Source organism: Diplotaxodon limnothrissa, linkage group LG5, assembly GCF_057381915.1.
Source record: "Diplotaxodon limnothrissa isolate DT_005_m linkage group LG5, D_limnothrissa_male_GT1.1, whole genome shotgun sequence".
Classification (NCBI taxonomy): domain Eukaryota; kingdom Metazoa; phylum Chordata; class Actinopteri; order Cichliformes; family Cichlidae; genus Diplotaxodon; species Diplotaxodon limnothrissa.
In genome coordinates this window covers 820,619-882,131 of record NC_140600.1, presented here as the reverse complement: position 1 = coordinate 882,131, position 61,513 = coordinate 820,619, and the positions used below count along the sequence as shown (strand labels likewise).

Here is a 61,513-nt window from a genome sequence, read left to right as displayed (position 1 = left end):
GTCAACACATAAAGCAGGTAAACAAACTTAAATCCGGTATGTCTTTGAGATTCTATGAACACTGGTAAATGGACTGATTCTTCAGCAGCGCTTTTCTACTCTCCCGGAGTACTCAAAGCGCTCTATACAACATGCCTCATTGCCCTCAAACACGACTGTTGGGCAGATTATTCCCAACAGTCGTGTTTTAAAACTCTTAAAAAGCAGCTGTTGCATCTGTCTGCGTCTCCCCATTGATCTTCACTGTAGCTCATCATCCCGGAGAGCTCACTGAAAGCTTTCTCCCAGCTGTAACTGGCGCCTTTGTTTTAGCAGCACCAGAACTTTCTGAAAAAGCTCTGAAGCATGTTTGCTCGTATTTAAAAATGTGCGCGGCAGTAGTCGCTTGTTCTGTCATGCAGATACCGCTTTGCTCCCGTATCTGCTTCATAATCCGCTCAGCTGTTCGCACTGCGGGGAAACACTGGGACACAGCAGCATCATGAACTCCAGCTATAGGGAGATTTTTCAGCAGCAAAACAAATAAAGCCAAATAAAGATCAATAAAAAACAAAGACTGCTCTGAGAGTTTGAATTATCAACTGTATTTATTGATGTGTGGTTAAAGAGTATCTTACGTTCAGTAAGTAGGGGCAGGTCCCACCTTCCTCACCTCTGATTGGATAGAAAGTCTCTCCTACTTACTGATGATTAAGATACTCGCTCACGGGGCGGGACAAGTGTGTCTGAGAGAGGGAGGGCGTCTCATGAGACCATCAGTGTTGCCAACGGTCTCTGACAGAAAGTAGCTGAAGTTGCCCAGGGTGTCACACCAAAATAAAAGCGGGGGGGTAAAGCTCTCAGCCTGACATGTTGTCCCAGTCCAGGCCTGTGCATGACTGTCTGACTGCTTAAGTTTAAAAATTAGTCAGTGCTAGCTTTTTCTAAAATATTGAAACGGCAGATGTTAAAAAATAAAACAAAGTACTACTGTATCCCACTAGTATGTGTGAAAATACCCACTGTTGCTGCACCTGCGTTTTGTTTTGTGGGATCAAGTAAAGTATTTTTGAATTGATTTAATATTGTATTGGGTAGTGTTAGAACATCAGTGCTTAATAATTGTTTTCATAATCATACATCCCCAATTATTCAGCAGGCCACATATAGCAACCTGGTTCTTTTAAACACCTGGGGTCCAAATTAATTTTGCATATTATATGTCTGGGCGATAATTTGGAGAAATACGGCATGTTCTGTGAAGCATATTACATCTATGAATATGATCTATGAAGCTAATTCCATGAAGCATGAATATTAATCTATGCCATTGCAAATGCCTTTATTTTAGTGAGGTAAGTGCACAATCTGTTATTTCTGCATAACAGACCCTTGTTAAAATCCAGTGGCACCAAGGTATCATACAATAAAATAATGTGATTAATACATAAGTAAAAGAAATTCCTGTACATGCCCCTTCCTGATTTCTTATGTTTTAACATGTTTGTTACACTTACATGTTTCCAAATGTTAACACAGATGTTCAGAGTAAATACAGATTGTAGTTTTTTAAATGATGATTTCATTTAGTTTGGGGAAACAGCTCCAACTTTACCTCATGTAGAAAAAGTCATTTCCTTCTAAACCTAATAAGCGGTTTTGTCATCTAGCAAGAACTGCAATCAAGCATTTGCAATAACTAATAAAAAAGCACTTGGGACAATTGTGTTGGTGACAGCTTTTGTTATAATATCAATAATATTTCTATGAATATGGGATACTGTTACATGTTTGCACAGACTTTTGTGGAATATGGAGACACTCCTGGCATTATATGAGCAAAGTGAGACTCATTTTTTAGGGTTGGTGGAGATGAGTGTGAAGATCCAAACAATCCCTGTCAGTGATGGAGAAGCTTTGATGGAAATATTTGGTAAAAAGTTCACCAGCATGAAGGAAATGAAGTTTCAAACTTTCCTTAGGAGGAGCCCAGCACGCCTGCTTAAAGAAAAGTGAGTGTGGCGATGTGGATGCTTGCAGCGACTGCTGTATAGAGGCCATCCTGCTACACATGAAACACATCAGAGTCATAACTGTTATTTTAGTCACGTGTTTGTTTATTATCCTTATTGTTTTATCTGGGACTGTTTGCAGACATCTCAGAGAGAGGAGACACCAGCATCTGAACAGAGACTCAAACCAGCAACCTGCAGCTCCCTGCTTGGCTGCTCCAGTTTTCTCCTCACTCATGTTGCCCACCAGTGATTTCTAGCTGCCCACCCACACAGCAGGCTAGAATATGTCCTGAGCCTCAGCACCCAATACTTGGACATGTTTTCTTTATTAAACAATGAACCAGACCCCAAAAAGTACACAGCTGTTATTGCTAGGCAACGGGAGCAGCATTTGGTCATGCAGCACCTGACATTCCTGACCATGTGGGCGGAGCATGCATGAAATGGAATGTTCAGTAGAACTGTGCAACACAAGCACTTAGTTCCAGCATGTTTCATTGTATCCAGACACAGCTAGAGACACATCTACAGCAGCATCTCTGTGCAGGACAAACGACAGCTGACGAAGAAACATCGAAAACTTCACTTCACTCCTCTACAAAACGTTGGCTCCTTTGTTTAAAAGGCCAAAATGAATCAGGGGAGAACGAGAAGAGGATCGGCGAGTGCTTCACCTCACAATACAGTACAGCTGATTAACCTGCAAGAAGAACTTCAAATGATACAGGCTGAAAATGTCAAATTAAAAGAAGAGGCAGAAAAATCAAGAGGAGAAGCTAAAAATTCACAGTTTGAAACTGAAGTAGTATTGCAGGAATTACTGCATGTGGGTCTCAAACTTAAAGGAGAGAAGATGAGAAAACAACAGGCAGAAAACCAGAATGAAAAGATGAAGAAAGAACTGTTGGAAGCTCAAAAAGCATTGGAGGAAGAGAAAAGCACAGCACAAGAAGCCAAAAATAAATATCAAACTGCAAAGAAGGAGGCAGGAAATGTGCTGCAGGAATTACAGGAGGTGCAGGAAGCTTTTGAAGAGGGCAAAAGGAAAATGCAGTTGGCAACACAAGAAGCTGCAAATGTAACGGCTGAAGCTGAAACACTAAGGAAGGAATTACTGCATGTGAAGCAACAACTTGAAGAGGAGAAAAGACGTAACCACGAGGCAGAAAATGAGATTGAAAATATGAAGAAAGAATTGTTGGAAGCTCAAAAAGTGTTGGAGGAAGAGAAAATTAAAACACAGGAAGCAAAGAAAGAAATGGAAGATACAAAGAGTCACACTGAAAACATGAAGAAGGAACTGATGAAAGTGCAAGAAGAACTTGCAGAAGAGAAAATTGAGGTGAAGGCATTCAAGAAAGAAATGAGCGGCTCTGCGGTGACCAAGAAAGACTGCAAAGACGCACTTAAAGAAATACGAAAGCACAAAAAGGAAGCTAAAGAGCTCCTCAAACACAAAGTGAAACTGGCCAAACAGCAGCTGAAAGAAACATTTAAAGATGCCGAGGAGCAGCTCAACAAAACCTTAAAAGAACTGAAGGCAAAAGCAAAGCAAGCCGAGGACAGGAGGGGATTCTGGAGCAGACTGCTGAGGAAGAACTGACCCAGCAGCATCGAGTTTGAGGACATCAATAGTTTCTTCCTCCTCTCTCCACCTTTCTTTCTCCCCATCCTTCTTCTTGGGACGTTTGTTTGTTTTTTAAAACTCTAATCTAAATACATGCACTGAAACACACAAATAAAATTGCCATAACTTGACCTCATGTTGCCTGCTTCTTTTCTTGTGTGTCTGTGGATGTAAAACAGTAACACACCTCCTGCTCTGTGTCTTTAATTGTAAATAAATGCAATATGTTTTCATTTTAAAATGCAGTGCAAAAAACTTCTGCTCTGAATCTTTTTTTTAGCAAAAAGCTTTTTTTTGCCTGTTGTGGAAGTTTTCCATTCAAATAAAGCTGCAGACGAGCGGTGAGCGGTAGCTAACATTCTTTAATCAAACACACAAAGAACAGACAACCAAGCTTGATGAAGTCCCTGCATGACCGCGGGAGAGACGGTCAGCAGAGTCTCCCTGAGCCCAGCATGGCTCTCAGTGAAATACCTTCTCCAGGAACAAAAGGCAGTACACAGCTGTTTCACACCTTAAAACAAAGCGCTTGAAGCAGAGGAAGAGAGTTGTCTTTGTAGAATGTGTGCCAGGTCTATTGAGTTAAGGAAAAAAAGCCAAATCAAAATATGTTCACAACTGTCTACTGACAGTGAAGATGTAAAATGACATAAGGGAATGCCACATATTTCTCTTCTTGTGGTTTCAAAAAAATAATTTTAAAAGAGGCTATACACATGACATTTTTTCTACTTAATTTACTCGTGTGTGCCATCCAGAGGGAAATACCTCATAATCAGAATCGCGTTTATTGGCAAAGTATATGCGCAAACACATACAAGGAATTAGGTTCCGATTGAGGGCGTCTGTCAAGCACAAAAATGTAAAACACAATCCATCTATGTGCATGGACATACATAAATACACATGCACATATGCACACAGGTGCATAAACTAACAATATAATACACAATCTAATTCTTTTATACAGAAATTACAGGATTACAGAAGTTAATACCAAAGAGTGCAGTTGCAGTCTACAGTGTGAAGCTGTGTGACAGTTCAACCACTTAGGAGGGAGATGGCAAGGGGAAAGAAACTGTCCTATGTCAGGTGGTCCTGGTTTGCAGGTTTCTATGCCGTCTGCTAGAGGGCAATGAGTCCATAAGTCTGTGTCCAGGGTGTGAGGGGTCTGTGATGATTTTCCCTGCCGATTTCCTGGTTCTTGAGAGGTACAGATCCTGGATGGAGGGCAGGGGGTGCCAATGATCTTTTCTGCTGCCTGTACAGTCCACTGCAGACTGCTCCTGTCCTGCTTAGTGGCTGCTTCATACCAGACTGTGATGGAGACAGGACAGAGTCAATGACTGTAGATATGGTGACGGGAGGCAGTGTTGAGGGATATCTCCACAGTCTTAAGTGTGTTCAGTTCCAGCTTGTGCTGACTGCACCAGCCGCTCAACTTCCTGCCGGTGTGCAGACTCAACATCATCTTGAATGAGGCCAATGACGGTGGTGTAAAATTGCATATCAGGTTCTTTTTAAATGCATGTTGAAGGGGCAAAATATTCCTGAGATGCTGTTAATAATATTACAACTGAAGGCTATTATACAGTGTTATTAATTTAGACTGAACAAAAAAGGATTTTGATCAAAGTTAATGTCTCCACTTGAAGGACCCGTCCCATCCTGGCAACAAACTGTTCCAACTTCTGCAATCTGGTAGAAGGTTCCGCATCTTCCGGGCAAGGACAGAGAGACTCAAGAGGAGCTTCTATCCCCAAGCCATCCGTGCCCTAAACACACACACCCGCCCTCTCACATCATCTATAATTGACTGAGTCAGGACTCTTCCAGACACTAAACCAAGGAACAATGTACATTTCAAATTCCTTTAATTTTAAATATGTTCATATTGTCTATCCTGTAAAATAGTCAGATGTCTATTCTTATTAATGTACAGAATTCACCTGCTTGCTACTACTACTGCACATTCACCCAGTGTATATACTATATATATATATATATATATATATATATATGTATATATGAAGGCATGCCGGCTCGGACGTCGCCCGGATCAACAAGGTCCGCGTCAGGTGTTGAGGAACCAGGGCACCCTGACGAAAAGTGGGCTACTGGAACAAGAAGGCATCGGTGGGCAAGGGACGAAAACAGGGCGTTGTTGGAATGCTACTACGCAAGTAACCCCGGCGGAAGGGGCTACATGAATAGGATGAGGGACCTATGGATTCTTCGATACCCAACATTCACAATGACGGCGAAACAACTAGTAGCTCAGTGTTCCAACATTCGAAAGAAGGGACTGCTCTCACAGCTAGAGATTGACGAGGTACAACACAAATGCTACGGCAAGGAGGAGTCAGGACGCCAGGTCAGGGGGGAGATATCATCACCCCCACCCGAGATTGGGTACATAGCCCCAAGTGCGATAGGAGAAGGATCGTTGAGTGCGAGAGGAACTGACCTGAAAAATAGGATCATGGCCAAGCTTGAAACCTGGATCCCCCGTAGCCGGTTACCAAGATTACGTGAAGTACCCTCAGAAGGTCTGCTAGATGATGTTAATGCAGCACTATGGGCAATACCTACAACCACGATTACCGACACTAACAAGCTGATCTACAATACGGCAGCAGTGATCAGTGAGATGCTTGGCTACAAGTTGAACAGCCACAAGGGGCAGTACCCTCCATGGAGAAGGAGGCTAGAGGGCAAGATCAAAGTAGCACGGAGAGAGGTTAGCCAACTAACGGAGTTGCAGAAAGGTGCGACGAATAAGGTGCCTAAGAAATACAGCAAGCTGTCCATACCTGAGGCCTTGGAAACTGCCAAGCAAAGACTCACAGCCTTGGCCAGCCGCTTGAGGAGGTACACCAGAGAGATAGAAGGCAGGAGAATAAACCAGCTGTTCTCCACAGAACCAGCAAAGGTGTACTCTCAGTGGCAAGGGAACAATAAGAGAACAGCACCACCAAGGCTGGAGACGGAGCAATACTGGAAGAGCATATGGGAGAAGGATGCAACCCATAACGGCAATGCTCAGTGGCTAGAGGATCTGAGGGCAGACCACAGCGACCTCCCTGAACAGGGTCCAGTAACCATCACAGTGGCAGATATCCAAGAAAGGGTCTCCAGTATGAAGAGTTGGACAGCACCAGGGCCCAACATGGTTCACGCCTACTGGCTGAAGAAGCTAACTGCACTCCACGAGCGTCTGGCAGCACAAATAAACCAGCTGCTAGTTAACGAGAGACACCCGGAATGGCTAACTGAAGGCCGGATGGTCCTGATCCCCAAGGACCCCAAGAAGGGACCGGTCCCCTCCAACTACCGACCAATAACCTGCCTCAGTACTACATGGAAGCTCCTGTCAGGCATCATATCGGCTAAGATGAACAGGCACATGGGTCAATACATGAGCGGGACACAGAAAGGAATTGGCAAGAATACCAGAGGCGCAAAACACCAGCTACTGGTAGACAGAACAATCAGCCGAGACTGCAAGACCAGACTGACCAACCTGTGCACTGCCTGGATTGATTACAAGAAGGCCTATGACTCAATGCCCCACAGCTGGATACTGGAATGCCTAGAATTGTACAAGATCAATGGGACCCTAAGAGCCTTCATCAGGAACTCAATGGGGATGTGGCGTACAACACTAGAGGCCAACTCCAAGCCCATAGCACAAGTCACCATCAAGTGCGGGATCTACCAAGGAGATGCTCTGTCCCCACTGCTGTTCTGCATAGGCCTGAACCCCCTCAGTGAGATCATTAACAAGACTGGCTACGGATACCGACTACGGAACGGAGCAGTTGTCAGCCACCTCCTGTACATGGATGACATCAAGCTGTATGCCAAGAGTGAACGAGACATCGATTCACTGATCCACACTACCAGGCTATACAGCAATGACATTGGAATGTCGTTCGGACTGGAGAAGTGTAGTCGGATGGTAACAAAGAGAGGGAAGGTAGTCAGAACTGAGGGGATTGAACTACCAGAAGGCAACATTGCAGACATAGAGGACAGTTACAAGTACTTGGGGATCCCGCAGGCGAATGGGAACCATGAAGAGGCCGCTAGAAAAGCTGCAACCACCAAGTACCTGCAGAGGGTCAGGCAAGTCCTGAGGAGTCAGTTGAATGGTAAGAACAAGATCCGGGCCATCAACACGTACGCCCTGCCCGTGACCAGGTACCCTGCTGGGGTAATAGGCTGGCCAAAGGAGGAGATAGAAGCCACTGACATAAAGACAAGAAAGCTCCTTACCATGCATGGAGGGTTTCACCCCAAGTCCAGCACCCTGAGGCTGTACGCTAAGCGGAAGGAAGGGGGCCGGGGACTGGTGAGTGTCAGCACCACAGTCCAGGATGAGACAACGAACATCCAAGAATACATTGGGAAGATGGCCCCAACTGACCGAGTGCTCAGTGAATACCTCAGGCAGCAGAAACCCAAGAAAGAGGAGGGAGACGAGGAACCATCATGGAAGGACAGAGCCCTGCACGGTATGTACCACCGGCAGATAGAGGAGGTGGCTGATATCCAGAAATCCTACCAGTGGCTGGACAAAGCTGGACTGAAAGACAGCACAGAGGCACTAATCATGGCAGCACAAGAACAAGCTCTGAGCACAAGATCCATAGAGGCTGGGGTCTATCACACCAGGCAAGACCCCAGGTGCAGGCTGTGTAAAGATGCCCCAGAGACAATCCAGCACATAACAGCAGGGTGCAAGATGCTAGCAGGCAAGGCATACATGGAACGCCATAACCAAGTGGCCGGCATAGTGTACAGGAACATCTGTGCCGAGTATAACCTGGAAGTCCCGAGGTCAAAATGGGAGATGCCCCCAAGGGTGGTGGAGAATGACCGAGCTAAGATCCTGTGGGACTTCCAGATACAGACGGACAAAATGGTGGTGGCTAACCAACCGGACATAGTGGTGGTAGACAAACAGAAGAAGACGGCCGTAGTGATCGATGTAGCGGTTCCGAATGACAGCAACATCAGGAAGAAGGAACACGAGAAGCTGGAGAAATACCAAGGGCTCAGAGAAGAGCTCGAGAGGATGTGGAGGGTGAAGGTAACGGTGGTCCCCGTGGTAATCGGAGCACTAGGTGCGGTGACTCCCAAGATAGGCGAGTGGCTCCAGCAGATCCCGGGAACAACATCGGAGATCTCTGTCCAGAAGAGCGCAGTCCTGGGAACAGCTAAGATACTGCGCAGGACCCTCAAGCTCCCAGGCCTCTGGTAGAGGATCCGAGCTTGAAGGATAAACCGCCCGCAGGGGCGTGCTGGGTGTTATATACACCCCCCCCAATTTTTGCACATGTCGAGGAGCGTGTCAGGCTACATTTCACTGTGTGTTATACTTGTATAACTATGCATGTGACAAATAAAGAACCTTGAACCTTGAACCTTGGTAAATGGCCTGTATTTATATAGCGCCTTTACTAGTCCCTAAGGACCCCAAAGCGCTTTACATATCCAGTCATCCACCCATTCACGCACACATTCACACACTGGTGATGGCAAGCTACATTGTAGCCACAGCCGCCCTGGGGCGCACTGACAGAGGCGAGGCTGCCGGACACTGGCGCCACCGGGCCCTCTGACCACCACCAGTAGGCAACGGGTGAAGTGTCTTGCCCAAGGACACAACGACCGAGACTGTCCGAGCCGGGGCTCGAACCGGCAACCTTCCGATTACAAGGCGAACTCCCAACTCTTGAGCCACGATCGCACCTTGTTTTAAAAAAAGCATTCTGTCATTTATTTGCTTTTATTACTTATTTATATGCCCTCCACTGGCCATCTCTGCACTGCGTGGGTGATTAGTGGCTCCCTGCACACTAAGGTCTGCACACAGGGACAAGGCGCACTAGGTTACGATCAGATCTTCCCAGGTCAGGGAGAGGTGATAAACTGTATGACACTTTTTCATTGGCATACATTAAGTACAATGTTTTATTGCCTACAGTGGGGCAGGTCACATACTGGGCGCCATGTGAGTGGCGCTTTGAATAATTAAACAGCGTTTTTTACGCCATTTCTTAACCAAACAGGTTAGAAAAGTGGCGATATTTGGCACTAATGGCTTGCCATACAGGCGAAAATTCAGAAGCAGATTTGTGTCGCGAAAACGCGTCAAACGCACGTCAAAAGCTAGCAAGCCACCGCTATTTTCCCACTGATGAGCGAAGCAGTGACGGATGAACAGCGGGACCACTGTGTGCTGTTTATTAATAAACAAAATATATTCCTATATGACAACATGCATAAAAGCAGAACGGTATTTGTACGTCAGTGGGAAAATAGCGGTGGCTTGCTAGCTTTAGCGCGGCTTCCCCAGGTCAGTGAAAACTTTCAAAAGAGAAATGAATGAACTTACCAGGTTGCCCTATCTCTTCACATATCTTCCTCCAAGCTCGGTCCTTTATATTCCTGTCTTGGTACAGAAAGCAGCTGGTGTTGTACGGCTCCGGGTTGTTTGCTACGGCGTTGATTAGCCTTTCCTCCATTGAAGTATGAAGGGCTTTGGCTGGATCTGCCCCTTTGACCTAGGTCACAGCCACGTCACCAGGCTCCTGATTGGTTGTCGAATTGACGCTGGAGTTCAGATTTTTCCAACTCGAGCAGTAGACGCGATACGCGCGAATGCACAAAATGCAACACAAAAACTGACGTCAAGCGCGCCAGACGTGCTACTTTGACGCGCGTTTGACGCGTTTTCGTGTCTGCTTCTGAGTTTTGTGCTTCTGAGTTTTCGCGGTACCCACAATCCGCGTGTCATCGCACTTCTCCATTGACTTTACATCTAAACCTGATGCTCTGGTCGCGTCTATCACGTTCGGTGTGAACACACCATTAAAGTTTCTCGGCGTTTGTTGACTTGACATCCCGCGTTTAGCTGCTGCTTCTTCTTCTGCCGCTAATTTAAAGGCACTTTACCGCCACCTGCTGGGCTGGAGTGTGGACCATGACGGTTTTAAGGCCTAGATATTTTCTAAAGAAAATCCCTGTGACATTTAAAAATCTGAACCTCATTATCTCACCCATACTCTTTTGTAAAATCTCTTCAAACATTAACTGAACACTACTTCTCTGAAAAGCCCTCATTTAGCTGACTACAAATCACTTTTCTGTACTACAAATATGGAGTAAGCCTAATCGTTGAGTCACTTCCGGTATTTCGGACAATCCCTTTTCGTCAAGAGCCACTTGTTAATTTGTTGCGGAGTTGTTAAAGTGTTTTCTGAAATGTTATTTTGTTGTTGATGTTGTAAATGTGATTTGCACTTCCTAGCCACCGTATAAAGCGTCTTGAGGTGACTGTTGTTGTGATTTGGTGCTATATAAATAACATTTAATTGAATTTAATTGAAAATTAATTAATTAATAATTCATTCAGAAATGTTTTCTTTTGTTATTTTGGCAATTTCTTAACACAGTGAAATATTTCTAACTTGTTCAATTGTCCCACTATGATATTATGCTTTTGAAATTCCAAAACCTGATCGAACTTGCTGCGATGCAATAAACTTTATGTTTATTTCCAGAAATTCTCTACACATATAAACTGCAGGATGAAATTTAGAAAGAACATTATCATATTTTAAAATCAGAAACTTCACATGTTTGCAAAAACCATAAATGTGGCTTAAAAGCAAAAGGACTTGGACCTTAGGGAAGCCCAAACCCAGGAGAGTTCTGGATGCCATAATCCATGGCTCCTTGGAAGTCCTCATAATTGTGTAACACTGTGATTTTGATAGTATTTGCACAGACATCTGTTACAGGGAAGCGTGAAGTGGTCTGGAAAAGAAGCTGTGACTTTGGCTGAATTGCTGCAGGAGGAATTTCCCTCAGTCCAGTTGCAAACATAGGGATGTCTTCAAGAGACAGACTTCCATTTTTCTCTGTGAATGTAAAAAGAAAAAGTTATTTCTAATGATAATAAACACAAAAAGGGGCCATTACACTTTGTTGACATAAATGTACTCATGTCAACATTTTCAACCAAATTTAAGACCTTCTACAGAAAGCAGATAGTCTTGCCAGTAGCTCAGTACTCTTGACGCCTAGAGCTGCCAGGTGGACCAAATTGCACATGGAAGATGTTCTCCAGAAGATCAGCTGTCAGCCTGGTCTCAGTGTAGCACATGAATGAGAAGAGTGAAGGATGCTGTTCCAGGGCGTTTAGAAAATCCAGTGGTGCTAGACCCTCTCTGAAACTAGAAAACAGTCTCATTTTTAATAAATTGTTTAATGTTATTTGTGGAGGTTGTGGTGCCTTACCTACAGCATCATCTTCCTCTCAACAAGCAAGCAAAACTTCACATGGCAAAATACTGTGTTAAGAAAGTAACCAACATTCTTATCTAGCTAAGACAGTCATCCTGCTACAAAAAAGAAGTCCTCCTGAAAAAGGCCTTTAAAGTTCACTGGAATAAAAAAAGTAACCATTTAATCTTCTGAAAAGATTTTGTTAAATGGGCACATAATAGTCTGAATTCTATACCTTTGGATGGAAAGATGGTTTCAGTAGATGAAGTACCACTGAATGTAATCTGCTACTACCTTCTTCTTATCCTCCAGTGTCCTCATGAATCAATAGCAGCCTGCTGTCTGGAGCATGCTTGGGTGTTTTTCTAAGACTACCCAGAGCTCACTTACAGTTGTTGCATTCTCTATCTAAATAAAAAAACATATATTACCAGAGATGGGCAGTAACGCGTTACTGTAATCTGATTACTTTTTTCAAGTAACGAGTAAAGTAAGGGATTACTATTGCAAAAACGGTAATTAGATTACCGTTACTTTCCCGTAGGAACGCTGCGTTACTGCGTTACTAAAACCGTGATTTTTTGCGAGAATGTCTCACGACAGTGACGTAAGCGAGTGCGCCGTTAGTGACAACAGCTGTGTGCAGATCAACAATGGATCACATATCGATTGTGGGAGAGAGTATGAGCGTGCAGCGTTTAAAGCGTGGAAGTACTGACCGTACTTTGAGTTTGATTCCATAAAAACCCCTAAACATCTGAGCAAGCACCAAGTGCGCTGAGAAACTCGCGGATTCTTCAACTGACTGCGGCACACCTGCACCAGGGTAAACCTCCGCCTACCCTGGTCCTGCTTTACAGATGAAAATAGAGCAACAGGACAGCTGAGTCTTTGACTTTATTTATTTTCTGCTGTGTTTTACTTGCATCTATTTGAAAGACTGAGTGTAAACACAAAAAATATTTTATTTTATTTTATGTGCTGGAATGTGCAGAAAATAGGTTTCAATGTTAAACTAATTTCTTCCAGTCAGAGAATGTTGCATATAATTACATTTTTGCTTGATGCATAAAGTTAAAAGATTAAAACTAATAAAACAAGTTTTAAAAAGAGACTTTTCCATTTGATTACATTTTGTATGATGGATTATGTAGAAAAAGTAGAATTGGGCTGAAAGATCTATCGCTTTATCACCTACTCAGGTTGTAAATCGTGTTTTTAAAAAGTAACTAAGTAACTAAGTAATTAATTACTTTTGAAAAGAAGTAATCAGTAAAGTAATGGGATTACTTTTTTGGGGAAGTAATCAGTAATTAGTTACTGATTACTTTTTTCAAGTAACTTGACCAACACTGTATATTACACACGCATACATACATACATACATACATACATATATATATATATATATATATATATATATATATATATATATATATATATATATATATATATATATATATATATATATATATATATATATCCTTCTCCTATCGCACTTGGGTCTTGGTACCCAATCTCAGGTGGGGGTGATGATATCTCCTCCCTGACCTGGCGTCCTGGCTCCCCCTTGCCGTAGCATTTATGTTGTACCTCGTCAATCTCTAGCAGTGAGAGCAGTCCCTTCTTTCAAATGTTGGAACACTGAGCTACTAGTTGTTTTGCCGTCATTGTGGATGTTGGGTATCGAAGAATCCATAGGTCCCTCATCCTATTCATGTAACCCCTTCCGCCAGGGTTACTTGCGTAGTAGCATTCCAACAATACCCTGTTTTCGTCTCTTGCCCACCGATGCCTTCTTGTTCAAAGAGAGGGAAGGTAGTCAGAACTGAGGGGATTGAACTACCAGAACGCAACATTGCAGACATAGAGGACAGTTACAAGTACCTGGGGATCCCGAATGGGAACCATGAAGAGGCCGCTAGGAAAGCTGCAACCACCAAGTACCTGCAGGGGGTCAGGCAAGTCCTGAGGAGTCAGCTGAACGATAAGAACAAGATCCGGGCCATCAACACGTACGCCCTGCCCGTGATCAGGTACCCTGCTGGGGTAATAGGCTGGCCAAACGAGGAGATAGAAGCCACTGACATCAAGACAAGAAAGCTCCTTACCATGCATGGAGGGTTTCAGCCCAAGTCCAGCACCCTGAGGCTGTACGCTGAGCGGAAGGAAGGGGGCCGGGGACTGGTGAGTGTCAGCACCACAGTCCAGGATGAGACAACGAACATCCAAGAATACATTGGGAAGATGGCCCCAACTGACCGAGTGCTCAGTGAATACCTCAGGCAGCAGAAACCCAAGAAAGAGGAGGGAGACAAGGGACCACCATGGAAGGACAGGCCCCTGCACGGTATGTACCACCGGCAGATAGAGGAGGTGGCTGATATCCAGAAATCCTACCAGTGGCTGGACAAAGCTGGACTGAAAGACAGCACAGAGGCACTAATCATGGCAGCACAAGAACAAGCTCTGAGCACAAGATCCATAGAAGCTGGGGTCTATCACACCAGGCAAGACCCCAGGTGCAGGCTGTGTAAAGATGCCCCAGAGACAATCCAGCACATAACAGCAGGGTGCAAGATGCTAGCAGGCAAGGCATACATGGAACGCCATAACCAAGTGGCTGGCATAGTGTACAGGAACATCTGTGCTGAATATGGCCCGAATATGGACATAGTGGTGGTAGACAAACATGAGAAGACGGCCGTAGTGATCGATGTAGCGGTTCCCAATGACAGCAACATCAGGAAGAAGGAACACAAGAAGCTGGAGAAATACCAAGGGCTCAGAGAAGAGCTCGAGAGGATGTGGAGGGTGAAGGTAACGGTGGTCCCCGTGGCGAGTGGGAATTTTTAATTTTTTTCATATATATATTTCTGTGCTCACAAATGATAAAATCTCTAATAAAAGAGCTGGGTGTTTTATATATATATATATATGTGTGTGTGTGTGTGTGTGTGTGTGTGTGTGTGTGTGTGTGTGTGCGTTGGTAAACATGTATTAGCTGGACATTTCGTCTGAATACACACCACACTAGAAGGACATTTTGAATTAACAGGACAGAGGCGGTGTCCTGCTAATTTTGACTGAAATCTAACAACGTAGAGTGGTTTCTATTGGTCCACTAACCCTAAAAAAACAAAAAAATCAAGATGTCGGTTTAATACATATAAACTTGATTTTGTGTTAAATCTGTGTATCACCAAGAGTGTCCCTGGTGGTAGCGTGTGTAATAGCAGGACCTCATGAATATTCACACATGTGTGAATAATAATGAGGCTTGTGTGTAGTTGTCCCGCCAATTCTTACACAGTCCTTCCAATTCACATGTGGGTTAGATAACTGGTAAATGTTCCAAAATGACCACACCAAATGAACCACTGTATGTTGAACTTAATTGTAATAAAAGCCTGCTTTACCTTGTTGGAAAGAAGACATATGAAGCTTTGCTTTTATATGAAACACTAAGGTTTTGTGTAATTATTCACAGTTATACTAAGTAAATACAGTTACGTACTTACAAAGTGGTATGAAAAAGTATTTGACTGATAAGTTATTTATTTTTTGGTTTGTTCTCTCATTTATCTGTTATCAGATTAGATGAAGAGAACCTGAGTGAATACAAATATAGGTTGTTTTCTATTATCTTATTTTTCAAGGGGAAATGCTTTCCTGGCCCTGTGTAAAGAGGATATTGCAATTCTAAAACAAATGTAAAAAAGAGTGACCTTTATTGGGTACACCTCGAACTGCTCGTTAACTACTCACTAATTGGGCAATCACATAGTGGCAACTCAATGCATTTAGGTGTCATGGTCCTGGGTCTCTCGACCCAGCATTTTGAGTTTGTGGTTATTTTTTATTCACTGTTTTAGGTCCTCTTGCCTTCACGTTTATCTGTGTTCCCTGGGTCTTGTGTTCACCCTTTCCCTTCACTGTGTGTTTTGTATTTATTGCTGTCTGTGTTTTGGTTTTTTGCTGCTCCATGCTTTGTTGTTCTGCTTTCTTAGTGTACAGTTTTGATTATTATTTTCCCATGTTTCGGTTATCATGGTTTGGTGTTCTGTCTCTGTGGCTGTATCCCAATTCAGGGTCTGCAGCCTTAAAATACGCAGCCTTAGCAGTCCACAAGGGCCGCGTACTCAAAGACCGCTAAGGTCGGAAGTGAGAGGCTTGTGAAATGGGACGGTCTAGGCTCCGTCGCACTGCTCAGGTTGCCTAGCAACCATGATACTCACCGCTGGAAACGTTTCTGTTGGATTGTGTGTCCACAGGTGTTTGTACTTTGCGTCACAATAAAATGACGGTAAAAGGCTCCGCCCACTTCCTATCCATGTCTCACCATGCAACGACTTTGTGAATGGACTGGAGAAGTGTAGTGGCAGAGTCCTCCATCAGAAATAAGATATGTGTGTTGACTTTTTATTCTCCCTCAAAAATATTATGCCATGACGTGGCCCAGAGCAGCTCTGCTAACAGGTTATGGGCCCAGCACGCTTCCGCTGCGCAAGTTACCGGCAGGTGTTAAAAGTTTGGCACGATTGAGTGAGTAAGCGTTTTTGTGCATCATGAGCAGACGCACGGCAGAGTCGGGCAGTCGATATTCCCGTTTGCAATTTGATGGAGATGAAAGGAAATATGAGATATGGGAAACGAAGTTCCTTGGTCATCTCAGACTACAAGGTTTGAAAGATGTCATCTTAAAGGCTGAGGGTGATGAAGAAGCCGATGGTGAAGATGATGACAAAAATGCAGAAGCATATGCAGAGTTGATACAATTTCTGGATGACAAAAGTTTATCGTTAGTTATGAGAGATGCAGTTGATGACGGACGGAAGGCCCTAAAAATTTTGAGAGGTCATTATGCAGGAGTGGGCAAGCCAAGGATCATAAGTCTGTACACCGAACTCACTTCTCTCACAAATGAAAAGAATGAAAGTGTGACGGACTATATTATCCGAGCAGAAGCAATTATCACAGCGTTAAAAAATGCGGGTGAGTCACTAACTGATGGACTTCTGATCGCAATGATAATGAAAGGTCTACCAGAGACGTTTAAACCCCTGATTGTGCACGTTACACAGAGTGAAGCAAAAATCACATTTTCAGATTTTAAAGTAAAACTCAGAAGTTATGAAGAAACCGAGCGAATGCGTGTGGCTATAACTAATGACAACGTAATGAGGACAAAAGTGCAATCAGACCAGGATTCTACTTCATGGCGAGCAGATGACCGAAGATCAAAGAATAATGAGATTGTGTGTTTTAAATTTTCGACTAAAGGGACACACTGCAAGAACGTGCCGATCTAGAGTATGGTGCAGTTTTTGCCGGAGTAGTACACACAAAGATGCGACCTGTAGAAGGAAGCTAAGACGGGATGAAGCGAGAGGGGTCGTGGAGAAGGACTACGCGTTCAAGACGGGCTCCAAACCCCAGAGGGTCCCGGACGGCGGCCAAGAGATGCTGAATAACCAGCTATTGGTGGATACGGGAGCGACGTCACATATCTTCACGAAGATCGAGAGTTTTAAGACTTTTGATGACACATTTCAACCCGAGGCTCATTGTGTAGAGTTGGCTGACGGAAGGCGGAGCAGAGGAGCTGCAAAGCGGCGAGGAGATGCTGAGATAAGTATGATCGACAGTAAAGGACGCAGCCACAAGGTAACATTGAAACAAGCACTCTACATTCCATCGTTCCCACAGGACATTTTGTCAGTAAAAGCAGCTACTAGTAACGGAGCCACTGTGGTTTTCAAACACGGGGACAGTTTTCTTAAACATGTTGATGGAACAAAATTCCCTATATATGAACACGAGAGACTGTTCTTTATAAACACTGTGCAAGAGTTTGAAGAGAAATGTAATGGATGTTTTGATATGCAAACGTGGCATGAAATTCTAGGACACTGTAATTATGAGGATGTTCAAAATCTGCAAAATGTCGTTGATGGAATGGAAATTAAGGGTAAAATCAACAAAAATATGCAATGTGAAGCCTGTATACAAGGGAAGTTTATTCAAACTAGGAACCGAGAACCGGATGAAAAGGCCAGGGCAGCATTAGAGTTGGTACATACGGATTTGGCTGGTCCGATTACGCCAAACTCTAAAGAAGGGTTTAAGTTTGTTTTGTCGTTTGTTGATGATTATTCAGGTGCAACATTTGTATATAATCTGAAACACAAAAGTGATACAACTCAAGCAACTGAAAGATTTATTGCAGATGTGGCGTCATATGGGAAAATCAAGTGCATTCGTTCTGATAATGGAACTGAATTTACAAGCAGTCAGTTCAGAGATTTATTAAGTAGACACGGCATTAGGCAGGAAACTTCGGCGCCATATTCGCCTCATCAAAACCGAACAGCAGAGAGGAACTGGCGTACACTTTTTGACATGGCGAGATGCATGTTAGTTGAGAGCGAATTGCCAAAGTCTTTATGGCCATATGCAGTACAAACCGCGGGAGTGATTAGGAACCGATGTTTTAACAAACGCACAGGTCAGACAGCGTATAAGATGTTAACTGGAAAAAGACCTGATCTTTCTAGAATGAAAAAATTTGGATCATTGTGCTATGCTTATAAACAAAATAGGGGAAAGCTGGATCCAAGATGCGACAAAGGTGTTTTCTTGGGATATGACAAAAATAGTCCAGCATATTTGATCTATTTCCCAAAAACCGGGAAGGTTGAAAAGCACAGATTGATAAAAATACTAAATCCCGCGACAATGGATCAACAAACACAGAGTGATCAGATGTATGAAGATGAGGTTTATGAATCCAGAAAAGATGGTGAACCCAAACAGACGAAGGATGAGGACATTCCAGATGGTAGTGAAAGCAGTCAAACTGAGTCCGAGGTTAAAACTGAGGATAAAGTAGATGCTGGAGCTACACGTTATCCATCCAGAATCAGAAAGAGACCTGATTATTTGAGTGATTATATCACGGATGTGAAAGAGTGTGAAAATGAACAGATGCAAACTAGTGTTGATTATTGCTACAGATTGTTGTGTGAAATACCCACATCATTTAGTGAAGCTATTGTGTCAAGTGAGTCAAAAGAATGGGAAAAAGCGATGAATGAAGAAATTCAATCCCTTAAGGAGAATGACACATTTACTTTAACCACTTTACCAGAGGGTAAGAAAGCAGTGGGGGGTAAATGGGTTTATGCCGTTAAAAAGAACTCAGACGGATCAGACAGATATAAAGCTCGATTTGTGGCTAAAGGTTTTAGTCAAACAAAAGGAGTTGATTATGAGGAGACTTTTTCACCGACTGCTAATTTATCGAGTGTGAGAGTTTTGATGCAGAAAGTGGTTCAGGATGATATGTTGGTTCACCAGATGGATGTAAAAACCGCCTATCTACACGCACCAATAAATGAAGAAATATATATACAACAACCAGAAGGTTTTGAGACAGAATCAAGTGAGACTAATAAACTGGTGTATAGACTAAAGAAATCACTTTATGGGCTGAAGCAATCGGGTCGTAACTGGAACCAAACCTTACATGACTATTTAAGCAGTTGTGGATTTAGACAAAATATTGCTGATCATTGTGTGTATTCAAAAGAAACTGAAAGTGAAAAAGTAATCATCATAGTGTGGGTGGATGATTTACTCATTGCAGCTAACAATGAAAATGTGCTTTCAGGCGTGAAAGAAATGCTCTCTTCTAAATTCCAAATGAAAGATCTGGGGAAACTTAACCATTTTCTAGGAATAGATTTTCTTCAAGAAAAAGAATGTGTCAAAATGTCATAGAAAATATATATTGAGAACATTTTAAAAAGATTTAACATGCAAAACTGTAAGCCAAGGTTAACACCCTGTGAACAGAAATGGACTCATTCTGATAAATTCGAGACATTACCAGATGTGAGGAGATATCGTGAAGCGGTAGGATGTCTTATTTATCTGAGCTATTGTACGCGACCTGATTTAAGCTATGTTGTCAGCAAACTGTCACAACACTTCAATGCGCCAACTGTTGATGATTGGACAGCAGTGAAACATGTTCTGAGGTATCTAAAAGGTAGTCAAGGAAAAGAAAAGGTTTGAAAATGTTGCAGGGATCAAAGGAACAGCACTAGGCTGGTTTAAATCTTACTTGTCCAACAGACTCAAGGTTTGTTTACGTAAATGATAAATCCTCTTCAACCTCTATGGTTACTTGTGGCGTACACCACAGGGTTCTGTACTTGGACTGATCCTTTTTACTTTAAATATGTTCCCTATTGGTAAAATCATTAGACAGCATGGGATAAATTTCCATAGCTATGCACACCTAAATCCTGATGAACCTAATCAGTTATAAAGATTACGGGCATGCTTGGAAGACATAAAAACCTGGATGTCTTCAAACTTCCTCCTTTTGAATTCCGACAAGACAGAAGTTGTCTTTGGACCAGAAGCTCAGAAAAACAAATTACTTGGTCAGTCCCTTCATCTGGATGGCATTAAATTAGCCTCCAGTAATAAAGCAAAGAACCTCTGTGTTATTTTTTGACAAAGACATGTCATTTAGATCTGACATGAAAGAGGTTTCTAGGGTCTCCTCCTTCCACCTCCGTAATATTGCTAAAATTAGAAACATCCCATCCAGGAGTGATGCTGAAAAACTAGTTGATGCCTTTGTTACTTCAAGGCTGCATTACTATAACTCTTAACTATCAGGAAGTCCACATAATGCAACTAAAAGTCTTCAGCTGATCCAAAATGCTGCAGCCAGGGTTCTGATGAATATCAAAAGAACAGATGACATCTCCTCCCGTGTTTTAAATGCACTTTAGAACAGCACGCAGCAACACTACATATGAGCGAGCGGAGGGAGGCATGGGGTCTTCACAGAGCCCCACTCTCTGCCAGCCGTCAGGGCGGGGGGGCCTGAAGGTGGAATTGGCCATCTGATCGAGGCCTGGGTTGCAGCGGCCCCCTGCCACTGCGGAGCCGGGGACGGTCTGCTTGATTTCCACCTCAGGGAGGAGGGCAACATCTGGGTCTGGGTATGAGTTCCCCCTCCGGGGCAAGAATACCTGGACCTGGGATGTAGAGAATGTTTGGGGAGTGTGATTGTGTGTACAGTGTCCATTTATGTCTGTGTCCACGTTGGGTGAGGGCCGAGTGTTTGTGGTTGTGTGTATGAGGGTGGGAAGGTATGTTTGTGTCTGCCGTACACATCACCACAAACAACACCACAAGCAGAGCACAAGTTTTAAGCCAGCGTGGTGTGATTATAGATGCCGTGCAGGTGGGTCCATCTCACATGCAGCGGCATCGCAGAACACGCCCCGCCACATACCCTCTTCCCCCGACTAAGACCGAGGAGCCACCTCCCCTCCATGAGCAAGCGAGGGAATAGGCCTGGAGCATCAGCGCCCCAGCCCAGCCACGGGGAAGTGACTACCTGGGCGTTCGCCTGTAGATCTAGCGGCGCTGGTGACGAGGTGGTTCCAGGGACCGCCCACGCTTCCAGCGGCACCCCCATCCCGCTAGCGCACCAGCCTGTGGCTCACCTGAGCCGGTCGTTCCCTCGCGCTGTCCAACAATTACAATAATTATACGGTTGCTGTAACAGATTGTAGATACAATGCAGGTGAGTCCATCTCACCTGCAGCAGCATCCCAGACCAGCCACAATAATAAAGATTTTTCTATTTCATTATAAACTTTGTCCTAATTATGTCATGAGTTTTTACTATTTAAAAAGAAAAAGAAAGCATCACAAAAACACTTAAGGTCATGAAAATTAATTGTATTGCTGCAATACTTAAATATCTGTGGTCTAATCTATTTTTATTCACCAATCTCATTGTAGCAATAATATGCCTTTTTGGTCCAAGTTAATTATTTGAATTTTAAAACTCTTTTAGCCAAATAACTTTGAAGTTGTTACTAAAACTCATCATCCCCATTTACTACTTTTGTTTCATTCTTTAAAAATTTAGAAGCATAAATATCAGTCTTTTGGAAAAATTACATTTTATACAGTATTATTAAGTCTACATATTCCAAGTGAGTTATGTCAGAATGCACTAGAGCAATTTAACTCTATTACATCATAGCATTCTATTTGCAAGAATCCCAGTGTTAATCCACTGTTCTTGGCCAATGATATCCACTCCTCAGCACTATGGGGGCGCTAATGTACATCTACGCTGGTTGCCAACCACCATGAACATTTAAAGAGCAGAAGAAGAAGAAGAGGACACTAAAGAGTTCAGGTGCACGACATGAGGATTTAATGAGACAGCTTTTATCTTACTGCTTTCGTGGAAGATCAGGTGAGAACCATACAAATTCCCTTACACATGATGTTTATATAAATATATTCATCCAATAAAGCAAAGTAATATAGGTTATTATATTACGTTTGGATACACCAAAGCATCTAATTTTTGACAGTTTAGCTAGCCAGCATGCTAGTAGCAAAAGTTTGACATTCTGTTGCTGTTGGTTTGATTAATTTTGGTTTTAGCATCACAAAACTTGTGGTTTTAAAACTAGTGAGATCTGTTTTCAGAAAATATTTTACAAATGAAACAAAAACTGTAGGACAAATATGCTTATTGTTCAACCATACTAAATCATTATTTTAATTTATAACTTTAAGAAATATAAAAGGTTAAGGAAATGTGGATATGAAAATTAACTCATTAAGATTTGCAGTAACCTTAGACCAAATAAAATATACGAAACAGAACTTCCACAGGTAGGGCATGCAGCCTCTGACACACAGTGATACAAGATAGGAGGAACTTTTGGGAAACACAGATATTTGGAACCTTTAGGGGAGCTCTCCCCAACATAAATAGATTTTTCGATCTGTTTATTTCTATGTCTACATACATTTTGTAGTATAATGTGTTATTTCTAAAGTCATTAATACCTGATCTTTGCAGGGGATGGCGGCAACAAGGCCACGGAGAGCTAAAATAAATCCCATACAAGATGCTAGGTATTACTGCTCCTTAGGTGAAGACAAGGCAGGATTTGATGTGAGGTATATTGATTCATTTAAAGGTGAGTTGATTCCAAAGAATGCAGTCAGCTTCTCAAAATAGAAATTTTTATGTTTTTTGTAGTTTTTTTGTAGCATACCATGCATGAGAAAATTAATAATCACGAATATAATTATACTTGTTTTATTATTATTATTATTATATTTCTATTTTTTCCTTGTCTTTCCCCAAGGAATTATGAACATGTTACATGTTCCAAAATAAATAATACAATATAATCAAATAAAAAACATATTTAAAAACAAGAAGGATTTTAATTAAATGGTTTATAGTTTATTGCCCAATTTGTTTTTGATGTGTGTCTTTAGGTCGCGGTGTGTTCAGCTGTCGGTCATTTCAAAAGGGAGATTTTCTTTTTGAGTACAGAGGACAAATCATAACTAAAGAGGAACAAGAAAACCGAATGAAACTTTACCATGATGCACTCAAGGTTTTCATATTTGATTTCAAGTTCAATGGAAAACAGTTATGGTATGTAACTGCTTTGATAAAGGATAAAATACATGAGGTTTACAAATTATAATATTCAAATAATATTTTGAATTGAATATTAAAATGTTATTCAGACGTTCTACAACCTAATATACTTAATGACTTTCTTTACAGAGTGTAATTGTTATTGTATACTTTTTGTTTTAGTGTTGATGCTACCAGAGAGGACGGCTCACTTGGCAGACTTGTAAATGACGATAATGTGAATCCAAACAGTAAAATGACAGTTACCAGAGTGGATGGAAGGCCCCATCTCTGTTTGTTTGCAATCAAAGATATTGGTCCAGGAGAAGAAATCACCTATAACTATGGTGATTCCAACTGGCCATGGAGAAGCAAGGTATAATGTAAATAGTACAGTATAAGTATAAATAGTATTAAATGAATAAAGGCTATACTGAAAAGTATGCATACACACACGGGTCCTGTGTAATACTCAACTGGACAGGTCCAGACATTAGGAGGACTGTATTCATCTTGGCTAGACCCAAAGACTGCCATTCATTATTCATGCTTCTTCCTTAGAAATCCAACATGGTGGCACCTCAGGCTGTGGATGAGATTGCAGCCAGTTCCTCTCCTAACGACGCAACAAAGGTAAATTGGAGTTTCAGTGTCAGATTGTTTTAGTTGTAGACTGAGGTGCTAGTTATTAGGCAGTATTGAGGTATGTGGGTCCTTGGTTATCTTGACCAAGTAAGATGCACGCATTAGGAGGACTGGGATTTGAAACAGGAAGTATAAACAACTGAGTTCTACCTACAAGTGCGCCCACACACACGGGTCCTGTGTATTACTCAACTGGACAGGTCCAGACATTAGGAGGACCGAGTTTCGAAATGAATTCAGATCAATGAGAGTTACTCTGGCAATTGTGCATACACACACGGGTCCTGTGTATTACTCAACTGGACAGGTCCAGACATTAGGAGGACTGTATTCATCTTGGCTAGACCCAAAGACTGCCATTCATTATTCATGCTTCTTCCTTAGAAATCCAACATGGTGCCATCTCAGGCTGTGGATGAGAATGCAGCCAGTTCCTCTCCTAACGACACAACAAAGGTAAATTGGAGTTTCAGTGTCAGATTGTTTTAGTTGTAGACTGAGGTGCTAGTTATTAGGCAGTATTGAGGTATGTGGGTCCTTGGTTATCTTGACCAAGTAAGATGCACGCATTAGGAGGACTGAGATTTGAAACAGGAAGTATAAACAACTGAGTTCTACCTACAAGTGCGCCCACACACACGGGTCCTGTGTATTACTCAACTGGACAGGTCCAGACATTAGGAGGACTGAGTTTAGAAATGAATTCAGATCAATGAGAGTTACTCTGGCAATTGTGCATACACACACGGGTCCTGTGTATTACTCAACTGGACAGGTCCAGACATTAGGAGGACTGTATTCATCTTGGCTAGACCCAAAGACTGCCATTCATTATTCACGCTTCTTCCTTAGAAATCCAACATGGTGCCATCTCAGGCTGTGGATGAGAATGCAGCCAGTTCCTCTCCTAACGACGCAACAAAGGTAAATTGGAGTTTCAGTGTCAGATTGTTTTAGTTGTAGACTGAGGTGCTAGTTATTAGGCAGTATTGAGGTATGTGGGTCCTTGGTTATCTTGACCAAGTAAGATGCACGCATTAGGAGGACTGAGATTTGAAACAGGAAGTATAAACAACTGAGTTCTACCTACAAGTGCGCCCACACACACGGGTCCTGTGTATTACTCAACTGGACAGGTCCAGACATTAGGAGGACTGAGTTTAGAAATGAATTCAGATCAATGAGAGTTACTCTGGCAATTGTGCATACACACACGGGTCCTGTGTATTACTCAACTGGACAGGTCCAGACATTAGGAGGACTGTATTCATCTTGGCTAGACCCAAAGACTGCCATTCATTATTCACGCTTCTTCCTTAGAAATCCAACATGGTGCCATCTCAGGCTGTGGATGAGAATGCAGCCAGTTCCTCTCCTAACGACGCAACAAAGGTAAATTGGAGTTTCAGTGTCAGATTGTTTTAGTTGTAGACTGAGGTGCTAGTTATTAGGCAGTATTGAGGTATGTGGGTCCTTGGTTATCTTGACCAAGTAAGATGCACGCATTAGGAGGACTGAGATTTGAAACAGGAAGTATAAACAACTGAGTTCTACCTACAAGTGCGCCCACACACACGGGTCCTGTGTATTACTCAACTGGACAGGTCCAGACATTAGGAGGACTGAGTTTAGAAATGAATTCAGATCAATGAGAGTTACTCTGGCAATTGTGCATACACACACGGGTCCTGTGTATTACTCAACTGGACAGGTCCAGACATTAGGAGGACTGTATTCATCTTGGCTAGACCCAAAGACTGCCATTCATTATTCACGCTTCTTCCTTAGAAATCCAACATGGTGCCATCTCAGGCTGTGGATGAGAATGCAGCCAGTTCCTCTCCTAACGACGCAACAAAGGTAAATTGGAGTTTCAGTGTCAGATTGTTTTAGTTGTAGACTGAGGTGCTAGTTATTAGGCAGTATTGAGGTATGTGGGTCCTTGGTTATCTTGACCAAGTAAGATGCACGCATTAGGAGGACTGAGATTTGAAACAAGAAGTATGAAACCCCAACCCTAAATCTGGTTTGCATAAAGACGTAGTTCTCGGCTTGGTTGAAATGAACTCTGATGTAGTTAGATCGCATATTTGAATTTCAGCTGATCAAGGAGCAAGAATGAAGCTTACTATAGGAAGGAGCATGTAAATACAACCGAAACAATCGCTAAACTCTTTCCTGTTAATGCTAAGCACATTTATGTAACATTGTTGTGTAAAGGCCATCCGTTATGTCTTGATGGATTCATGACTTCATGATTTAATTATACTTTTTTACACTCCCAGTCAAAACTTTGGACACATCTTCTCATTTCAGAAAGAACAAATTGTAAGTCTAATCTTTTTTGGGTGTTGTGGGTCCACAATGAATTTTCTTTTCATTGTGGTTTTGTAATATATACCATAATATAAAACCTAGAAGAACAAATTGTTTTGAAAATTGATCTATATACAGCAGGTATTTTTCCCTTTAAATTTTGCATTGCAAAAGTTACAAAAATTGATTTAATAGTTTTAGTAACACTTGAACCTGTTTTTTTTTTTTTTTTCTTCCGTCCTTAACTCCTTTTTAAAGAGGAACCAAAACAACTATTTGGTTGTGATATTTTACATCACAAAAGTATGAATTTTGTTTTTGATTACACTGTTTTTTTTTTTGTTTTTTTTTACCAAACAGGACTGCGATCATGATCTAGTCCCTGACGAAATGTCAAGTTTAGAAAAATGTTTTGCATGTGGAGGACCTTTTTCGCCTCTGAAATGGAGTGGTGTGAGATGTGAAGGTAATTATTTAATTATGGAAGGTTGGGTACATTAGAATATCTTAAATATGATCCATAAGGAACACTATAAAAACTAATCCATAAGTAAATATGATATATGTTCATAATGAACCTTTTACATCTGCACTTTTTACATATTTACTTACCATGTCATTATTAAAGCTGCTATACCCAATTTGCAAAAACAAGTTAGCTTAACATATTTTTTTTTCATGTTCATAACAACATTTTAACAAAGCATAGCTATAAATGTTGTTTGGAGATTAAAGAAAAAAAAATGAAGTGGTTCTGTTGCATTTGTCTAAAACCATCAGCCAATAACATGGCTCAGTCCAGAAAAACGATAGAACAGTCTTTCCTGACTCCTTAAATTCTACATTAACATGGCTCCACCACACTATGCACTGGCCTGTTTAGCAGCAAAGCACACCAGGGGGTGTGGCCTATGGATAATATCCAATGGGAGGGGGGAGCCTTCTTGACTGTGTTTATGCTTCCATCTAGCCTGTTTTTTTTAAATTGGGGAAAGCGGCTTTAACTACCTTTCTTTTATTAACTTAATTTTTCTCTGTCTAGTTTGCTACCAGTCCTGGCACAAAAGATGTTATGTTAGCCACAAGGTGAACCTCACTGAACCTCTTCCAGAGGTAAGTGTTTTTGCAGAATTCTTCTCAGTAAAATATGTAAGGTAAACAAAGTCTTACTTTGTGTTTTTGATTGTTATTAGGTCTTTAGTGAAGATAGTTCAAGTGAGGGGGCTTCATCAGAAGAGGAATATGTGCCAGATTCTATAGCTGACTCAGACAGCTCATGGGACAACAAATCAGAGCCTTTAAATATAAGTTGCAAACAAGTACAGAACTCTGAGATCTCCAGCAGTCAATCTGCTTGCAAAACGAAAAGACCTCGCCTAGAAAGTTTTTTAGAGAGAGTAGGACAAAGAATTTCAGAAGATGCCGAATCAATATCTGAAGATGGAATTGGCACAAGACAGCTCGACGTATCAGGGGTTATTGCCACAGCAGAAAAGTCTGATGCTGAAGGCATTGTTGATGACTCTAATACTACGGCTGAAGATTCCTTAAAAACATCCTCCTCACTAAGAAACAAAACATACTGCTACATTTGTGGAAAACTACAAAGTTTACACGTCATTTAAAAACTCATGAGAAATCACATGCAGATGTTGCTCGAGTTTTAAGTCTTCCCAAGAAGTCCAAAGACCGTTTGAAAATGCTTTCTAAGCTGCGAAACAAAGGAAACCACAGACATAACTCGGAGGTCATCGCAAGTGGGATTGGATCATTAAAAACCAGACGCACATCAAAAAAACCCTACAAAGGAAAAGACTATATTCACTGCATTTATTGCGAGGCATTATATCTTAAAAGAGATCTTTGGAGACATGTTCGTAAATGTTCTTCAAAACCAGTGGAGGCCAATTCAGAGGGGGGACGAAAAAAGGTCTTGTCCCTGGCCTGTATGAGTGAGTCAGCTCTGTGTCAGCAAGTTTCCCCCGGTGTTTGGAAGATATTAGCTGTCATGAAAGATGATGAAATAACTTCTACTGTGCGAAGTGACTTCTCTATTCTTCAGCTTGCTCAATCATTCTTTAACAAACATGGGAAAGATCCCACCAAATTTGACTACATTCGCCAGACACTCCGAGAATGTGGAAGACTTCTGCTCACACTTCGGAAAGAATGCTCAATACACACTTTTGAGGATGCTGTAAGACCTGCAAATTTCAATGTGGTTATCAAAGCTGTTAAGAAGGTGTGTGGGTATGATGAAGAAAAGAACTGCTACTCGACTCCAAGCCTTGCTTTAAAGTTGGGACACTCACTGCAGAAAGTCTGTGATATTATACATTGCAGAGCACTGATGGCAGAAGACAGTGCACTGATAAAGTCAACCCAGAGTTTCAAAACCCTTTATGCTACAAAGTGGTCAGAACTCATCTCCCATACTGCATTAACCACACTAAACGAGCGGCACTTCAACAAGCCTTCCACACTTCCTTTCACAGAAGATGTTCAGCGTCTTCATAGACATCTGGAGAAGACTACAGAACAAGCACTGAAGGACTTGGAAGAGCATAGTTCACCAAAATCATACAGTGAACTTTGTAAAGCTACCATGGCAAATGTAATACTATTTAACAGGAGAAGAGGGGGAGAAATTTCAAAGATGACACTGAATGGCTTCCAGGAGAGAGACACTAGTACCCTGCACAAGGATGTTGCAATTGGACTGACAAAATTTGAACTTTACCTTTGTCAACACTTCAGTCGTGTAGAATTGAGGGGTAAACGAGGACGCAAGGTTGCAGTGCTACTTTCACCAGACATGGTGAATGCCATAACACGGCTGACAGAGAAAAGACAAGACTGTGGTGTTCTGGCAGAAAACATATTCCTGTTTGCCAGACCTCATTGTCTGACTCCCTACAGAGGACAGGACTGTTTGAGGATTTATGCGACTGAATGTGGGGCTGAAAACCCTGAACACCTACGTTCAACGCAGTTGCGCAAACATGTCGCAACTTTGTCTCAGATCTTAAACCTCAAGAATCACGAGTTAGACCAAGTTGCCAACTTCCTAGGTCATGATATTCGTGTTCATCGCGAATATTATAGACTTCCAGAGGCTACTACCCAGCTTGCCAAAATATCCAAACTACTGATTGCCATGGAGAAAGGGTCTCTCAAAAGCCTTCAAGGCAAAACACTTGAAGAGATTGAAATCGAAGGTAAAGTGGTGTTAAGGTTAAGAATTATACACGTTTCCTGCACTATAACCTTATAATTCATTAAGACAATCTTTTATTTTGTTAGATAACCTACAGTTGACAGATTCAAGTGAAGAAAGTGAGGTCGGAGCGGAGCGTGAGGAGGTCGGAGCGGAGCGTGAGGAGGTCGGAGCGGAGCGTGAGGAGGTCGGAGCGGAGCGTGAGGAGGTCGGAGCGGAGCGTGAGGAGGTCGGAGCGGAGCGTGAGGAGGTCGGAGCGGAGCGTGAGGAGGTCGGAGCGGAGCGTGAGGAGGTCGGAGCGGAGCGTGAGGTCAATGAAGGAAATCTTGTATATCCACAGATTGGTAAGTACAATGTGATTAGTCTCAACTTTGTTCAATTTATGAAATCACATGACTAATAGACTTTATTACAGATTCTATAGATACTAGAATGATGAAGAAAGTTGTCAAGGAACCTCCAGGTATGTGTTTGTCATCATTTATTGAAGCTTTTACCTTTGTAACTACTTCCTAGACACTTTTGCTATCTTTGCTATCTTTATGTAAAAAAAAAAAGATAATTCATTACTATCATTTTTCCAGTGATTGTTACCTTTGTCCAAATGGTAATTTAAAGAAAGTCAAGGATCTTTCTAAAGACCAGCTCAACAGAATAGAAAGGTCAGTTTTGGAGGATGGTCAGGTAGGAAATGCTAGTTTGAACAGGTGATTTTGAGCTGTGATTTAAAGTTCTAGAGAGAATCTAATGAGCAGAGGAAGTTCCAGAGGGTGCAATTAGCAGTGGCAAAGGATTGTACCCTCAGATTTATGATTTTGATGATGGGGGTAAGGAGGTTAGTGTTAGCAGTGTTGTGGGAGAGTGACAGTAAAGACAATCCCTCAGGGTGGCGGGGGCGAGGTTGTTGAAGGCTTAAAAGTTGATTAGGAGTTTGCACTCAATACTATAGTCAGTGTGCAGCCAGTAATGTTCTTTTTAGGATGTGGTGATATAGTCTCTAGAGTGAGTGCAGTAGAGTAAGGGGGCAGCAGAGTTCTTAATAGATTGCAGTTCTTGGAGGTGAGTTTGGGGAAAGCAAAGATGCTGGGATTCTTTTTGAGGGTGGAGAGAATGGATAGGATTAGGAAGAACAATATCATTGGGACTGCACATGTTGGAAAAAATGTCTACATTGTTCTACATTGGCCAGGTTGAGGTTGTGTTGGGCATGTGCAAACAAGGGACAGTGAGGAAGGTTTGTTGAAGGATGTTAGAAAGGAAGCTGCCCTGCAGGAGACAGAAGGAGATGAGATTAATCAAGAGAGATGAAAATAGTTGGTGTGTGGAGGGCTGATCTACTACTCTTTATTTACCTGGTTTGCGCTTCTGAAGTATTCCCTCTACGCTCTCATCCTCTTTCTACAGTAAATCAGTGGTGAGTGGAAAGTTGACCAGTCACCGGAGTAGTGATGGGTCGTTCGCGAACGAAATGGCTCTTAGAGCTGGTTCTTTGAAGTGAACAATGCGAGCCGGCTCCTTATTGGGAGCCGTGGATTTTTTTTTTTTTTTACTTTCTCTTGCCCTCTCTCTCACTTTTTTCGCTGCACGTCAGCCTTGTGTTTGCGCTGAGTAGAGACGGGAGGGGCGCAAACAGAGCCTTGCGTTTGCACCCCTCCCGCCTCTGAGCAGAGGGAGGAGCTAGGGGCGGTAGTTACACTCGCAACAGCAGTAGCACACGAAAAGAGCAGCAGGGAGAGAGAGAGAAAGAGAGCCGGGAGCAACAACAAGAGACAATGTCGTCACATTAGAAAGGTGGAGTAAAGAAAATGAGTGACACCAAGAAAAGAAGCAAAATCTAGAACCATTTAAATTTTACTGACAATACATAGGCAGAGTGTAGAGTCTGCAAGAAAAGGATATCATATAGAGCCGGTGCACGGGCACCTGAAAACTGTCCACTCATCAGTGCGATGGGAAGATAAAACACAGTGAATTAAGTGTGATATAAGTGAAGCTGCCAGTGTGTCTACCCACTGAGCTGAGCACTGGGCACTTGGTATTTTTAAATTTAAAGTTTAAATTTTAAAAGTTAAATTGTAAATGGTAGGTTTTTGTATTTTATAATTTATTTTTTAAATTTTATGTGGAGTGAATAAATAAAAGCAGATTTATATAATGAACATATATACATAGAAAACACGTTTTTAAACATTAGTAATTCATTTTGTGCATAATTTTATATTGTTGTTAATAATAAATGAATGAAAGCAACAAAATAACCTGAAGAGCCGGTTCAGGAGCCGAAAGAGCCGGCTCTTTTTAGTGAGCCGAGCCGAGAGAGCCGGATCTCTAAAAAGAGCCGGAAATCCCATCACTACACCGGAGTCTTGTTTGGAGAAAAATTCAGCCTTGTATCTTTTAATATCAGCTGTAATAGCTCTAGCCATATTCCACATTCACATGTGTCACCTTAAACTAAAAGTCATAGTTGCGACTCTGGATTTATCTTAGAAACCATATTCAAGATTTCAAGGTCCATTAGTTGCTTGACCACATTCAGGAGCATTTGACATTACATTATAAGAGATTTAATACAACAAATATATGCTTACTGTTTTGTTTTGTTTTTCAGCACAAAGTAAAAATGGAGCGGGTAAGGTCATTGAACCCAACAGAATACTAAACAAGGAGATGAAGCCAAGCAGTAAGAAGAAAACAAATAAACAATCTGGTAAATGGTGACATGCATACAAAAGTCACTTAAGCACAAATGTAAACTTCATGCATTTTTGAACCCAGTTATCCACACCACCCAAGCCAGTATGGTGACTATGCTCATCTTTCTGCCAGGGACCGTACCATAATTCTACAACTTGGTTAGACAATTATATTAACCTACTTGGTAAGGTAAAACATAAATCACATTCAATGTGGAACAATACCTTGTATTAAGTAATGGGATAAATGTTTAAATTACTTTCCCTATGCCTGTTTTAATCTGTAATACATTTAAATACTTATCATTTTCAAAACAGCAATGCACCAAAACAATTAATAAACAAAGCAATGAGAACATATTATGATTTGGGTTTTTAATTTTGAGGATTCCTCAACCATTGGGCTTCTACATTATCTCCATACTCTGAACATCATCTTATTCCCATAGGCAGAATCTGGATAATATTGGAAAATTTGGGCTGGTTTGGCTAATTGTGGGCTGTAACCTGAACGTCTTGAAGAAAATTATGTTCACTGAAAAAACCTGAAGGCCCACCTCATGGTCAGGCAGGGTCCACCCTTGTTTTTAAATAAACATTTGAGTCAGACAGTTATATATGAAATGTTTGAGTATATGTTATACATTTCAAATTATTACAATATCATGCTATACATGTTTTTTGTTGTATAACGGTGTGTGGAATAAAATGCTCTCCATCCATAGTGATTTGCCATAGCTATTTATTGGAATTCTGACTTAATGTGGGCTACCTTTCAGAATTTTACATTTAAATAAATGTATTCATCCATTGTAATAAGTATTTAAACAGTCAGCATTACAGGATTTATACCAAAGAAACACTGTTACAACAAATTCACCTTAAAGGGGACATATTATGCAAAACCCACTTTTTTTTTGTTGCTTTTGTATGTATATTTGGTTATGAATTGCCTCCCGACTCCTTAAGTGTAGGTTTTCAACAACTAAAAAAGGAGCTCTTTTAGGTCCCAGGTAGTGTATTTTGCACAATCCAGCATAATCACAGCCTCAGCACCTGTCCTCGTGGACAATGCAAAGGCCGTCTTTGGGCTGTGTAGACTAAACACTAACTGTTCTTAGCAGGGCTGTAAAACTAGTGTGTGCAGAACTCAATTCTTCGGCTTATTTGAAGGAAGCCGATTATCGCCATTATATTTTTGCATCCTACAACCATGTCAACTCACACAATTGAGCATAATACGTCCCCTTTAATTTAAAAATTGTTTAAAAAGTAGTTTGTTTACATTTATTTTTTTCTGCTTCTAGCTTCTCTGGAAAATGCAAGGAGGGTCAAAAAGCATCCTTGGTCTCCCACGGAGGTTGCTGCGATAATGAAGTATTTTGGCGAACATATCAAAAAAGGAAAACTGGCCACTATTATCGAATGCCAGCAATGCAAAACTGCAGAAGATCCTGCTCTGGCTGGTCGTTCTATTCAAAACATCAGAGATTTTGTGAGGAATCGGGGCGTGTCGTTGAAGAAAAAAGAAAATCCTATGTAGAGGAGTCTACATAACTCCAAAGTACTTCTTGGAGGAGTTACAAAAGATATTTTGTATGTTTTGGTTTCTCATTTATTTATTTTAGAATTTTACTATTAGAAGATTGGTAAATTCATTTTGTTGACACTGTTTTAGTGCATCTGATCTAAGAGGACATATAATTTTATATTGCCAGTTATTTTCATTTCTGTTAACAAAACAATCCTGTTTTTGTAAAATGCACTCAATTTGTTCCTTTTATTCACCTGTTGCCCTTTTAATACACACAAAATACATGTTTGTGTATGTGTATGGCCTTTGTCCTGTTAATAAAGTTAGCCCTGACAATTACTGTTCATGTCAGGGGGAGGAGCCAAGTTACCTAATTAGTGTTGTCCTCTTATTACACCATGTTGTCAGGTTCTTATATTTTGAGTTCTGGTGTGTTTTTCACAATTTTGAAGTGAGATTTGTGTTGTACAACTCAAATGGGATTTTTAAAGATGCACTTCATCTATCTAGCACAAGCGGAAAGGGGGGTCCGTTTAGTGTTGCAAAAATCTTGTTTGAAAAAATTGTCCTTCCAATTCACCTTTACCAGTATGTGTGTGTGTGTGTGTGTGTGTGTGTGTATTGAGAGAGAGAGAGAGAGAGAGAAATAAACACACACCCTTTGGTGAATATGTATATCATCAATTTTCAAAATGGAAATTGTGACAGTTACGATTATTACCATATATTTGGGCTACAGAAATACACTCAGTCAAGTGATATCCTTTGCAATTTAACACAGTCTTGAATTACAAAATCAGTAATCATTTCAGGCATCAGTTAGTTACCAAGATTATGTTAAGTAATCTATTCAATGTAGGTCTTTGCATTAATTGGCATTTGTCATAATCATAACATCATAAATTCACCTCTAGTAGAGCCTTCTTGATTTCTTCATCTGGTATATCATCAATTGGAGCCTCAAATGTCTTGTCTTTTCCAACAAGCTACATTAAGAAGTTTGGAGATAAACAACATGGCCATGGACCACCATGGACAATGGAAACTGCAATCATTCTTCCAATGTAGAAATATTCATTTTCATCTGCAGCTAAAGATAAAGACATTACATTATAATAAAGTAATTTTGACCATGGAAAAAAATGTGAAAAAAAATAAACACCTTTACTATGAAACGTGAGATATTTGGCATAGTCTTTTCCTTCGAATATTCTTCTCGTCCTTATGGCTTCCATCAAAAGGGTGAGAAATTCTCGGGTAGGCCCACCTGTGTCTATTGCCTCTTCAGCCTGCCCCACGTCATCAGAGAATTTCACCATCATGCCAGAGTTGGGACTATATGAAGACCTTCTGACGCCTCGGTAGGCACCATCCCAGACATTGGCTCGGTTAATCTTCAGAGCCAGATTTGAGATGGTGCAGCCGTCAATCCATCAGGTTCATCACTGTAGAATCAGTCAGTGAAAAGCAACTAAATATTTACACTGTTTACACTTTATGTTTTTCTTGTTTAATATCTTTTAAGTAATGTTTCTTGCTTCATCAATTGGCCCAACCAACCGCTTCATTAAGATGGCCCACTCTACAGAGTGGGATTCTGTCTGATATTGGGCCGCCGTTGTGTTGCTTTGAACGTGTATTTTTTTGGTGGTTTAAAAAAATGTGTTTTATTTGTTTAATAAATCATTTTGACCAGTAAACATGTTCAAACATGCACCATGGTGTGGTCTTTCTTTGCTTGTGACTTCTTGATGTTGGTAAATACAATAATTGAAAAATACCACGTTACATATAATATACATATAATAATGTACAACACATTATGGAGTATGCTTCTGCTCTGAGGTCCCGCCTCCATGCACTTATGCAGTTAATCGCTAGACGGGTGTATTTATAAATAATATTATATTAGGGAAATTTTCCCAGACATATTTTTGACCTGGGGGTAGAATTGATTGTGAAATGGAAAAGGAAAATGCTTATGAACTTGCAAATTAAAAACATGATGCATTTAAAGTAGCCCTTTTCCATTTATATTTAAGAAGAGAATTTGTTCTAGTGTGCGATGGCTGAACCTGTTCCTTTTCGTGGAGATCATTTCTCCTGCCTTAAGGAAAATCCCTTCACATGGCACAGAGGAGGCTGGAGTGCAGAGAAACTGGTAGAGATGCAGGTATACAGTCTACCTGGGCCCCACAAACTATCAGCTAAAAAGAATAAATACATTCAATTGCTGCACATTTGGCAGACTAACATTTTCAGATTAATTAAACAAAATATATATTTTCACAACATTACATGTAAAGAGTCAAGTGGAAGTTTTTCTAAAGTTATTTAATGATATTTATATTATGGAAGCAGATTTTTGACATTTTACCTTTTTCCAGTTTTCAGATAAAATAAACACGCACAAAACAAAAGCAAACAGCCAGAACACAAAGCTGGAAAACCCACCGGATTGACAAAAATCAACTCAAAATCCTCCCACACAACAGAACCTCCTCTTTTCCTCACTGGTTCCAAATCTCTCAGTGGAATGATCAGTGGTTCGCTATCTGTCACCATCAAAACACCACAAATCCCCCGAATGATTCGCTTCCTTATAAACCATTGAATCAGACACCGAAGCAGTTAGGCTCTAAATGAAGCTTCAGACGTCACTGATCACGTGACTCTGGCCAAACGAATCAAGCTTCGACACAGTCTGAAGCAGTGTGTTGATTTTTTTGACACATGCTTCAAGCGGGCCATCACTAGTGACAGGCAATTCTATTTAACTTACGTTCTGACAAAAAGTCCTCAAGTGTGCAGACAAATAGTGTAATTCTTTGGTAAGACTTGCCAACGGCCTCTTTGTAGAGTTCAATCGTAAAGGGTGTGTTAGCTCCTGGAATATTTTTTATTTGAGAGCCATCAGGGTAGAGCAGGAGGTATTCTCCATCTTTCATATCTTGGTTGAAATCTTTCAGTTTTTTAATGGCAGCACCCAACAGCCTCTCAGATGACCAGCTTGGGTCAACATGTAATGGTAGTGATTTCCCTGTTATGGGTCTCATGCCAGTCCTCTTTTTGTTCACGATCCCAACAGAAATCTAGATTACATTTCAGGAAAAAAAGTGGTCACATATTAGAAAAGTGTTGTCAGACAACAGATTAACATTTAAAAAACTTTGTATTTATTCCTCCACTGTTTTCCTTGATTTCTTTTTGGATTTTGAGAACATCCTCCTTTCTGCCTGTTTACCTTCACGGTACTTGAAGAACAGCTGAACAACTGTCTTGGCTGAACAGGAGAAAAGGGTGAAAGACAGAGAGACTCTTTATTGCTCTATTGTTGTTTATATGTCTGTGAAGGTTCTCAGTCATCCAGGTCATCGTAGTCAAAGGAGCTTGCAAAGAAAAGCGTCTGGACTTCTTTAAGTTGCTTGAAGACGTTTCACCTCTCATCCGAGAAGCTTCTTCAGTTCTAAGGTCAAATGGTGGAGAGTCCCAGATATAAACCTAGTGGGAGTTTCCCCCCACAGAGGGACAAAAGGACCCCCTGATGATCCTCTAATCGCCTGAGCCAAGGTGTGAAACTGGGCGTGGGACCCAATCAGCCAGAGTTTCGGGTGAGCTCGTTGTGAAACCTGGCCCCACCTTATCATGCGAATTCCTGAGGTCAGATGGCCCAGGATGTGAGTGGGCGTTAAGGCGTCTGGGAAGGGATCTTGTTAGGGAGTTTTTATTGTTTTATTTGCTTATGCTTCAAAAGTTATGTTACACATATTCCACCAGACACAGTTTTCTGTAGAAACAGGAAGCTGACCCTGTGACACTGACAAGAGACCAGCACAGAAATACATATCCGCAGAAGTTGACTTGCATTATATTATTCTTAGAAATTGACTTGCAACAAACATACTTTGTGACACACACACACAGCTTACACACACAGCTAACGCACAGACAGCATCAGGACCTGCGTAACAGGAAATGTGATTATATTTGCATATTGACGATGTAACCTATAAAAATAAACGAATGCTGCAGTTCGGTGTGATTTGCTCTGAGCTTTTCACCCGTGCCGCACGTTGTCAATCTTAAGTGTCTCAGTGTTGTTTATTCACCTGACTGTTTGTTAACTGTAAATCTCTGACATTTAATTGGTCCTTCGAAGCCGTTAATGGACTGGTATTAATAATACTATTATGCTCCATTTCACAGTGGTATCCTTCCTCAAGTCCCGACGCCGTGACAAGCCTGCGTCGAAGTCTCTGCAGAGCGCCCTCCAGGAAGGGTTGAAAGTCCAGGGACGCTAAATTCGGGTCCTGGCCGACGTTATACAGGCCCACGGCGCTGGGGCTTGAAAGTGGACGCCCGACAGACCGGCAACAGCGAAGCCAGGTGATTATTCCACATTTGACACACCTTGCGTAAAACGATCGGCTGGGACAGTCTGTCTGCTCTAAGTATATTAAATAGGAAGTGACCTATTCGCTAACATAAGTCTATAGAAAGACTGACTATCCGCTCACCTGTAAGAGGTTGGTAGCCTGATAGAATTGATTGTCCGCTCACCTGTGAGAGGTTGGAAGCCCGACAAGTTACCCGCTCGCCTGAAATAGGGCTGGAAGCCGTGTAACGGTTAGCAGCACGCCTGAAAGACGGCTAGTGGTAGATACTAAAGAGAGGCCCAGACTGTCCAGCATAAATCTTGCGCGCATAAACTGTTTTTACTGTTTTGTTGGTGGAGTAAGTTGATTGAACAGCACATTAAGGTGGCTGAACTACTCCACTGAATTGTTTACCGTTGATAGCTCACGTACTGGCTGAATGAGGAAAAAGTTGTGCGTCATCACGTAAAATCGACAACCGCTTTCAAGAATAGCTTGAAAGTAGAAGCCTGTTGTTGATAACTTCTCTCATTCTTCGTGCCAGTGACAGCTTCACGGGTCTGTCTGTATATTTAACTCGATAAAATACCTTGTAAACAAACCTTCTACAAAACGAAACCAAATGGTTTGCAGTCCCTCTGCAGTAACTATTTTAAGAGGAACCTTACAAACAGAACTAAACAATGAAATATAGTTGGCATGACAATCATGCCCAGATTGTATGAAATAAATAAAAGGAAATCATTCACATGAAAACCTTTTCTATAAAAAGAGAGATGCATAAGGTAGATTAAGGCTGTCTCATTGTTCAGCCGAGGAAAGTGTGTGAAAAGGTAAATGTCTCCAGCCTGGGTGAGGGTGGGACTGCAGCCCACCCGAAGCCCTTGATGGATACAAAATAAAATATAGAAATAAAAATAATAATAAATTACTTGGTTCGACATGCAACAGAGAGAATGAATGTGACTGAAGGTTGGATCTGAGATGAGGCAAACAGAAGACCAGTCTAAAAAGTAGGCACAAACCTGCTCAGAGAAAAAACAAATTTGTACGGATGAATTCTAAATTATCTGTTTGCTGAGTAAAATGATCCAAACTATTGAATTGGCTCAGTAGTAGTATAGTGATTTACACTGATAAAATGTTGTAATATACTGTTGTTATTATATGGAAAGAAAAAGATGATAATATTCATAAAAATATAATATTAATGACAAGTATCCTAGTCAGTATGATGTGAGATGGATAATTGTTATGACGTAGTCTGCATCAAGTTTAAGGTTTGCTCAAACTCAGTATAATGGCATATGAGATGAAGAAAATAAAGGCAATATCTAAACCAATTAGGTGCATAGAGGCACTTAACCTGCTTGAAAACCTGTCATTTATCCTAGATAAATATTACTGAGATGTAGAGCACATTTATAATAACAACTAATAAGCCAAACCCTGTAGATAATAGCTAAAGCTACAAGATTGAGAAGCTGATTTAAATATGTGGACACTACTAAGCTAATGAGCGAATTAAACATTTTTATTTATTTGTTTTTAGAGCAGAAGCTGCATAGAGGACAGCACAGGGAGCTGTCTATCAATGAATAGGAAACACACATACACAAATTGTTACATGTGAAATTATTTTTGGAAAGAATCAGAAGTGAGATGGTTTTGAATTAAGAAATCAGTGAAAAGATGCATGAATTAAACCTGATAATAACATACAGAGGCAATGAAGGAAGCAGCTTACACTCACTGAACATTAACATGCATAGGAGATGTAATGAAGACCTGCTTACACTTATACACATAACATGAGTTGGTATTTCTGACCAGAGAGAGGGAAACGGGTAGTTTAAGTACTCAGGATAATAATGAAAATGTCTTAGTTGTGTTTCTTCAGGAGCAAAGCAGACCTGGACCAATTCTCCAGGTGCAGCGGTCAGAAGAAACCCATAGGTTAGCAAATTTGGGAAATAAAACTGACTGCTTAAGCGGAGAATTGTGCAGGAGTCTGAAACACTGCAAAAGCAACATATGCAAATTCACGTACATGATTTACAAATGCCCAGTTTTAGAGCTGTAAACTGTGAGCAATTCAAAGTTTAAATATATGTATATATAGAGAGATAAAAATAAGAAAACTTTAACTTCAAAGTTGAAATATGTAAGATGTGTGAAATGTGTGAATTCTTTGAAAAACTAGAAGGTATCTAGGAATGCCTCAGGTGAAAATGTAATGAACAAAAAAAAAACCAAAGACGAGGAAGCAAAGAGCAATGGAAACACGGACGTGTATAACATAGAACAATTACTTCTAGGCTCTGAACACAAACCCTCTGTTGTCAGATCTAGCAGATCCAGTTGTAGTAAAAACTACCACAAATCACAGGCCAGTTAAACCACAATATCCCTTAAGCACAGAAGCAAAAACAGGGATCAGGCCAGTAATTGCAGATATGGAAAAAGCAGGCATTTTAGTAAAAACAACTGAAACAACCTGTAATACTCCGATTTTCCCAGTGAAAAAAGCAAACACGGGGAAATATCGACTAGTACATGACTTTAGAGCAATAAATGACATAACAGAACAAATCCCACCTGTGGTGGCAAATCCACACACCATTTTAAATCAAGTAACACCAAAGGAACAGTGGTTTTCTGTGGTAGACCTATCCAATGCTTTCTTTTCTGTACCACTACATTTTGACTCACAAAAGCTATTTGGACTCACTTTGGACGACCAGAAGTATACCTATACAAGGTTGCCTCAGGGATTCCAGAACAGCCCCACCCTGTATGCAGAAGCTTTAAAGAAATCTATGTCATTATGCACGCTCCCTGCCACAGGTCAGTTTTTTCTATACGTTGATGATATTCTCGTTACAGGAGACACGCAACACTTAACAGAGCAGGGTCATAAAGTCTCACAACACAAGTTACAGTTGTGGGGCAAAGAGGTTACGTACCTCGGACATAAGCTTACAGGAGAAGGCAGAACACTGTTAGACAGCAGAAAACTAGCAGTGCAGAATGCCCCAAAACCATGACCCAGCAACACGCTCAGACACAAACTGGTTCACCCGAAAGACAAAACGCCAAAACACAAACTTAACAATGTGGTGTATGCTGTACAGTGCAGCGAGGAATGCTCAGACCTCTACATTGGAGAGACCAAACAGCCACTTCACAAGCGCATGGCACAACACAGAAGAGCCACCTCCACAGGACAAGACTCAGCAGTCCATCTGCATCTAAAGGTCAAAGGTCACTCTTTCGAGGATGCCAATGTTCACATTTTGGACAGAGAGGACAGATGGTTTGAAAGAGGAGTGAAAGAAGCATCTATGTCCACTGTGAGCGACCATCTTTGAACAGAGGCGGGGTTTACGACACCAACTCTCTGCCATCTATAATCCAGTTTTGAGATCCTTCCCAGACGCCTTAACGCCCACTCACATCCTGGGCCATCTGACCTCAGGAATTCGCATGATAAGGTGGGGCCAGGTTTCACAATGAACTCACCCGAAACTCTGGCTGATTGGGACCCACACCCAGTTTCACACCTTGGCTCAGGCGATTAGAGGATCATCAGGGGGTCCTTTTGTCCCTCTGTGGGGGGAAACTCCCACTAGGTTTATATCTGGGACTCTCCACCATTTGACCTTAGAACTGAAGAAGCTTCTCGGATGAGAGGTGAAACGTCTTCAAGCAACTTAAAGAAGTCCAAACGCTTTTCTTTGCAAGCTCCTTTGATTGTTGTTTATAATTCAAAAGCAAACATGAAAAAGTCATTATTCAAAAAACTTATGAACATAATGCACCTAACACTCTACCTCTTCCCCACAGTCACATCCAGCAGAAAAATGTCTTTGCTTTCAGTCACATGACACCAGGTGTCTATAATTTCCCAATTAAAACAATACTTTTTCATTTATGACACTATAGGAGCGCCGTCGCCCGAGAAGGAGACGTTATCGACCATCTCTTCCTTCTGTAATTATTGGAAACGTAAGATCTTTGCCCAATAAGATGGATGAGCTCATGTCGCTAACCTGGTCACAGAGGGAGTACCGGCAATGTAGCATCATGATGCTAACGGAGTCGGGGCTAACATCGCTAACTCCGGACACAAGCGTGACACTACCGGGATTCCAGCTGCTGCGAGCGGACAGGACCAGAGACAGCGGTAAGAGGAAAGGAGGGGGACTGGCAGTTTTTGTGAACGACAGATGGTGTAACCCTGGGCACATCACTGTAAAAGAGCAACTCTGCAGCAGAGACATTGAGCTGTTAGCCGTTAGCATGCGTCCGTACTACCTGCCCCGGGAGTTCTCGCATGTTATCGCGATAACAGCGTATGCCCCCCCCTTGGCCAACGCGGATGCAGCCTGTGACACTCTCCACTCTGTGGTCAGCAGACTGCAAACACAATCACCGAGAGCCCTTCTCATAATATCAGGGGACTTCAATCATGCCTCACTGGACTCCACACTGCCCACCTTCACCCAGTATGTGACCTGCCCAACCAGAGTCAATAAAACACTGGACTTACTGTATGCCAATGCAGAAGAGGCATACAGTTCATCACCTCTCCCTCCCCTGGGCAGATCTGATCACAACCTGGTGCACCTTGTCCCTGTGTATGAGCCCTTAGTGCGCAGGGAGCCACCAGCCACCCGCACAGTGCAGAGATGGTCAGAGGAGAGCGAGGAGGCTCTTAAGGATTGTTTTGAGTCGGCTGTGTGGGAGGTGATTTGTGATGACCACGGTGAGGACATCGACAGCCTTACTACATGCATTACTGACTATATAAACTTCTGTGTGGATAACACCGTACCTACCAGGACTGTACGGTGTTTCTCCAACAACAAACCTTGGATTACCCCAGAAATTAAAACCGTCCTCAAGCAGAAGAGGAGGGCCTTCAAATCCAAAGACAAAGAGGAGTTGAAAAGGGTGCAGAGAGAGCTGAGGGGACTGATAAGGAATGGGAAGGACAGCTACAGGCAGAAGATGGAGAACCAGCTTCAACAAAACAACGTTGGTGAAGTCTGGAGAGGCCTCAGAACCATCTCAGGCCACAAACAGCAGAACTCTCTGCCTGGGAGGGATGTGAGATGGGCAAATGAACTGAATCATTTCTTCAACAGATTTGATTCAGCCATGAGGCAGTCTGCAACATCGGCTGCAGACTCACCCACCCCCACTGCTGCTGTTCCACCTCAGACACTTCACACCTCCTCTATTCACCCTGCTCACTCCCCCCCACCCCCAACAACAGCATCCAATACACACTCAACACAAGGCTCCAGCCTGTCTCTCTCAACCACCCAGGTTAGGAGGGAACTGAGGAGGATTAATGGCAAGAAGGCAGCGGGCCCAGATGGCATCAGCTCGAGGGTCGTCAGGTCCTGCGCGGACCAACTGTGTGGGGTGATGGAGCACCTCTTCAACCTGAGCCTGAGGTTGGGAAGAGTCCCACAGCTCTGGAAAACCTCCTGTGTTGTACCAGTGCCAAAGACTTCACGCCCCAAGGACCTCAACAGCTACAGGCCGGTGGCTCTGACATCCCACCTGATGAAGACCCTGGAGCGGTTGGTCCTGGCTCAGCTTCGGCGCCTAATAAGCTCATCACTGGACCCACTTCAGTTTGCCTACCAGCCTGGCATTGGAGCGGATGATGCCGTCATTCACCTCCTACATCGTTCCCTCGCTCACCTGGAGACCGCTGGAAGCACTGTGAGAATCATGTTCTTTGATTTCTCCAGTGCCTTCAACACTATTCTTCCCTCGGTTCTAAAGGACAAGCTGGTGAACTCTGGAGTGGACCATCACCTCACTACCTGGATCCTGGACTACCTGACCGACCGACCACAGTATGTGAGGACTCAGGGCTGTGTGTCGGACAGGGTCGTCTGCAGTACGGGGGCCCCACAGGGAACGGTTCTGGCTCCGTTCCTCTTCACCATCTACACTGCAGACTTCTCCCACAATTCCACCCAGTGCTTCCTGCAGAAGTTCTCTGATGACTCTGCAATAGTCGGCCTCATCACTGATGGGGACGACAAGGAGTATAGAGGACTGACTCAAGACTTTGTGGACTGGTGCCAGCTGAACTACCTCCAGATCAACGCCAGTAAAACCAAGGAGCTGGTGGTAGACTTCCGCAGGCACAAGCATTCTCCACTGCAACCACTGAACATCCAGGGTATGGACATTGAGGCTGTGGACAGCTACAGGTACCTTGGTGTTCATCTGAACAATAGACTGGACTGGACTCATAACTCAGACGCCCTCTACAGGAAAGGGCAGAGCAGGCTGTACCTGCTGCGGAGACTCAGGTCGTTTGGAGTGGAGGGCCCACTCCTGAAGAAATTCTATGACTCTGTGGTGGCTTCTGCTATCTTTTATGGCGTGGTCTGCTGGGGCGGCAGCATCTCTGCTGGGGACAGGAAGAGACTGAACAGGGTGATCCGAAGGGCCAGCTCTGTTCTAGGATGCCCTCTGGACCCAGTGGAGGTGGTGAGTGACAGGAGAACGGCGGCTAAGCTGTCATCCCTGATGGACAACATCTCCCACCCCATGCAGCAGACTGTGACAGCACTGAGCAGCTCCTTCAGTGGGAGACTGCGGCACCCACGGTGTGGGACGGAGAGATTTCGCAGGTCTTTCCTCCCCACTGCTGTCAGACTCCATAATAAAGACTTTAACTGATCAAGCACACACATCCATACATATGCAATAATACTAAGTGCAATAATCCTTTCTGTCATCGTTGTATTTTTACTCAGTTGTATATAGTATTTGTATTTGTATTCTATTTTTATCTTATTGTATATTTATTCTATTTTATTCTACTGTATATAGTATTTTATTTTATTCTATTCTGTACAGTTGTGTACTGTATTTATTCTTATTGTATTCTAATTTTTGCCTCATAACTTTTGCACTGTCCACTTCCTGCTGTGACAAAACAAATTTCCCACGTGTGGGACTAATAAAGGTTATCTTATCTTATCTTATCTTATCTTATCTTATCTTATCTGTAAAGTACAAACACCTGAACAAATCTTGCCCTTTTCAATGTTTTCCTTATAGAACGAGTTGGAGTTACAATAGCAGGAAGCTCACACAAAATTACCTCTTGAGTGTTCTTGTTCTGTGGAAGCATCTTTAGCTGCTACAAAACTTACGTCTTTTCCAAAGGAACAGCAAAATGTTGTCAAGTTCTCAAACTGGAGTCCACAGAATGGACAATACATCTTATCCTGAAAAACACGAGTTCATGATTTTAGCAATTTACTTTACAAAGCAGTCAAATAAAACATTGTGTTGGTTTCAACAGACGACGGATTTTTAGGCTAATACTTTTTTTTTTTTATAATTCAAGTATTATTAGATTTTGCATTTTATAACAGCAAATACAGAGATGTAACAACCAAAAGCAAGAAGCAAACAAACAAAAACAAACAAACAAAATAAATAAAAAAAAAAAAAAAAAAAAACACAACGAAACAAAACAAAACAAGTGAGGTTTTAACATATGTTGTATTAAGCTTTTAGGCTAATACTTAACATCTAATAGCAAAGACACAGTGTTGGGAAGGTTACTTTTAAAATGTATTCCATTACAGATTACAGATTACATGCCCCAAATGTATTTTGTAACATTCCATTAAGTTACTCAATGACAGTAACGTATTCTGAATACTTTGGATTACTTAATATATTATCATGCTGTTTACAACTACATGAATGCACTATTGCTGTGATTTATTACTATTACTGAAGGTTACTCTCCACACCAACACCAGCTAGATGTTTAAATCTTAATATAATGAGTAACAGTAGGTGGACATTAGGTAAGGCTGCACTTTTTGCAGCGATCTCATATAGAAAACTATTCAGCGCGTATATAAAACAGGTCCGCGGCTCCGAGCCGTAGTAAAGGGACCTCTGGCTAATACGTCTGGTTCGTGTCGGCTCGTAGCTGAAAACTAGCTTTACTTTGTTGTCTGGGTCACTTTGCTAGCAGAGACAGAGAGAGGCGTTGAAAGGCTCCAACAGAACTTATTGTTTCAGAGGAAAACAGGAACACAGCGTACAGTCGAGTCTTAACAGCTTACTTACAGCTGGGCTCGTCAGGCTCTCTGTTTGGCTGCAGTGGTTATTATTATATTTACATGCTTCCAGCTCCCGTTTCTGCTCGGTGACAGCTCCTACTTTTCCTTTCTCTCCCTCCTCACAGACACATCACGGGTACAGCAGTCCATTCTCCCTGCAGCACGGACTACACTGCCCATCAGGCTGCATGCTTTAAGGCGATGCCTGTAACACTTCCTGTTGCCTTCATATTAAATCATTTTTTAAATAATAATTATTGAAAATATTTCTTCACGTCACTATGCGGCCGCAAGTAGAGGTAACATGGGCCGCGAGACTGAGACACAGACATCAGAGCCTCTGAATGCGTGTTTTGTTTGGGTTTCCACCGGCGTGGAAACCAAAAACAGAGAGGGGACAGCTGAACATATGTAACAGGAAAAGACCGCCGTGTAATCCATTTATTTCATCAAAGTAACTGTATTCTGATTACCACCTTTTTAAACGGTAACTGTAACGGAATACAGTTACTCATATTTTATATTTTAAATACGTGACGGCGGTTCATGTACTCTGTTACTCCCCAACACTGCAAACATATCTGTAGTATGATAAGAATCATGAAATTACAACACATTTACCTCTCCTTCACTCCTTTGAAGTGTCTCCCAGTTCCTTGGTTCGTGCAACTGGTCCGTCTGGTTATCGTCTCCCCAGAAACATTTCCATTGTGTCTTGTGTGCTTTTGCAGCATTTTTCTTTTTGCAAGTGTTTTCTGAAGTTGCTGTCTGTTTGGCCTCTCAGGGCCACCGTACTTACTTCACTCGAGCACGATATGAATAATTTAATCTACCCTCTCTGCATATCATGTAGTTTCTACACTACATAGTTACACTTAACTTTAAAGCATGACACAAGATGCTTACATAAATCCACGAGATGGCCAATCCCTTTTTTCCAGTGTTTCCACTCTGTTGGCACCAGCCCTGGAGGGTGTCATGGTTGACCCAGGCACAGATCGATCTGGTATGAATGCTGATTCTTGGTGATCTGTATGTTTGATTTGGCAAAGATGTTATGCTGAATGTCCTCGATGCCCTCCTCGTTTATCCAGGCTTAGGACCTGTGCTAGGAGCATGCTGGCTTATGACCCCTGTGCCTTTCTTAGAGCCAAATATGGAGTAATGCTTGGCTTTTATCTGTAGGCAAATAACCTACCTAATTACATTACCTATCCAGGTGATGATAACCACCTACACCCGCCATTTGAATATGAAATCATCATGGGATGAAGGTGAACAGTTAATCAAACAACACTCTGAATAAATGGTCAGATGAATATGGGAGCAATAGAGGCATAAAAATGCTAGCAGTAAAAAATAATAGTAAAGAAGTCAAATATGGCACCAAGGCCAAGAATGAACACAATCTAATATATACTAATTAAGTTTTTAAGAGCATGTATGATGGGCACACACTGAGTTATTTGATGGCGTTTTTGACAATAACATGTTAAACTGCAGCATAGGTGCATTGTGCTTTTTATGGATGTTTACATTTCTTACACATTTTGTACACATCTAATGTTTAAATCCAAACAAAAGGAACTGTACGTGTCATCTGTAACACACCCATTCTCTGAGTATATGTGGGTGAATCTGCCTTCAGAAGGCCACTCGGGTGGCAGCTCCAGCTCAGGGATGAAAACACCGCTCAGATTTCTTAGCAGGCTTTCAGCTGTCCTTAACATCAGAAGTATTGATTGTGCTCCTCACACTGGCTCAGTGAAGTGTTAGGGGAGAGCTCAGTCTGCTCGGGACTTAGCTTTACTGTAAAACATGGAGACTGGGTGATTAGGCTAATCAATGTAGGGCTGTCTGTCTATCTATCTATCTATCTATCTATCTATCTATCTGTCTGTCTGTCGATCTATCTATCGATCTATTGATCTATCTGTCTGTCTGTCTGTCGGTCTATCTATCTATCTATCTATCTATCTATCTATCTATCTATCTATCTATCTATCTATCTATCTATCTATCTATCTATCTATCTATCTGTCTGTCTGTCTGTCTGTCTGTCTGTCTGTCTATCTATCTATCTATCTATCTATCTATCTATCTATCTATCTATCTATCTATCGATCTATTGATCTATCTATCTATCTATCTATCTATCTATTGATCTATCTGTCTGTCTGTCTATCTATCTATCTATCTATCTATCTATCTATCTATCTATCTATCTATCTATCTATCTATCTGTCTGTCTGTCTATCTATCTATCTATCTATCTATCTATCTATCTATCTATCTATCTATCTATCTATCTATCTATCTATCTATCTGTCTGTCTGTCTGTCTGTCTATTGATCTGTCTGTCTGTCTGTCTGTCTGTCTGTCTGTCTATCTATCTATCTATCTATCTATCTATCTATCTATCTATCTATCTGTCTGTCTGTCTGTCTGTCTGTCTGTCTGTCTGTCTGTCTATCTATCTATCTATCTATCTATCTATCTATCTATCTGTCTGTCTGTCTGTCTGTCTGTCTGTCTGTCTGTCTGTCTGTCTGTCTGTCTGTCTATCTATCTATCTATCTATCTATCTATCTATCTATCTATCTATCTGTCTGTCTGTCTGTCTGTCTGTCTGTCTGTCTGTCTATTGATCTGTCTGTCTGTCTGTCTATCTATCTATCTATCTATCTATCTATCTATCTATCTATCTATCTATCTATCTATCTATCTATCTATCTATCTATCTATCTATCTGTCTGTCTGTCTGTCTATCTATCTATCTATCTATCTATCTATCTATCTATCTATCTATCTATCTATCTATCTATCTATCTATTGATCTATCTGTCTATCTGTCTGTCTATCTATCTATCTATCTATCTATCTATCTATTTATCGATCTATCTGTCTATCTATCTGTCTGTCTGTCGATCTATCTATCTATCTATCTATCTATCTATCTATCTATCTATCTATCTATCTATCTATCTATCTATTGATCTATCTGTCTATCTATCTATCTATCTATCTATCTATCTATCTATCTATCTATCTATCTATCTATCTATCTATCTATCTATCTATCTATCTATCGATCTATCTGTCTATCTATCTGTCTGTCTGTCGATCTATCTATCTATCTATCTATCTATCTATCTATCTATCTATCTATCTATCTATCTATCTATCTATCTATTGATCTATCTGTCTATCTATCTATCTATCTATCTATCTATCTATCTATCTATCTATCTGTCTGTCTGTCGATCTATCTATCGATCTATTGATCTATCTGTCTGTCTGTCTGTCTATCTATCTATCTATCTATCTATCTATCTATCTGTCTGTCTGTCGATCTATCTATCGATCTATTGATCTATCTGTCTGTCTGTCGATCTATCTGCATCTGACATTGGTTGTGTGCTGTGTCCACCTAATATGTTGTTACTTTATGCGGGGTGTACATGTGTTTTTGTGAATATCTGGTTGATATTCTGTCTCTCTCCACTAAAATGAAGCTATCATAAAAACACAGAGTGTTCCTTTCTTTGTAAGGAACACTCTTGAACACAGTATGTGTTGAATCCAGTGTTCTGAAGTGCTGAGGCCAGCAGCTGGGACCATGAACCCATTGTGAAAGCGTCTGGTGAGGTCATAGACCAAGTGAGGAGCTGGGCAATCTCTGCAAAGATTTCCACACAATCGGACGTGTCTTTGCAGCCAGAAGAGTTCAGCCTGTTGGCAGTAGATGTAATCCTGGATTAAGGGACCAACATGGCTTTAAATTTCAGACTTAGAACCATATTTTTTAACCATATAGCTGTAAAAACATATGACAGCGGTTCTATTGTGGAATGGATAAATATTTTTTCCTTATTGACTTGTTATCTATATTACTGCTAATAATTAGCCGTTGTGTTTGGACAGCAACGAACAGAAGCTTAAACAACATTACTAATTACATTTTAATAGAAATGTTTAATACAGAACTACTAAATGCTAACCTCTTTAAACGTTTGTTGCCAAAAGCCAGATAGAGGGCTGATGTCATGCATGTGTGTATGCATGACATCAGCCCTGTATCGACATACAGTTCTGGGGCTTGTTCGGGGGCTTCCTCTCTCCCCCTCGTCCCCGGGGAAACGGGGTGTGGTGGGAGGATGGGCGCTAACACCTGCCGCCGCTCTGCTTCATTGGTAGGCGGCCTAGCGCCGCAACAAAAGGGAAAGAAAAAATGCCGCCTTTGTATCTGACAGATGGCGAAGCTGCGTCAAGCTCACGGACCGAGAGAGCGAATAGTACCGGAAGTAGCTTGAATTTGTCTTCAAAATAAGAGTTTTTGGCCAGCCGTCTGACGCCATTAGTTTTGCTGTACTTGCTTTAAATGAACTGGAATGACTGACTGTTCGCTTTATAATTTCAAATAAAGTTAAAAAAAATATGCGAGGATCATAGTGGCTATAAATCAAATACAGCACACATGAAGACAAAAGTCAACATCTTCATTTTGATATTTTTGTTCTAATTTATATATTTCAAGAATATATTTCACAAAGTTTGATGAAATATGTAAATATGCGTATTTTATTTTGTCTTGTCATCGCCTTGTCTCCACCCTGTGTCCTGTTGTACGTTTGGTGTCACGTTTCACACTAAATTAAAAAATAAAATACATTAACTAATAAATAATGTAGGTCAAACGCACCAGTATTACTGAGGCACAGCTTTTAACTGTTCACCATGTACGTTTGTGCTTGTCTGAAATATGATATATATATACACATATATTTAGTTTATTTATGAGATTTATCAGATGAGACAATATCCCCATTTCTCCAGCGGAAGTCACAATGTTTTTACTTGAATGAATTGGTATCAAACACAAGGAGTTCAGCTGTTTCAACCTGCCTCATTGCTGTGGTTAGTTATAACACAGCTTAGGGTAAATTGTAACGTATGAGGGAGACCCATCACAAAATATGAAGCTTAACAACTCTATTGCACACTGACCAACACTGAAACCTTTTCTTCACCTAGACTATAAAGCACTCAGTTCCTGCTTTCACATCATGGCCAACTATCGCTAAAAGAAAAACGGTGGAAATGTTTTTCTTACTGTCTCGGTATGCTGAAAAAAATAGCAGAAGAAAAACATATTTATGCAGGTAGTTAGTGTTAGTAGCACCTGAGTCAAACTGACATCAAGTGGAATGATTCTGTTGTGAAAAATACGTATCTTATGTTCTTTGGCAGTAAATATGTAAGTTGTTGTCCCGGGTTAGTAGATCAAATCTATCGGCTGTGGGGACCGGAAGTGTTGCTGCCGTATTTCTGCAGACTTGACAGTAGCGAGAAGTGACCAGAAGGTGATCGAAAGAAAGGCAAGACATTGTGAGGAGGAAGAAATTCGAGCAGGAGTAAGACAGGGAGGGCTGGAGGCTGGCCCATCATCGCAGTACCAGCGTTTGATAACGCAGAAGAGGAGAGCAGACGGACGGCAGACAGGGAGGACTGAGGACGCAGAGCAGCATCACGATCCGCGGCTGCGTCTCAGTGCCGGAGAGAAAGTGTCCGCATCTCGGCGAGGTAAACACAGCGACGCCTCTGCTTCCTCACTGGCAGCAGCACTAACATTTGATCTGGTGGTGTTCACACATCTGTCACATGTGTTCTTCCTTTACACTGACTCATAACGCCAACATGTAATGTGCTGTGCGTTATTAGCTACATTTCAACCGGAAATCTCTGCCTGTATGAAATAATGAAGCGTCCTGCATTAACCGAGGGGTCGCAGAATCAGATAAGATCTGTATATGTCAGAGATCATCTTCTTATTGTTGCTGCTTTGGGGTTGCATCCATGCAGGACACATATTCGTGTAGCGGCTCAGCCTCCTGGGGACACTGAAGCAGCTCGATCTTTCGGTTCCAAACAGAGTGAGTAGGGTGGGCATGAGGAGCAGAAAAACAGCCCAGTAATCTCCCGAAATCCCATCCAAGAAAACCGAGGTTCCTGTGGCTCCCAGGCTCTCTAATGATGGTCAGCCATTACATCGCGCTCTTCCCACCACTATAAAGGCATCTGCTAAGAATCTGGAACTTTTGAACAGCATTTGAAATTTGAATCCATGAACCATTACAAAAATCACTTTGCACATGTATCAGTCCTCCTCAGGCATCCAGAGGCTGCTTACACAACACGCCTATTCTTTTATCTCTTCAGCGGCTGCAAGTGAAATTCATTGTGAAATGTAATTAATAACATGAATCCCTACATGACCGGCTCCCACATATATCAGCTACTGAGACCTTCCTCCAGCATTCAGTTCCTCTGATCATCTGCTCTGAGTCTTTTTTAACTGTTGGACGCTCTTGTTTTAAAAAGAGGCAGCCGCACTTTGGAATAAGTTTCTTCAGCCAATCAAGTTGGCCGAATCGGTGCTTGGTTTTGAAGACCTGCTGAAAACTTGTTTTATACCTTACCTTAATCTTTCAGCTGTAATTTATGGCTATAAGTTCACAAACTAAAGTGTCTAAGGAAGTATTTCTCTGGTACTCGGTGTCAGGGGGACGCCTGTACAGTGGCACAGGCCTACACATCTTACATGTGTTGTTTTATTACTGTGGCACTTTTTACTATGCTGATGTGTAAAAAATATAAATTTATCATCATGTTCTTGTTGTTCATGTTTACTGTTTATAATAAGATAACTAACACGGCTATTTTCAAACACCAAACAAATGAATACTTATTAAACACATATAAATAAACCTCATCCACCTGAGTCCGTCTGCATAAAAGGCTCAGGATGCAGCCGTATGAGGTGAGCATGGTAATTATAAGAGAATAAATGAAAATGATCAGTAATGATTTTGAATGAGAGAAATGCAGTAGCATCATGAACAGGAGGTATCAGTCATCCATCACTCAGTTACAATAATGACAGAGGTTTTTTCAGTCATTCACATTTTCTGTGAATTAACAGAAAGCTTATATTTTACAGTTACAGGACGGAACTGTTAGAACTGTAAGTTTGCACCTTTATCTCGTAGTTGCGTTGGTCAGGTCCATTTGAGATCAGCGTGGCTGTGATGTTTATGTGTAAAATGAGTTGTTCTTGAAGAAAAGTTCACAGCTGGAGTCCTGGAAGATAAACCTACGACCTAAAAGTCTTTTCTCATCCTGCTGTGTTGGAATGAGGCCTTGATGAAGTTGCACGACTTTGTACTGAGTCTCTGTTTCCACGTTTTCACTTCTTCAGGCACGACCGGGAGACTGTTGTGCTGCAGGCATGGGCGTAAACTCTAACTAATTCAAGTCCAGTAGTAGACAAGAAGCATTAGCACAGAACTGGTTAGTTGAGAATTTATAGGATTTATGTGATTTGATCTTATGAGTCATATTATTTGGTTCAGATATTTGCTTTGTCCCTGCTAAATTGTTTAAATAAAAAAAATCCTACCTGCATTTAATCGTTTCCTTTTTAATCCTGTGAACTGGTAAAGATTAAACCGTGTATGCATCTTTTATGGTTCCTGGCTGTTCTAATCCTGTAAACAGATCTCCAGGACTTCTTTTCCTGACCGCTAAAGTATGACCTAGCCATTTTATCAAGTGCAAGGATCAGGGGCGAGCGTGGCTGTTGGTTGCAGCTAACTGTGAGGGCTGCTAGTTGGTCGCATCATGAGAGGATGTTAGGATTGTCCGCAGACCTAGTCTGTTACAGCTAGGCTGTCCCGTACAGTTACCCCTGTACAGGACGTCTGCAGCTATTATTATCATTAGTCTTTTATTTATCCAGGTAAAAAATCTCATTGAGATTAAAAATCTCATTTTCAAGAGAGACCTGGCATCATGGCAACAAAAGTCACATACCACATAGGTATATAAGATTTAAAACAAATACAGTATCCCACACCAACATGTGTAAAATATACAATAACAGATCAAATTAAGAGTACATTAAAAACAATCACACTGAGTAAAAGAGCTGGGGCCTGTTCTTCGTACCGCGCTAAGTGAGTTAGCTGGATGAGATTGTTGACGATTTCGCGTGATCTTGGATCGTTCGGTTCCCCGAAGCCCATCCGGGACTTGCTGTCATAGCAACAGAGCCGTAAGCGTAAACCTGCTGGGGAGCAGGCTTACTTTATGTAAACAGGATTAGATCGCGGCCACGCAGGTATGCCCGCGTCATTCATACGAAAACAACAGCGATATTCCACCACTGTTTCACCATAAATAAATAACATCAATGTAACTAAAGATAATGCAGCACTTGATCCTTTTATTGATGTCACACAGATACATACAGGTCATTCCCTAAAAAAGGGAAATGTACTATTAACATTCTATTACATGTATGTGATTATTACAGATGTAATTCATATTTCAGAGTAGTAATTGTAAATTACTTCGTGTAATCAAGATGAGAGACCACGGCTATAAAAGCCAAGGTGGATTTGGGAAGTCTGTCGCAGTCATATCCTGTCCGTTTACGCGAGCAACCCATTGTGGAAGGTGCAAGATTGATAAGGAGAGTCCTCAGAATCCAGCGTATATTGCGGGACAGACAGGATCCTTTAGCTCAGCGCGACAGTGTGCTCATAGAGACATATCGATTTTCCCGTGAGGATATTATTCACTTAACCAACTTGTTGACGAGGGGGTGCAGGACCACCACCTGTCTTTTTTTGCTCTGCCCTTTTCTTGGTTGCTGTTATAAACAAACAAACAGATTATTCCAGGGTCTCTTTCCAAGAGACGACAAGCAATATAAGTGATAAATATTACCATTCTGTAGAATATTCTTATATTTCACTTTTACTTGTTCCCATGTTCTAGTGGGTCCTGTTGTGGCTCTAATGTGAAAGGGGATATAATATAACATATTATAATATAATATAATGTAATATAATATTGGATAATATGGTGTGATATGATAAATCTACCCTACCGCCTACTGGTGTTGGCCAGAGGGGCCGATGGCGCGATATGGCAGCCTGGCTTCTGTCAGTCTGCCCCAGGGCAGCTGTGGCTACAACCGTAGCTGCCTCCACCAGTGTGTGAATGTGAGAGTGAATGAATAGTGGCATTGTAAAGCGCTTTGGGTGCCTTGAAAAGCGCTATATAAATCCAATCCATTATTATTGTTATTATTAAATTACTTACGAGTTTGATTTGTCAGCAACTTTCTGCCAGCCCTCTCTCCTTGCTTTTGCAGCCTTTGCAGTGTTCCCTTGCGTTTTAATTAAACTCTGAAACTCCTAAAATCCCTCACTCAAGAGTTCTTGCTCTGCTGCCGAAAAATACCGAGCGCGCTCCTTCGACATTTTCGCCGACCAATCAAAGGGTTGCCGATCAATGTTTCTACTATCGATGCGTAGCCCCTGTTGGGCCACCCAGTGATCTCACATTACTTCATCCAGCTGTACTAATCGTCAACAACAGGTGTGTTCGGGGAACCGGATTAGCGAGCTCAGAGTTAGCGCGATGATTTGGTCTTGGATGTTTCATTTGATCTTGGATGTAGTAAGCGACGTACGAAGCACAGGGCCCTGTTCTCTCGTTCCTTTAAGACAGACTTAAACTCTCCCAAGGTAACCAGTTCTGATAATTTCAGTTCCTCCTGCAGATTATTCCAGGAAGCAGTGGCAGCGTATTTAAAAGCCTTTTCCCCAATACTGTTCTGATTTTTGGGACAATCAATTGTATGATTTTGTGCGAATGAAGGTTGTATTGGTTGTGGTTTTTACACATATAAACACATAAATAAGATGGAACCAGCCCAAGGAGAGATTTATAAATAAAGATCAACCAATGGGAGAGTCTGCGAATATGCAAAGATGGACATTTAGCAGCAGCAGACAAAGAACAATGATGTACATGATTTCCATAGCCAGTAATAAAACGTAAAGCACAATGGTCCACAGTATCCAACCTCTTTAGGTAGTGGGCAGGTGCATTCATAAAAAGCAGGTCACCATAATCCAATAAAGGTAAAAAGGTTGCACGAATCAAATGTTTTCTCACTTGGAGGGAGAAACAGGATTGGTTTCTAAAAAAGTAACCTAGTTTTAGTTTTAACTTCGACACAAGCCTTTGAATGTGAGTCTTAAATGACAAATTCTGATCTATAATGATCCCTAGATACTTGTAGGATGTGACCATTTCAATTTCAGTTCCTTGAATTGTTTTAATCTTAGGAGACGTAGCTAACAACTCTTTGCCATTTGAGAATAACATGAACTTGGATCTCTCTGCATTTAACACCAACTTAAGTTGAGTTAAATGGGACTGAACGACATCAAAGGCAGACTGCAGAAACTGCAGGGTTTGTGCTACTGAAGGGGATGAACAATAAATAATTGTATCATCTGCATAAAGATGAAATGCTGCATTTGACAAATTATCACAAAGGTTGTTTATGTAAAGAGGAAATAGCAATGGCTCTAATATGGAGCCCTGCGGAGCTCCTTTGGATACTGGGAGAAAAGAGGAAGAAGACCCAGCAGCATGGACACACTGGTTTCTTGCTGACAAGTAATTTGAAAACCAACTTACAGCATTTACAGATAGACCAATATTGTTTAGTCTATGTAATAAAATAGCATGGTCAAGTCAAGAAAAAGAGCAGCACAGGAGGTTTTGCAGTCCATTGAATCAACGATGTCATTAACCACTTTAACAGCAGCAGTTATTGTGCTGTGTTGTTTTCTGAATCCTGACTGATGTTGGGAAAGAACAAAAAGTCTTTCAGTTTACTTTTGCTAGAACACACAATTTGGGCCTGTAGTGTTAACCTAACAGGCTAACAGAAACTAACACATCTGCAGTGAAGACTGACCATCCCATGACTGTCGGCGAACGGTGAACTTGATGACCCTTGTGGTTCACCAATACTTAACGTAGACATAACGTTGCTGTTCTGAGGTCAGTTTTGAGCGCTGAAGGAGAGTTTAAAAAAGCTACAGCAAATAAACACAAAATGTATTACTTAGATGTCTTAACTAGTGCTGTCAGCGTTAATCTCGTTAAAATGACGCAGATCGCACCGTGAATGGGGCTGCACAGCGCTAACACATTAACGAGCTAACCGCGCTAACGCGTTGACGCCATGCAGCCCCAAGCACGGGGCGATCCTGGCTAACTCCCTTACGGAGATTTGCTGCGTTAACGCGTTTATGGCGTTAACGTCATTTTAACGACTAACACTGACAGCACTACTCTTAACATTAGTTTTACTAATAATGTATGGATTTCATTTTAAAATGCAGTAAACTGTGAACCACTTGCATCTTTTAAACTCTCCTTCAGCGCTCTGCACATCTCTGATGAATCGCTACAGTCATTCTGAGGCCCAAAATAACCCTTTCAGACAGCTGGCCCAGATTATCATTACCATTGCAACAGATTCTTTATCACACATGAGACGACCATTTAAATGGGTCCCTGATCCCACACGTAAGGCCAACAACTTCCAAACCCTGCTCAAATATCTGTGTCTGGCTGTGATGTTACACGGTCCCCTTTCCATGAATCAAAGTATTTACAGATCAGTGGTATATAAATAGTCCTCGGCCTTGTATTTTCCCCAACTTTAGGAAAACGTTGAAATGAGGCATTTTTGTGTTTCTCATTTCAGTGCTTATTGTTTGGCTGTTGTGCATTATATTGAAAATCTCATCACTTCTTAATGATGAAATAAGAGCTTCCCATCTGTAGATAACCAGCAACCCCATCTCTCCCTGTCTGTTAAAACGGTGTTAGTGAATGCCATTGATTAATAAAATCAATCACAGGCGAATGAAGTCGAGAACGAGGGGATGTAGGAGTTTCCATATCTGACAGTTAAAGACACACTAAAGACAGCCACTGCACTATAGAGAACAGTTTGTGCTGGTATTTGTCAAGCTGTTTGAAACATTGCTGTTTCATTTGACTTGCATTATAGTAATAACTATCATGTGACACTGCACCTGTTGGGCACATCCTGCATGATATTTACAGTTTTGCTCTGGAAGTTGGTTGCAAGTAAGGTGCTATGCAAAAACATCCTTGTGATTCCTTTGGTTGCTAACAGATTGCTACGGTTGTCTGTAGTTTCCATATTTGTCTGCAAATACTTGTAAACGATGGTAAAACTTCAAAAAGCACCATGCACTTATTAAAGCCATAACAAACTGCTTCTTAAAGTTAAAAATCCATCACGGCGGTGAAGCTTTTCTCATGTGTATATTTTCACTCCAGTTTTTGTTTAAAAAATTATATTTAAACTACAATTTATAAAGTTTTGTTGTGAGGTGGGGAATATTGCTGTGTGATACTACACAGCAATATTCATGTGTGTTACGCCCCAATCTAGGGATACTGGTACGCAACATAAGAGTTAGAAAAAAAGGAAGTGACCCCGCCCTGGTCCCCAAAACCATACACAGGGGAAAACGATTTCTTAGTGAAACAGTGGTTTGTTGTCTAAACCAGGGGTCGACAACCCTAGGCACGCATGCCACAGTTGGCACGCGAAGGGTTAACTGATGGCACGACCATAGCTGGACTGGCCATCGGCCCACCGGGCATTTGCACGGTGGGCCGATGATTTTATTTTATTTTTTTTGTAACGGTATAAACAATGAAAGGTGGTGGATCGGCCAGATGCTGGCCGGTGTGTAAAAATAACTCAGCTGTTTGATGGTGGCTGTGGTGGAGCTTCCTCAGATTCAGTAACAAGTGGTGGAGGCCAGCAGGTGGAGGAGCAGAGACCCGAGGCGGCCGCCGGTCCGAGCGTCAGGTGAACTGAACTTCAGGTAAGAAGTTATGACCTGCAGTCTCTCTGGGTCAGATATGAACCAAGTTTAGGTGGAGTTTATTTTCGTTGCTAGCTAGCATGTTATATGTTATTGCTAGCAGTTTCTATACAGCTGGGTGGTGCTATGATGTTACTGATAGTGAACTTTGTTTTATTCATAAGGTTAGTTAGTAGAGTTGCCAAATGTCCTGTAAAAAGACAGAATCGTCTCGCATTCAGAGAAAATATTACGCGTTTCATGTTGAGCTGAGAAGGAACACAGTTTGTCCTTCAGCTAGAATGGAAAAGGCACAAAGCTGGAGTTATTCTGTGTCTTTGCTGCACAGCTGCCTCTTCTCCTCTCATCCTCTCCCCCTCCCTCTCCTGTTGTTACTTCAATCCTGAAACTGATCAATGATCAGCTGATCGTCTCTCCTGTTTGTTTATCGCCCACTTTGCGCCAGAAAGAGGAAACCAGCGGATGTCGCGCTAAACAACAGCAGCACGTTTAAGCTTGATCAGCTGTTGTTAGAATTTATTTAATATTAATTTCTAGTATCAGCTGATGTTTGCTGGAGCCACAGCTGTAAAGCTGCTGGTCATGATGTCTGTTTAGATATGTGGTGAGAGGGAAACATGAAGATGAAACCAGGAGATGTCCTTACTGGATCATCAGAGCTGAACAGGTGATGGAGAAACAGGTTTACCTTTTAGGTGACATGGATGAGTTGAAGGGAAGTTATGAACTGTTTCTGAGAGACAAATAACACCAGGATCCTTTTCTAAGCAGCTGACAGCTGGTAACTGTGCAGGGGCGGGTCTAGCAAAGTGTTGCCAGGGGGGCAGGTAGGGCATTAACAGGGAGAGGGGGGCACAAAGAAATACTTTTCTTTCTTATTCTCATTTAAAATGTCTCGCTTTTAATAAATAATTATCTGAATCTTACAACCAAAGTTTTTATCTGATGTCAAATGTATAGAAATCACACATATACCAACAACACTGTGCATCACTGTCACAGCAGCGTTTTCATTCAAAGGCTTTATGGCTTTAATACCTGGGGGGCTGGTCTCTCGTCAAAATGCCCGGGCTGATTTTTTGTTGTTGTTGTTCATATAGAGCGTTATTAAATTTATTGCTAATGCAATCATATGGCACACTGACCTCTGAGGAAATTTTAAATGGCACTCGCCATCAGAAAGGTTGCCGACCCCTGGTCTAAACTGAAGCGTGACTCCGGGGTGAACAAAGGCCAAAATAACAAACAAAACCAGCTTAATCAGTCAAGGAGGTGCTACCTAAATCAGAATCAGAATCAGAATACTTTATTGATCCCTGGGGGAAATTATTTTTTGTTACAGTGCTCCATTTTAAACCAACATTAAGACAAGACAGACAATACACTAACTAAGAATAGTACAATATATACATATATATACATACATACATACATACATAAGTCACTCATAAATAAATAGTTGGAAAAGAAACATGTGTAGCTGTAGCAGCAAACAGTGTGTTAAGTGGATGCGTTGTACAGGGAGCCACAGGCAGGAATGATTTCCTGTGTCGTTCAGTGGTGCTTTTCGGTAATCTCAGTCTCTCACTGAACGAGCTCCTGTGACTGACCAACATGTCATGGAGTGGGTGGGAGGTGTTATCCAACATTGTCTTTATCTTGGACAGCATCCGCCTCTCCGACACCACCTTGAGGGAGTCCAGCTCCATCCCCACAACATTGCTGGCCTTACGGATCAGTTTATTAAGTCTGTTGGCATCTGCGACCCTCAGCCTGCTCCCCCAGCATGCAACAGCATAGAGGATCGCACTGGCCACCACAGACTCATAGAAAATCCTCAGCATTTTCTGGCAGATGTTGAAGGACCTCAGTCGCCTCAAAAAATAGAGACGACTCTGGCCCTTCCTGTAAAGTGCTGTGGTGTTTTTAGCCCAGTCCAGTTTATTGTCAATGTGAACTCCAAGGTATTTATAGTCCTCCACAATGTCAACACTGACCCCCTGGATTGAAACAGGGGTCAAGTGTTTCCTGGTCTTCCTGAAGTCCACGATCAGTTCCTTGGTCTTTGCCACGTTGAGCTGCAGATGATTCTGCTCACACCACGTGACAAAGGAGTCGACCACAGCCCGGTACTCTGTCTCATCATCCCTGCTGATGCATCCAACCACCGCAGAGTCATCAGAAAACTTCTGAAGATGGCAGGTCTCTGTGCAGTGGCTGAAGTCTGTGGTGTAGAGGGTGAAGAGGAAGGGGGAGAGGACAGTCCCCTGTGGTGCCCCTGTGTGGCTGATCACCTTGTCAGACACACACTGTGGGAGACGTACATATTGTGGTCTTCCTGTCAGGTAATCAACAATCCAGGACACCAGAGAAGCATCCACCTGCATCGC

The 61,513-nt window shown here is 41.7% G+C and overlaps 3 protein-coding genes and 1 pseudogene across 3 annotated transcripts; 3 read left to right on the top strand and 1 right to left on the bottom strand.

The window, feature by feature from the left end:
• Positions 1-11,316: 11,316 nt before the first annotated feature.
• On the bottom strand, positions 11,317-35,143 carry LOC146631402 (G2/M phase-specific E3 ubiquitin-protein ligase-like; annotated as a pseudogene).
• On the top strand, positions 21,806-25,015 carry LOC146631405 (N-lysine methyltransferase KMT5A-A-like). Its single transcript, XM_085354718.1, has 6 exons — positions 21,806-22,219; positions 22,838-22,958; positions 23,266-23,428; positions 23,597-23,789; positions 24,443-24,514; positions 24,911-25,015. Exons 2-6 carry the CDS (start codon positions 22,841-22,843, stop codon positions 25,013-25,015), a joined length of 651 nt encoding a protein of 216 aa, XP_085210844.1. The 5' UTR covers positions 21,806-22,219; positions 22,838-22,840.
• Positions 25,361-27,999, top strand: LOC146631404 (uncharacterized). The gene is made up of 5 exons (XM_085353644.1): positions 25,361-25,450; positions 25,847-25,918; positions 26,735-26,840; positions 27,417-27,487; positions 27,568-27,999. The coding sequence occupies exons 1-5, from the start codon at positions 25,388-25,390 to the stop codon at positions 27,997-27,999; spliced, it is 744 nt and encodes a 247-aa protein (XP_085209770.1). The 5' UTR covers positions 25,361-25,387.
• On the top strand, positions 27,990-33,861 carry LOC146631403 (uncharacterized). The gene is made up of 6 exons (XM_085352931.1): positions 27,990-29,592; positions 29,678-29,715; positions 29,779-29,935; positions 30,007-30,054; positions 32,203-32,301; positions 33,595-33,861. The coding sequence occupies exons 1-6, from the start codon at positions 28,074-28,076 to the stop codon at positions 33,828-33,830; spliced, it is 2,097 nt and encodes a 698-aa protein (XP_085209057.1). The 5' UTR covers positions 27,990-28,073; the 3' UTR covers positions 33,831-33,861.
• Positions 35,144-61,513: the final 26,370 nt, after the last annotated feature.

Coding starts and splice junctions, on each gene's coding strand:
- LOC146631405 (XM_085354718.1), top strand. CDS start 22,841: ATGGCGGCAACAAGGCCACGGAGAGCTAAAATAAATCCCATACAAGAT. Junction 23,429..23,596: donor TTCAATGGAAAACAGTTATG/GTATGTAACTGC, acceptor TTTTTGTTTTAG/TGTTGATGCTACCAGAGAGG. Junction 23,790..24,442: donor ACTGGCCATGGAGAAGCAAG/GTATAATGTAAA, acceptor CTTCTTCCTTAG/AAATCCAACATGGTGCCATC.
- LOC146631404 (XM_085353644.1), top strand. CDS start 25,388: ATGGTGCCATCTCAGGCTGTGGATGAGAATGCAGCCAGTTCCTCTCCT. Junction 25,919..26,734: donor CTCCTAACGACGCAACAAAG/GTAAATTGGAGT, acceptor TTTACCAAACAG/GACTGCGATCATGATCTAGT. Junction 27,488..27,567: donor TCACTGAACCTCTTCCAGAG/GTAAGTGTTTTT, acceptor GATTGTTATTAG/GTCTTTAGTGAAGATAGTTC.
- LOC146631403 (XM_085352931.1), top strand. CDS start 28,074: ATGCTTTCTAAGCTGCGAAACAAAGGAAACCACAGACATAACTCGGAG. Junction 29,936..30,006: donor TCTTGTATATCCACAGATTG/GTAAGTACAATG, acceptor ACTTTATTACAG/ATTCTATAGATACTAGAATG. Junction 32,302..33,594: donor GAAAACAAATAAACAATCTG/GTAAATGGTGAC, acceptor TTCTGCTTCTAG/CTTCTCTGGAAAATGCAAGG.